The sequence below is a fragment of the Solanum stenotomum genome, chromosome 9 (assembly GCF_019186545.1).
Source record: "Solanum stenotomum isolate F172 chromosome 9, ASM1918654v1, whole genome shotgun sequence".
Classification (NCBI taxonomy): Eukaryota; Viridiplantae; Streptophyta; class Magnoliopsida; order Solanales; family Solanaceae; genus Solanum; species Solanum stenotomum.
In genome coordinates, this window is record NC_064290.1 from 29,832,022 (window position 1) to 29,904,110 (window position 72,089).

Below are 72,089 nucleotides of genomic sequence, written 5' to 3' on the forward strand. Positions count from 1 at the left end.
TACAATAGTTCAAAAGATAAAATGAAAGCACATAAGAGAAATGGTGGCTATATCCTCAAATGCTATGATGGCTTACCATTCTTTAATCCACGCTTCTAGTATGATCTTAGCCACGGGGATGAGAGTCGATATCGTCATACCCAACATTTGGATGAGAAATGTAGGGAAGAGTATGTGTTAGTATAAACATGTACTAAATATGATAGCCAACATAAACATCAACATAAACATAAGGGTTAGACAATATAAGTCATAAGCATAATCAATGCACATAAATCATCATAACATATCAATATAGGACGAACACTTTTTGAAGTGACCTCAACTTATCCTTAGTCAAGACTTGGGTCATCCACCTCTAGTCATACATATCAAGGAAGGCAACTCTAGCAACAGTCCAAGCTAATCATTCATAATACAAGAAAATCTCATATTAAAACATAATAATGATACTTCCTTGAAGTAATCTCAAAGCATACTTAACCAAGATGGGTAATCCTCCACTAGTCTTACTCATCATAGTAGGCCACCTTAGGCCATAGTTCAAGCTCATCATTTATGATACTCATCATTAGATTATCTTTTATAGACATGAGGAAATCACCTCCTTGCCTTCTCATAAAGGCTTATGGGTAGTCGCCCCTTGCCTTACTTAAAGGCTAATGGGTAGTCACCTCTTGCCCTACTTAAATGCTACTGGGTAGTCACCTCTTGCATTGCTTATATGGTCACGGGTATTCGCCTCCATGTTCATCTTATGGGATCATAGGTATTCGCATCCATGCCCAATTATCATATGACACAAGTATTCGCCTCCACATCATTTCATTATAAGATGCGGGTATTCGCCTCCACATCTTTCAATAGAAAATATGGCTATTCGCCTCCACATCATTCAATAAGCGATCATGGGTATTATCCTCCATGTCCAACATTAGGGAATAAGGGTAGTCGCCTCTTACTCTCCTCTATAAAATATGAGGAATCGCCTCATATCCTTCTCAATTAAAGGTCATGGGTATTCACTTCTTACCTCATCTATTTCTTAGAATTTTAGTCTAGATTAATTTTAGGTGAGCAATCCTTTTAACCTAGAGTGGTTCAATGTGAGAAAGCCATTCACATTCATAACATAAGCAATTCATGTGGGAACTATCTCTTCCACAACAATTACATCAATATTCAACAATTCATAACATAAGCTTTACTCTAAAAGCACTATATATCTTAGTCATTCTATATGCTTCACTCTCAAAGAAATTCAACATCATAATCATCTAATAAGCTCCAATCTCAAAGCAATACTAATCATAAATCATCCTATAAGCTTTACTCTCAACAATCTATGTCTATATGATTCACTCTCAAGCAATTCTAATCATACTTCATCATATAGCTTCAATTTCAAGCACTACTAAACATGATTCATCATATAACCTTCAATTCGAATGTATCTCATCAATCCTAGATTGAATACATCTAAACCCACAAATTATCCTTTCATGGTAATTCACATCAATTTCATCTTTCTAGACATGGGTTAGGCATGGGTACTTGCAATTTCATCCTAAAAACATCTATTACAATCAATTCAATAATAAATAATCATAATCCACTCAATTGGATCAACATTCATCAATACCCAAAACATTGAAAGAAGCCTAACTCAAATTGGGGATTTCATCTTCTCAATTGGGGAAAACATAGGGACTCCATGGATGAAAAGTCATCATACCTTGATTACAAAGCCCAAAAATGCTTGAGGATTGGGGACTTGACCTTGATCCTAGTTTGAACTCTTTCTTCTTCTTCAAGTTCTAGAGAGAGAAATTTTTTAGAGAGGAACCTAATTCTTTATGTGAGTTTAAGATAATTATGTGAATGAGAGAATTTAGGGGTTAAAATAACTTATATAGGGTTCCTAGACTTAGGTAAAATGATCTCACTTTGATTTAATTAAAATCAGAAAAGTCCCTTGTGCCCATAAAACTAATTACCAATCATTAACCCACGAGACCCTACTAATGGACCGTGGTTACGACAATGGACCATCATGCACGTCCCTCGATGGTGGTCAGGAACTTGTTTGTTGGGCCATCGAACCACAGGCCCTAACCGCGAAACGTGGTCTGACAAACAGTCCGTTGGTCAGGCCGTGGTCGTGGCCTTCCAGGTCACTTTTGGGGAACCCATCCATGGACCACTCCTACGGTCCATGGTCCCATCCACGGGCTGTGGGTGGCCCTCGTGGGTTGGCACCTGCAGCTCACTAAGAGTGGTATTTAACCTTTTTCGAATATGGGGTATTACAATATCTGCCCCTTGGGATCATTCGTCCTCGAACGAGATTCAAACTGGTTATAAAATAGTAGTAGAGGAGCTAACAATTCAACCTAAAATGCAACTTCATCGAAATGCCTATAACTGGAACTATCGACTCCAAACTACAATGTTATCGAAACATCGTAAGAGGGGTGAAACTACTCTATCAGCCCATTATGCATGCAATGCACATAAATAAGGAGGAAACATCATCTCCAAGCTTAACATACTCAAATGCATCATAAGGAAGTAGGAACTACATCTAGCAACTCAATATGCATGCATTTCAACATAATTCATTTACAAGGAGGATTTACCTTCTCCAAGCTAAAAGCATGCTCAACACAATCTCATGGAGCTTATATGCAATTCAATCTCAAAAAGAATATTTTAAGCATGTTTATTAATTCATCTCATGGAGTCTATAGGCAATTCATACTCAATGCACTACAACATGAGGAAAATCAATCATATAAACTCATTATTTTTTCAAAACACAAGTTTTCATGAACATGCATAACATAAGGAAATCATGGGAAATCTCAACACACGTGAATTCAAAGAGGAGTAAACTATGAGGAACTCATTACCTCAAGCTACGGTAGAAGGAAAAAAATAGGGATATCGGGACATCAAATCGACCTCGTCCTCCCAAGTAGCACCCTCACCTAAAAGAATCATTTACCATACTTTCACGGAAGCAACTTCCTTGATTCTTAACTTCTTAACTTGTCGGTCTAACATCTCTATCAGAACTTCCTCATAAGAAGAACTTTCATCAACTCCCAAAATCACTAGCATTAGGAACTCAAAATGACCTCGCTATCTAAGCACACTATCTCCCCCTTAGGAGGAAGCCTCAACGAACTTTTGAAGCACCGTCTCTTTCAATTCTACTAAGGTCAGATGGTGACATTGTTTAACTTTCACAATTGTCATAAAGGATGATTTAAAACCATTTTACCACATAGCACCACTTTTGGTGGGGTCTACTAAGCGAACAACATTACCACAAACTCATAATGACCATATCGGGTTCTAAAAGCCGCCTTCGGAACATTATCTTCTTTCATCCTCATTTGGTGCTAACCTGACCTAAGGTCAATCTTAGAAAGATAACTAGCTCCGTGTAGTAGGTAAAAACTTAGAAATCTATTTCCTCTCTCTAACTAGGTGATGCATACAACCCTTTAAGTCATATTCTAAGCCTTAAGGCAAGAAATAACCCAAACTTTTGGCATAGACTTTTTCCCTTCCACTCTTGGACAGGCTCATTCAGGAACTAAAAATAATTTGACTACACGGGTTCTACAATCAATAGAAGCATGATAAGAGTGCAACCAATCCATCCTAATGATGACATCATAATCTAGCAAAGCATAAACATCTAATTAAAAAGACTTTCAACATGCAGGTAACCACATCGGGAGCACACACTTGTTCACCCCTAGTCTGAAGTGCATCGAATCGGTTTTGCTTAGGAGAATTGGAACACAAACCACTTGGACCAGATGAAGGATAAGGTTGAGACCTACAACGACTATCTTTCTCATTCTTAGCAATGGAAAGACATTGCCTTATGTTGTGATCCGTCTTACCACAACCAAAATAAACATTGGAACCCGCTAGACATTCGCTCGCATGCTTTATTCCACACTTGCCACAATCTAGCAAAGAAGCCTCATTACCACCACCTTGAAGCTTAGGGTTAGACACCCTCTCTTGGTTGAACCATAGAGTCGTAGAAGAACCTTGCTCGGAAAACATTTGTAGATTTCTAGAACGGCCATATGATGAGTCAACAAATTAGACTCATTTAGGGAATTATTTTAATAAAATTAGTGTCCTCAAATGCTTCTTTTATCCCAATATCTGATAAAAACTCTTAAATTTCAGGTATTTGAAGTTTGAGTGGAAGCATGGACACTAAGATGCAAAAAGGAACAAAAAGGCTGAAATAAATGAAGAAACTGAAGCATGAGCATCGCCAAGCACACTTGGCAAATCGCCGAAGGGACGTACTTTGCCCTTTGTTCCAGTACGCAGAGCCCTGAAGGAAGAGGATCAAATCGGCGGTAAAAAGAAGCAGTCGGCGCGTCGCCGAACAGTTCCGCAAAGCAGTACAATATCACCCAATGCTCCAGGACGCAGAGATGTTGTAGGCAAGCACAGAAGGCGATGAACGAGATGATGGGTGACTCACCGACTCGATTAACGATTCCCACTAACCTCGCCAAACGGTCTGCCGCAGCACTAAATCTGAAAACTATAAATACTAGCCTTAGTTATTATTTTTAGAGATCTGGACATTATTGTAATTTTTAATTTAGAATATTATCTTTCTTGTATTTTCTCTCAAGTAGGGAGTGGGTTTTGGAAGACTTGAAGAAAGAAGGAATTCATCTTCTCCAAGTTGGAAGTGGGTCCTCTCCATTCTTCTTCCTTTGTTTAAATCAAGGTTTAATTTCTTATACCCATTTGATTTCATTATCATTTTACGTGTAATTTTCTATTTCTTGATGTGTGGCAAAAAACCTCCATACTTGGGGTATGATTTAGCAAATATGTATTGATATTATTGTTGGGCCTTGCTTGCTGATAAGTTAGATGTATTTTAATGGTGATTTCACCTAGTGGTTGTGGTTTAATTTAATGGGTTTGTTAGTTGCAAATACAAAACCACCCATGTGTTTTCGGCTTGCGAGAGAGAGAGGTCGCGAAACCAAGACCACCAGATTGATGGCCTAAGGAGTGGGTCGACATGAGGTCCAGCCCGAGAGGGTGAGCCCTAGTCCTATATCCTAACACTCAGCTCGAGCGCGTGAGTGGGGTAAGGCGTAGGCTGGCCTTCATACGGCAAATGGGTGTCTGAGAGGAACCCATTTCAAACGGGGTAAGTTGCCCGAGAGGGAACTGATTTCCATCTAAAGCTTAGCCTAGTCACTATTATCTTGCAAATATCCTATCGAAAACATGTGCCCAACGATTTATATCAATATATATTGCAGTCACACCCCAGGAACTTCTCCCCATACTTGATTTTCTCTTTATTTTTGTTGTTTTAGCTATTTGCGACAGAAACCCCTTTGATATTTGACACTTTGGTGTCACCCACTTGAATTTACTTTGTTTTTATTCGATAATTTCTTAAACTACAGCTAACTAGAACAAAATTCTGGCCTAACTACTATTTTCACAACCACTCCCTTGGAACACAACCCCAACCCTCGGTTGGGTTACTATATTATCGACGATCGTAGACACTCGTACCGTAGGTTAGTGTCATTGGTCCCGATAAGCATCAAAATGGTGCCACTGCTGGGGAGTGGTGTTATGTGAAGATGTAGTTCTCCTAGAGCTTTTTGTTCTTTTTAGTGTAGTTTTTACTAATTTTAATTTTAGTTTTGTTTTTTTTTTGTTTATTGTTTGTGTATGCAGGTCCTCTACCTAGAGCCAAAAGAGAGGTGGCCTCATGAAAATGAGGCAAACCTCACTAATGGAACTTGAGTGAGGAGTTGCGTCGTGCCACGACGTTAAATAAGGCGCTTCTTGGGAGGCAACCCAAGGTCGTAAATTTAGGATTTTACTTTTATAAACAATGGTGTGTTGATGTTGCAAATAAACCGAGGAAAGTGTGGAAAATCTCAGGTTGGTGAGCAGAAAGTCCAATCCGCGAGTCACTAAACAGGTTGGCGAGCCCGACTGGATCCGTCGTTTGGCTCAATACAAGATTTGTACAGAGCCTCTAAAACTCGGTGAACTCGAAAAGCAGCTCGGCACATCGCCAACCTACTTGGAAATCTCGATCCAGACCGCCGATCTCACCCCATGAAATTGAAGATTTTGAAGAAAGGGCGAGATAAATGACCACTCGGCGGACCACTGAGTGGGTCGGTGAGTTGACTAACATCGCTGAATGGACAAGAACTGAACGGTTATAAAGTGCCAAAAATCTTAGAATTTTTAAATTTTCCCACTCTTTCTCTTTTTAAACTTCTCAACTTCACATCAAAGTAATATTTTCTAGATTATTGCTTGCCTTTAGTATTGTAGTCGATAATTAGTACTTGGAGTGGATTACATTGCCACCTATCATTTCAAAAGTATTTTAATCGGCATCTAAGGTTGGTTTTCCGAACCACAAATTTATTTTTAGCAATTTTATACTCATTTGCAATGATTTTTTTTGTTATTTGCATTTGAGGACAAATGTTTTTATTTGTGGTGGGGTGAGGCCCACCTTATTTTGCTTGTTTTGGATACTAGTGTTTTGGTGTACATTTGGGTTGTCTTTTTTTAATTTTATTTTTTAAAAACTGCTTTGCGATTGTTTGAGCTTATGGCTTCTTTTGGGTTTAATAGAAAAATAATTTTGACCATTCCGAAAAAAATTTCATTTTTTGAAAATTTTCGCCACCTCTTGTGTTGAAAGTGGTTGTTCTCGTACAAATTTAAGTCTCGGTTTCGATCAATACCGATGACTTAAATAGTGCTCTCAATCAAACAAACATGAATGTGCGGCTACAGTGAGACCAAATGAAGTTACGTAGGTAATATGTGAACTCTTTGCATCTCGTTGTGATTAGTCATGTATCAAATTGAGATCTCTTGTGATGATCGTTGCACACTAGAGAAAGTGTGTAGTCTTGTTTGGCTTTAGTATCGATGCCTTGTGTGATGACCTTACTTTGAACCATGCATGAATAAACCTAGAATTTGCCCTGTTAGTCTGATTGATTTACTAAGGTGTGCTCTCGAAATGATCTTAGGCAACTTTAAAGAGTGTGAGCCAATCTGACATATACCTCTTTTGTGACCCACCCATAACCGTGTGAAACTCTTTTGAACACCCCTTGAGCCTTACCCTTCTTTGAAAGAAAACCTGATAAAACCTAGACCTTTATTCAACCACCACCTGTAATCCTCATGACTTGTGATGTAGTGAATAGCCAACTTAAGTCAAAAGCTTAAGTTGGGGGTGTGGTGAAAAGGAAAAGGAGAAGTCAAGAAGTGCAAGAAAAGTCTCTTCTAACTCATGGTGTTGCGAAAAAATGGAAGCCCTACATATATATATATAAAAAAAAGAATAAGAGAAAAAGAAAAAGAAAAAGAATGAAAAAGAAGACTGTGGAATAAAAGTCCAAAATAAATGGAGTTTCCAAGCAATCCATGGAGTGAATAATAGGATGACTTAGAAGCACGAGAAGAAAAATTGATAGAAGAAGGTGAAGAAAAGGAAGTGTTGAAAGCTCCACAATTCACGAGGATATTTAGTCACTAAGCCTAAAATGACCATACATTTGCACTTATCCCCATTACAAGCCTTGAAAAGACCTTTTTGATCTGGAGTGAGCCGAACCGAACGTTGATTGGAAAATAAGGGCAAACCCATGGGTGAAAGCATGCATTGCGTTCCTCTTCTTGAGTGTGAGTGTTGCATCTGATTCCTGAGCTTTAAATGATTAAACATTTGTGTGTGAATATGGAATCATTCTTTGTGTGAGGGCATTTAGATACTATTGTTGAGATTGAACTTGCATTTGAAGCAAGTATTGTGAGCATGAGAATCTTTGGTAATGGTGTGTTACAACTTGAATCTTTGAGTACACAATTGATCTTTGCATGAGTAGTTTGAGCCTTGTTATGTATGTTCATGATTGAGTCTTGTGTAGCACTATTTGAGACATCCTATTTGAACAACTGAACTTGAGTTTTACTTGAGGACAAGCAAAAGTTTAAGTTGGGGGTGTTGATGAGTCCACAAATTGGACTCATTTAGGGCCATATTTTAATAGAATTATTGTCCTTAAATACTTCTTTTATCCCAATATCTGATAAAAACTCTTAAGTTTCAGGTATTTGAAGTTTGAGTGGAAGCATGGACACTTAGGTGCAAAAAGGAACAAAAAGGCTGAAAAGAACAAAGAAACTGAAGCCTGAGCATCGCCAAGCACACTTGGCAAATTGACGAAGGGACGTACTTCACCCTTTGTTCCAGTACGTGGAGCCCTGAAGGAAGAGGATCAAATCGGCGGTAAAAAGAAGCAGTCAGCGCGTCGCTGAACAGTTCCGCAAAGCAGTACAATATCACCCAATGGTCCAGGACGCAGAGATGTTGTAAGCAAGCTTACAAGGCGATGAACTAGAGGATGGGTGAATCGCCGAGTCGATCGACGATTCCCACTAACCTCGCCGAATGGTCCACCGCAGAACTAAATCTGAAAACTATAAATACTAGCCTTAGTTATTATTTTTAGAGATCTAGACATTATTGTAAGTTTTACTTTAGAATATTATCTTTCTTGTATTTTCTCTCAAGTTGGGAAAGGTTTTGGAAGACTTGAAGAAAGAAGTTGATCTTCCCTAAGTTGGCAGTGGGTCTTCTCCATTCTTCTTCCTTTGCTTAAATCAAGGTTTAATTTCTTATACCCATTTGATTTCATTATCATTTTAGGTGTAATTTGTTATTTCTTGATGTGTGGCTAAAAACCTCCATTATTGGTATGTGATTTAGCAAATACGTGTAGATATTATTGTTGGGTCTTTCTTGATGATAGGTTAGATGTATTTTAATGGTGATTTCACCTAGTGGTTGTGGTTTAATTTAATGGGTTTGTAGTTGCAAATACAAAACTACCCATGTGTTTTCAACTTGCTCGAGAGAGAGAGGTCGTGAAACCAAGACCGCTAGACTAATGGCCTAAGGAGTGGGTCGACATGAGGTTCAGCCCGAGAGGGTGAGCCCTAGTCCCATATCCTAACACTTAGCTCGAGAGAGTGAGTGGGGTAAGGCGTAGGCTGGCCTTCATGCGGCAAATGGGTGTCTGAGAGGAACCCATTTCAAACGGGGTAAGTTGCCCGAGAGGGAACTTATTTCCATCTAAAGCTTAGCCTAGTCACTATTATCTTGCAAATTTCCTATCGAAAGCATGTACCCAACGATTTATATCAATAAATATTGCAGTCACACCGCAGGAACTTCTCCCCATACTTGATTTTCTCTTTATATTTGTTGTTTTAGCTATTTGTGACAAAAACCCCTTTGATATTTGACACTTTGGTGTCACCCACTTGAATTTACTTTGTTTTTATTCGATAATTTCTCAAACTACAGCTAACTAGAACAAAATTCTAGCCTAACTACTATTTTCGCTACCACTCCCTTGGGACACGATCGCAACCCTCGATTGGGTTACTATATTATCGACAATCATAGACACTCGTACCGTAGGTTGGTGTCATTGGTCACGATAAGCATCACCATATCCATTAGAGCTAGCATAAGAGAAATTACCATCATCAGTTCTAGACCTCTTGTTCTCCCTAGATCTTTCATTAAGTTTCTCCTCTTCAATTTGTTGGGCATGGACCATAAAACGAGAAATACCCATGTCATGGACAAGCATAGCCGTACGACATTCTTTCACCACTAAATCGGACATTCCCAGAACGAACTTACTTATTCTTGACCTGGGGTCGGCCACTATAGAAGGAGCATACTTAGACAATTGAGTAAACTTCAAAGCATATTCCTTAATACTCATACTACCTTGCCGAAGTTTAATTACCTCAAGCACCTTAGCCTCTCTCATCTCTAGAGGGAAGAACCTATCAATAAATGTATTTTTTAACCTTTCCCACTCTATGGGACCCGCCTCTACCGGTCTTGCATCTTTTCATTGGTTGAACCAAATCTGAGCAACCCCTTTAAGTTGATAAGCAGCTAAATCCGTCTTTTCTACCGAAGTCACTCCCATAATGTCCAACATGTTAGAGACCTCATTATGAACTCTTGAAAATCTTTCTCAACCTTTGACACATAGAATTTCGGAGGATTCATCCTAGTGAAGTCCCTCACTCTAAATGTCGTTGTACCCACATATGAGTTCACGGGGACTACAACCTCTCTATTGGCTTGGGCCGTCACGGCTGGAGCCAACACTTAAAAAGCCATCCTAAACTCCGGATTAGTCACGTTCTCGGTCAAAGGGCCGACCGGAGCTTAAGGAACTTGAGGAGGAGCTTCTCTATCCACATTATCTTCCTCATTCCTTCTAACATTTTCCCTTGAATTAGTCATATCTTGAAGGACATCGGGTAAGGATTAGGAGAAAAAACTTATAGAGTTAAACTCTACTGCATGACTTAGAGAAATGAAAAAGTGAAGTTTCCTAAGAATCTAATAGCCTCTCATCCATAAATATGGTGCGCTTCACACTTACGAACAAGAATATACTAGACGTGGTTTTGAGACATCCTAGAACCATTCTAAACCTTGTGCTCTGATACCAAGTTTGTCACGACCTAGGGGTATCCCCTAGATGTAACAAGGCATACAAGACCCCGAAAGGCCTCATATAATCCACTTAGCTTTCATAACATAAGATAATAGAAATGAGCAGAAATTTAAAATATTTTCAACATAATCAAAGTCTTTATAAAACGAAGCAGAAGTCTAACACACTTTGTCTCAAACCATCTAAAACATGAATATCCTTGGGACACTTCCCATACAATAGTTTAAAAAATAAAATGAAAAAACATAAAAGAAATGGTGGCTATATCCTCGAATGCTATGAGGACTCACCAATCTTCAATCCACACTTCTACTATGATCCTAGCCATGAAGATGGGAGTCGATATCGCCTGACCCTATATTTGGATAAGAAATTTAGGCAAGAGTGTGTGTTAGTACAAACATGTACTAAATATGATAGCCAACATAAACATAAGGGTTAGACAATATAAGTCATAAGAATAATTAATGCACATAAATCATCATAACATATCAATATAGGAGGAAAACTTCTTGAAGTGACCTCAACTAATCCTTAGTCAAGACTTGGGTCATCCACCTCTAGTTATACATATCAAGGAAAGCAACTCTACCAACAATCCAAGCTAATCATTCATCATACAAGAAAATCTCATATTAAAACATACTTACGATACTTCCTTGAAGTAATCTCAAAGCATACTGAACCAAGACATGTGTAATCCTCCACTAGTCTTACTCATCATAGTAGGCCACCTTAGGCCATCCTTCAAGCTCATCATTTAAGATTCTCATCTTCAGCTTATCTTTTATAGACATGAGGAAATCACCTCCTTGCCTTCTCATAAAGGCTCATGGGTAGTCACATCTTGCCTTACATAAAGGCTAATGGGTAGTCGCCTCTTCCTTTGCTTATATGGTGACGAGTATTCGCCTCTATCTCTAACTTATGGGATCATAGGTATTCACCTCCATTCCCAATTATCATATGACACGGGTATTCGCCTCCACATCATTTCATTATAAGATACAGGTATTCGCCTACATATCTTTCAATATAACATACAGGTATTCGCCTCCACATCTTTCAATAAGGGATCATGGGTATTCGTCTCCATGTCCAACATTAGGGAATAAGGGTAGTCGCCTCTTACTCTCCTCTATAGAATATGGGGAATCACCTCATATCCTTCTCAATTAGAGGTCATGGGTATTCGCCTCTTGCCACATCTATTTCTTAGCATTTTAGTCTAGATTCATTTTAGGTGAGCAATCCTTTTAACCTAGAGTGGTTCAATGTGAGAAAGTCATTCACATTCATAACATAAGCAATTCATGTGGGAACTATCTCTTCCACAACAATTACATCAATATTCAACAATTCATAACATAAGCTGTACTCTAAAAGCACTATATATCTTAGTCATTATATATGATTCACTCTGAAAGAAATTCAACATCATAATCATCTAATAAGCTCCAATCTCAAAGCAATACTAATCATAAATCATCCTATAAGCTTTACTCTCAACAATCTATGTCTATATGATTCACTCTCAAGAAATTCTAATCATACTTCATCATATAGCTTCAATTTCAAGCACTACTAAACATGATTCATCATATAAGCTTCAATTCAAATGTATCTCATCAATCCTAGATTGAATACATCTAAACCCACAAATTATCCTTTCATGGCTAAAACTAATTCACATCAATTTCATCTTTCTAGACATGGGTTAGGCATGGGTACTTGCAATTTCATCCTAAAAATATCTATTACAATCAATTCAATCATAAATAATCATAATCCACTCAATTGGATCAACATTCATCAATACCCAAAACATTGAAAGAAACCTAACTCAAATTGGGGATTTCATCTTCTCAATTGGGGAAAACATAGGGACTCCATGGATGGAAGAAATTCATGGATGGAAGGAATCCATGGATGAAAAGCCATCAAACCTTGATTGCAAAGCCCACAAATGCTTGAGTATTGGAGACTTGACCTTGATCCTAACTTGAACTCTTTCTTCTTCTTCAAGTTCTAGAGAGAAATATTTTGCAGAGGAACCCAATTCTTTTGGTGAGTTTGAGAGAATGATATGGGGTGTTACAATAGCTCCCCAAGAGTGTTATTTACCCTTTTCCGAATACGGGGTGTTACAATAGCTCCCCCTTGGGATCATTCATCCTCGAATGAGATTCAAACTGGTTCAGAAAGAGTAGGAGAGGAGCTAACAACCCAACCTAAAATTCAACTTCATTTAAATGCGTATAACCAAGGAGGAACTATCGACTCCAAACTAGAACGTTATCGAAACATCGTAAGAGGGGTGAAACTACTCTATCAGCCCATTATGCATGCAATGCACATATATAAGGAGGAAACATCAACTCCAAGTTCAACATACTCAAATGCATCATAAGGAAGTAGGAACTACATCTAGCAACCCAATATGCATGAATTTTCTGCATTACTCATTCACAAGGAGGAACTACCTTCTCCAAGCTAAAAGCATGCTCAACACAATCTCATAGAGCTCATATGCAATTAAATCTCAAAAAGGATATCTAAAGCATGTTTATCAATTCATCTCATGGAGTCTATAGGCAACTCATACTCAATGCACTACAACATGAGGAAAATCAATCATATAAACTCTTTTTTTTTTCAAAACACAAATTTTCATGAACATGCATAACATAAGGAAATCATGGGAACATCTAAACACACATGACTTCAAACAAGGAGTAAACTATGAGGAACTCATTAGCTCGAGCTAGGTGATGCTTATCGTGACCAACAACACTAACCTACGGTATGAGTGTCTACGATCGTCGATAGTATAGTAACCCAACTAAAGGTTGGGATCGTGTCCCAAGGTAGTGGTTTTGAGAATTGATAGAAAAATAAAATTTAGCTCTAACTAGTCGTAGCTAAAGACGTTAACGAACAAAAATATAGTAAATAACGGGGGTGACACGAAAGTGTCAAATATCAATTTTGGGGTTTTGTTACAAGTAGTAAAAGCAGCAAAAATTAATAAGAAAATCAAGTATGGGGAAATATTCTTTGGGTGTGACCGCAATACAAGTTGAGATAAATAGTTGGGTACATGCTTTTGACAAGAAATTTGTAAGATAATAGTGACTAGGCTAAGCTTTAAATAGAAATAAGTTCCCTCTCGAGCAACTTACCCCGTTTCAAATGTGTTCCTCTCGGACACTCATTTGCCGCATGAAGACCATCCTAAGCCTTACCCCACTCACTCTCTCGAGCTAAGTGTTAGGATATGGGACTAGGGCTCACCCTCTCGGGCTGAACCTCATGTCGACCCACTCCTTAGGCCATCAGTCTAGTGGTCTTGATTTCGCGACCTCCCTCTCGGGCAAGCCGAAAACACATGAGTGGCTTTGTATTTGCAACTACAAACCCTTTAGATTAAACCACAACCACTAGGTGAAATCACCATTAAACTACATTTAACCTATCAACAAGCAAGACCCAACAATAATATCAACACATATTTGCTAAATCGCACCCCCAAGAATGAGGGTTTTTAGCCACACATCAAGAAATAACAAAACACAACTAAAATGATAGTAAAATCAAATGGGTATAAGAAATTAAACCTTAATTTAAGCAAAGAAAGAAGAATAGAGAAAACCCACTTCCAACTTGGGGAAGATGAACTCCTTTATTCAAGTTCCCAAAGACCCTCTCCAAACTTGAGAGAAAAATATCTAAAAAATACTATTTTATTCTGGAAATTAAAAATAAAAGTTCCACTCTCTAAAAATTAATAACAAGTTCAGTATTTATAGACTTCAGAAAATAGCGTTGGCGGATCTTTCAGCGAAGTTAGTCGACTCGTCTGTCTCATCGCCGTTTTGTGCTTGCCTTCAGCATCTTCACATTCTGTACCATTGGGCGGTACAGTACTTCTTCGTGGAACTATTCGGTGAAGCATCGACTGCTCATTTCATCGCCTTTTTGACCCTTCTCCTTCAAGGCTTCGCGTACTGGAACAAATGGAGGAGTAAATCCCTTTGGCGAATCGCCAAATGTGTTTGACAAATCGCCAAATGTGTTTGGCGATGCTCGGGTTTCAGCTTCTTCGTTTTTTTCAGCCTTTTCATTCCTTTTTGCACCTAAGTGTCCATGCTTTCACTAAAACTTCAAATACCTTAAACTTAAGAGTTTTCATCAGATATTGAGACAAAATAAGCATTCGAGGACACTATTCTTATCAAAATAAAGCCCTAAATGAGTCCAATTTGTGGACTCCTCACTAGGGTAGAAGGAAATAGATAGGGATATCAGGACATTATATCGGCCTCAGCCTCCCAAGTAGCACCCTGAACTAAAAGATTCCTTTACTATACTCTCATGGAAGAAACTTCCTTGACTCTAAACTTCTTAACTCGCCGATTTAACATGTCTACCAAAACTTTCTCGTAAGAAGAACTTACATTAACTCCCAAAATCATTAACATTAGGAACTCACAACGACCTTTATATCTAAGCACACCATCTCCCTCGAGAGGAAGCCTCAATGGACTTTCTAAGCACCGTCTCTTTCAATTCTACTAAGGTCAGATTAAGACATTGCTTAAATTTCAGAGTTGTCATAAAGGATGATTCGGAACCATTTTACCTCATAGCACCACCTTTGGTGGGGTCTACTAACCAAACGACATTACCACAAACTCATAATGACCATATCGAGTTCTAAAACACGGCTTCGGAACATCATCTTCTTTCATCCTCATTTGGTGCTAACCTGACTTAAGGTCAATTTTAGAATGATAACTAGCTCTTTGTAGTAGGTCAACACTTAGAAATCTATATTCCTCTCTCTAACTTGGTGATACATCTAACCCTTAAAAGACATCTTCTTAACCTTAAGGCAATAAATAACCCAAACTTTTAGCATAGACTTTTCCCCTTCCACTGTCGGATAGGATCATTCGTGAACTAAAAATAATTTGACTACACGGGTTCTACAATCAATAGAAGCATGATAAGAGTGCAACCAATCCATCCCAAGGATGACATCATAATCTAGCAAAGCATAAACATCTAATTGAAAAGGCTTTTAACATACCGGTAACCACATCGGGAGCAAACCCTTGTTCACCCCTAGTCTGAAGTGCATAGAATCGGTTTTGCTTAGGAGAATTGGAAGTCGAACCACTTTGACCAGATGAAGGATAAGGTTGAGGCCTACGACTATCTCCCTCATTCTTAGCAACTAAAGTACAATGTATTATCCTGTAATCCATCTTACCACAACCAAAACAAATATTAGAACCTGCTAGACATTCGTCCGCATGCTTTCTTCCACACTTACCACAATCTGGAAACGAATGCCCATTACTACCTCCTTGAGGCTTAGGGTTAGACACCCTCTCTTGGTTGAACCTTGGAGCCTTAGAAGAACCTTTCTTGGAAAACATTTGTCGATTCTAGAACGACCATGTCCATCGGACCTAGCATAAGGGAAATTGCCATCATCTGTTCTAGACCTCTTGTTCTCCCTAGATCTTTCCTTAAGTTTTTCCTCTTTAATTTGTTGGGCATAGACCATAAAATGAGAAATATCCATGTCATGGACAAGCAAAGTCATACGACATTCTTTCACCTCTAAATCGGACACTCCCAAAATGAACTTACTCATTCTTAATCTAGGGTCGGCCATTATAGAAGGATCATACTTACACAATTGAGTAAACCTCAAAGCATATTCCTTAACACTCATACTACCTTGCCGAAGGTTAATGAACTCAAGCACCTTAGCCTCTCTCATCTCTAGAGGGAAAAACCTATCAAGAAAAGCATTTTTGAACCTTTCCCACTCTATGGGACCCGCCTTTACCGGTCTTCTTTCTTTCCATTGGTTGAAACAAATCTTAGCAACCCCCTTAAGTTGATAAGCGGCCAACTCCGCCTTTTCTACCGAAGTCACTCCCATAATGTTCAACACTTTATAGACCTCATTATGAAATCTTGAGGATCTTCCTCAACCTTTGACCCATAGAATTTTGGTGGATTCAACCTAGTGAAGTCCCTCACTCTAGATGTCGTACCCACATTTGAGTTCACGGGGTCTACAATCTCTCTATTGGCTTGGGCCGTCACGGCTTGAGGCAACATTTTAAAGCTCATCCTAAACTCCGCATTAGTCACATTCTCAGCCAAAGGGTCGACCAGAGCTTGAGGAGCTTGAGGAGGAGCTTCTTGAACCACATTATCTTCCTCATTCCTTCTAGAATTTGCCATTGTAGTGGTCTTATCCTGAAGACCATCGGATAAGGATTAGGAGAAAGACCTTATAGAGTTAAACTCTATCGCACGACTTGGAGAAATAAAGAAGTGAAGTTTCCTTAGTATCTAATAGCCTCTCATTCATAAATGTGGCACGTTTCTGACTTATGAACAAGACTCTACTAGATTGGTTTTGAGATATCCTAGAACCATTCTAAACATTGTGCTCTGATACAAAGTTTGTCACGACCCAGGGGTACCCCCTAAATGTAGCATGGCATACAAGACCCCGAAAGGCCTTATATTAGCCACTTAGCTTTCATAGAATAAGATAATAGAAATAAGCAGAAATTTAAAACATTTTCAACATAATCAAAGTCTTTATAAAATGAAGCAGAAATCTAATACACTTTGTCTCAAACCATCTAAAACATGAATATCCTTGGGACACAACCCATACAATAGTTCAAAACATAAAATGAAAGAACATAAAAGAAATGGTGGCTATATCCTCGAATGTTATGAGGACTCACCAATCTTTAATCCACGCTTCTACTATGATCCTAGCCACAAGGATGAGAGTCGATATCGTCGGACCCTACATTTGGATATGAAATGGAGGCAAGAGTATGTGTTAGTACAAACATGTACTAAATATGATAGCCAACATAAACATAAGTGTTAGACAATATAATTCATAAGCATAATTAATGCACATAAATCATCAAAACATATCAATATAGGAGGAACACTTCTTGAACTGACCTCATCTTATCCTTAGTCAAGACTTGGGTCATCCACCTCTAGTCATACATATCAAGGAAGTAAACTCAAGAAACAATCCAAACTAATTATTCATCATACAAGAAAATCTCATATTAAAACATATTTACGATTTTTCTCAATTAGAGGTCATGGGTATTCGCCTCTTGCCTCATCTATTTCTTAGCATTTTAGTCTAGATTTATTTGAGGTGAGCAGTCCTTTCAACCTAGAATCATTTAATGTGAGAAATCCTTTCACATTCATAACATAATTAATTCTTGTGGGAACTATCTCTTCCACAACAATTACATCAATAATCAACAATGCATAACATAATCTTTACTCTCAAAGCACTATGTCTCTTAGTCATTCTATATGCTTCACTCTCAAAGATATTCAACATCATAATCATCTCATAAGCTCCAATCTCAAAGCAATCCTAATCATAAATCATCCTATAAGCTTTACTCTCAACAATATATATATGTATATATATATATATATGCTTCACTCTCAAGCAATTCTAAGCATACTTCATCATATAGTCTCAATCTCAAGCACTACTAATCATGATTCATCATATAAGCCTCAATTCTAATGTATCTCATAAATCCTAGATTGAAAACATCTAAACCCACAAATTATCCTTTCATGGCATAAAACCCATTTACATCAATTTCATCTTTCTAGACATGGGTTAGGCATGGGTACATGCAATTTCATTCTTAAAACATGTATCACTATTAATTCAATCATAAACAATCACAATTCACTCAATTGGATCAACATTCATCAATACCCACAACATTGAAAGAAACCCTAACTCAAATTAGGGATTTCATCTTCTTAATCGATGAAAACATAGGGACTCCATGGATGGAAGGGATCCATGGATTAAAAGTCATCATACCTTGATTAAAAATCCCACAAATGCTTGAGGATTTGAGAGTTTACCTTGATCCTAGCTTGAACTCTTTCTTCTTCTTCAAGTTCTAGAGAGAGAAATATTTTGGAGAGGAACCCAATTCTTTTGGTGAGTTTGAGAGAATGATGTCAATGAGTGAATTTAGGGGTTAAAATAATTTATATAGGGGTCTTAAAATTGGGGGAAATGACCTCACTTTTATTTAATTAAAACCAATAAAGACCCTTGTGCCCCTAAAAATAATAGTCAATCAGTGACCCACGAGACCCCACAACGGACTGTGGTCAGGACGACAAACCGTCGATGGTGGTCAGAACCAGTCTGCTAGGCCAGCGAACCACGGGCCCTAACCACGGACCATGGTCTGACCAATGGTCCATTGGTCAGGCCGTGGTTCTGGCCTTCCTGGTCACTTTGGGGGAGCCCATCCACTGACCACTCCTACAGTCTGTGGTCCCATCAACGAGCCATGGGTGGCCCTCATGGGTTGGCACCTAGAGCTCACCAAGTGTGGCATTTATCTTTTTCGGATACGGGGTGTTACAAAAACATACTAAGAGAAGAGGTCGAAGAGAAAAATATGACACAATTGATGACACACATGGAGATATCAACCAAGCATTTTTTGGGTTCCCTAACGCACAAGGTAAACAATATGGCTTCTAATGATCAAGGGGTACAGAAATGAGAAATATTTCAAGATTTATGAAGAGGAGGTTCATTATGTAAATAATCATTCTAAGGATTCTCGTCTAAACAACCATGATTCCAAACAGAGACCTTAGCGTCAAGGTCAAGGGAATCAAAGTTGAAATAGAAAGTAACATGTAGATTGGAGAGATAGGAACCAAGGGATTCGGGATCAAGGTTTCAACCACAGAAGCACAAATCCATATGTCCCACCCCGAGGTGGTCACTAGAACATAGAGCAATCATCCATAAGTGACCCCATGACCAAACTACAAGAGATGCTAACTCGTACGCTCAAGAAAGTTGAATCTGCAAAGAGTGGCATGCAACAACTACACAGTGACATTGCTACCATAGGACAAGTAGTGCACTCCCACTTCACCTCAATTAACATATTGAATCTCGCCTAAGACAGATGTCTACCTCAATGAACCAAATGGAAATGGGCACTCTTTCGAGTGATATTATGGCAAATTTGAAGGCTAAAAGAGGTGATGTTAGCCATTGCATGACTAATGTAATTCGAAGTGGCTGAGTATTTGATGATTAGGTGATGATAGATCATATACCACAAAAAGTGATACATATGCATGGGGCAATATGTCCTCCCCCATTTCCACAAAGGTTGATGAAGAAAGTTTAAGCATAAGAATGAGAAGTTGATCTTAGAAAATAAAAAACAATGAGAAAGAAACTCTAGTGTTACCTATGTCTAGGCCAAAGTGTTCCCCTCCCCTTTCACAAATACTTCTGAAGAAAGTTGAGGATGACAAATTTGAAAAGACTGGTGAAAATAAAAGAGTTGAAACTCTTGAAGTAAAAGAGGAGTTGATTCTAAAAGAAAAGAGTAAGGAGGAACACACTTTAATCAAACCAATACCAGTTAATAAGTGTCCTCTTCCTTCCCACAAGAATTAAAAAAAGAAAAAAAAAGGCCAGTTTTAAAAAGTTCATCGATATCTTTAAGAAACTGCATATAAACATACCGTTGATTGATGTCCTAAGAGACATGATGAAATATGCAAAATATCTATGAGAAATGGAGGCATGCAAAAGGTGTCTTGGGAGATTGTGAGATGGTTACACTTATAGAGGGGTGAGTTTCGAGAGTATTGAACAAGCTTCCTAAAAAGAATGAGGATCAATGAAGTTTCATTCTCCCTATACAAAATGGTGAAAGTGGTGTTTCACCTGCACTAAGTAGTTTGTGGGCAACTATCAATTTAATGCCCCTATAGGTGTTCAAGACACTTGGTTTAGAAGGGCGACGTCTGGTCAACATCTCATTATTACTAGCAGATAAGTCTCATGTTGCTCCGGATGAGATAGTTGAGGATGTGCTCATCAGACTAGGTAAGTTTGTGATTCTTGCTGATTTTATAATTCTTGATTTTTATGTTGATGCTAGGATGCCTATAATTTTAGGGCATCCATTATTAGACACATGAGGAGCACTGATTGATGTGAGGGCCGACAAGAAAAAAATGTGAGCCAATAATGTATTTACTTGTTAAACTTTATAGAAGTTTAAGTGTCTACATATGCACACCTACAGTTTAAGTACATAAATGCTAATTGAAGTCAAGTTCAAGGTCATTTCTATGTATTATGTATATCTTTTATGCTTAATTATCTATGTAGATAAATGAATTTTTATTTTCATTAATGAAATATTTGTTGAAATTATAATTTAAATTTCATTTACATTATGAATAGATAATCTTTTAAGAAATTGTTATGAAATATATCTTTATTTTTATTAATTAATTTTGTATTACTTGCATCGGAATGTGTTTATAAGGTTATCACATTATAAATTTCGTTAAAATTCACAAAAAAAAATTATTTAGTTCATCTATTTTATTATAGAACGACATAAAATTATATACTCGATCAATATTTCTCATTTTTTAGGGATGAAAATACACTTTTTATAGGATATTTTTTATATAAATTAAATAACAAAAATACTATGATATTAAAGAAGTTTTTTTTAAAAAAAACGAAGAAGATGATAAAGGTTGATAATATAATGATAAGATAGACACTTAAAGTGTCAGTTCGGCAAAAGAGGGAGAGAATGATTATTTCTCAAAGTTGAGGAGGAAGTTAAATTTTAAAAGTAAAGTTGGATATAACTGATTTTCACCCTGAAAAAATGAGATAAAGATGAATAGAGGAGAAAAGTGTAAATAATAATGACTATTCTTCATCTATGAACTTAATCTTTTATCTTCCCTTTGGTTTTGCGGTGATCATTTTAGCTCTCATTCACATTGGTAATGTTGTCATCAATTAACATTAGTAAGTAAAGTTTCGTTAATGGAGTAGTGCATTCATTCATCAAACAAAGCTGCCAACACACGTCTGCCAATGCACGTTAAAAGGAATGTTGTTGAAGTTCATACGTTGCTTATTAGAGCTGGTTGGTAAAATCAAATCCAACCCATTCAATTTAAATTTTGTGGATTATTGATTCCCACATTTATTAGCACAATTCATTTCAAATCAATCCATTAAAAATAGAGTTGATGTGTAACTGAAATTGGCTCATGAAACATCTTAGGGAAAATTAGCAAACTAGTCACAATTCTTAAAATAATTATTAAAAACATCTATACTTTAAAATAATTATTAAAAATTTCAATATGTCAATATTTTAGTAAATAAATTGTATTCTAATATAATTAATTTTATTTCCTTTTATTTGTCAAATCAGGCCCACATTGGACCCTTTTTTTTACTCCATTGTACGATAAAAAATAAAAATAAAATACCCCCATTACCCACTTACCCCTCTTTCTAGGTTTTATCCCAAATCACTTCTTTCTCTCTCTTCCCTTTTTCACCATTGTTATCTCATTTTCTTGTTCAAGAAAATCAACTTTTCTAATTTCCTACACTTTGTTCAAGAAATCTCACAATTAATTCAAAAGATTTTTCACTCATTGAAAAATGTAAATTCGAAGTCAACAAGTATTTTGTGAGATTCCTTGTGATTTTGTTTTCATATTCACCAAATATTTTGTATTTCGAATTTTTCGTCTTTTAAACAATATATTTCCATTTTTTTGTGAGTTTGATTTCATATTCACAAAGTATTTTGTGAGATTTCCCTCTTTTATGTATTTCAAATTCGTCATGATTTTATTTTCATATTTGAGATTCAGTAGATTGTAGTAATCTACATTAGCATTCACACATCATATATTGTTTGATTTTTTATACATTCATATTTGATAATATTGAATTTTGTTTCTAGGGTTACTAATGCACAAGTGCATACGGATTCGAATTTGAGTTTGGTGAAAAAAAATCGAAAAAAGGAACATAGAGACAAAGAAAAAGAAGAAAGAGAAAGTCGGAGAAGAAGGTTGCAAAATTGTATTCATATTAATTTTTGTTTATCAATTGTTTTTCTTTTACTCAACATTTGTATTTTTATTAAGAACATTGGATTTCTTTTTTAGTTTGTAATCATTCAAATAGGTATGTCAAATTGATTTGTATTTTTTATTTAAGCATAGATGTATCCTATTTTTTTCACAGTCAGTTTGTATTTTTTTTAGAATATTGTATCAATCCTCAACAGATTGTATTATTTTCACTATGTATGTTTTTTTTTTCTAGAATCTTGTATCCTTATTTCTTTCATAGTCAATTTGTATTATTATTTTTTAAAATATTGTATCCTTCCACAACATATTGTATTATTTCCATCATGTGTGCTATTTTTTTTTCTAGAGTCTTGTATCCTTTCATAAATCATATTCATATGTAATGATTAGATTATATTGTGATACAATCAGTAATATTTTTGTAATACAAATAAAAGAAAAATATAATTGACAATCATATAATACAATTTTAATCACTGTGATACAATTTGTAGTTTTGAGCACATAAAATGTAAATATTATTGATATACAATTACGTTGAAAACATAATAAAAAAAGAAAGTCGATCCAATCGAATGGGAAAGGGGATTTCTTTGAAATTGTAAATGTTGAGAATTTTAAGTGATATGTTCATTTTTTAAAACATTATCTCTCCTGATTTTCTCATTTTAGTTATTATATAATTGTATTTTTGCAAATCAAACAAATAAAAATACATAAATGCAATACGTAACAAATTAAAATATTGACATTTTAAATAAATGTTGAAAGTGTGGCCAAGGGTCCTATTAAATGTCAAAATATTGACATTTTAAAAAATTTCCCAAAATCTTATCAAAATAGTTTTTTAAAAGACTTTTTAAATTTGATATGTTATATATACCCATGATTAAAAGAAAAATATTTGGCACTAAACAATTTAAAAAGACAAATAAAATGATTAAAAATTGAACAAGATTGATTATAACCCACTTTGATTGAATTGGATCTCAATTGTTTGTTGTCTTGACCCACCTTAAATAGTGCCAATTTGAGTTTGTTAGTTAAAAGTAGTTTATAATTGTTTGCAAATTTTAACTTACAAAACATGTCGCTAAGACAAAAGGTGTAGTTCGACTAGATTATAAACCTAGCCAAACATGAAACACACTGCTGTGAACTTTAAACATATAAACTTATTATTACTAGCTGCACTTAAAATTCCAATAGCTGGAAAATGTAAAATAATATCTGAATACATTATTTATCCAAACTGCTGGAAAGACGCAACTTATGCTGGCAAACCTCAAACATTTAACTCAACTTCAGGGCTCAGTGGTTCAAAGAGAGCTTCCACTTCATTGAGGTTCACTTCCTCCAAGCTGGATGGATTCCATCTTGGCTTCTGCAGAAACCAAACCCATTTAACGTTTTTCAATTCTATACAACAACAACATACCCAGTGAAATCCCACTAGGTGGGGTCTGGGGAGGGTAGAGTGTACGCAGACCTTGCCACTACCTCGTGGAGGTAGAGAGGCTGTTTCCGAAAGACCCTCAGCAAATCTTCATTCTATACGCGTTTTTCAATTCTATACGCCTAGAAAATTTTCATTCATACTACAGTAGACTCTTTTAATATGATGAATAATTATCACAAAGGAACATCAAGTAATAATACAAGAAGAAGACTCCTCATCTCTACCTTAAATTAATTAACGCAACACCCTATCAGAAAATGCACTACCAGGATTGAGAAGCAATCACACATAGTTATAACACATTCCACTATCATGGGCTTGCAAAACAAGAAACAAACCTGATCCTTGTCCACTAAGACAGCACGCACACCTTCCCTAAAATCATCACGCACAGCAGCTCTTGTAGCAATGCCATATTCAGTTCGCATAACACCAGGGAGCTGCATGTAGAATATCAGAAAGAAACAGAAAAGTTTAAACATATAAGAAAAGCGAAAGAATCATGAATTGATTTTTTTTCAGAAAGAAGAATATGGAAAGAATAAAATAAAAGCACAACATGAAGGAAGCTCACCTTCGACAAGTTATTCTCATTTTTGCCACATACAGATGCAACCCTAAAAAAGTACCGCTGGGTGAGGCAGAGAGAAAAGGGAGCCCCCTTTCTTAGCCCTTGCAGAGCATCCTGGGCCCATTCTGCCACTGTCAAGGAGTTGAATAACAAATGAAAAATGAAAAACAAAGCTTGCCCCACAAGTATTGATTTACACATTAAATAAATTGGGAAGAATCTGATTCCTTTATGAATGTAATGCTGAGTTGGCAACCATACCCAAAGTATCAGCACTTTGCTGATGATTTTCAAGCTCCTCTATTATATTTTTGACTGGCTTGTTACCACCAAATGTTGAAATGATTCTGGGTAAAAGAGACTTCAAACGGGATTCTGAATCAGGGTTAGTACTGTATTTTGCCAGAAGTTCTTTGATCTCTTCATCTGGATCCTGAGAACTGTTTCAAAATAAATGTCATAGAACATCTTTAAACTTCAAACATACCACTGAAATGTCATGCACCAACACAATAAGAACACTTATCCAAAGGAATAAGGATCACTAATCTTGAGCATCTGCAATGGGACACCAGATGGCCCTCATGAAGTAACTACTACAAACAACCTAATACATTAAAATAGTTTCCAATGACAAGGGGACAGAGAACTTTACCCAATTTCTGAAATCTTGAAGGATCAATGGAGTGAAAAACAACATAGATGAATGAAATGACAATAATTTTTTAATATATGGAATCGTCCCCCTTCCCCCCCCCCCCCCCCCCCCCCCCCAAAAAAAAAAAAAAAAAGAAGTCATACCCAACAACAATGGTTTTTCCTATTACTCCCTTGGTAGCTCAAACCATTAACCGCACAATTGGGGTTTGAAAGCCACTTCCATTGGGCTATCCCTCATCATGATAGAAAAATTTTAACATACTTGCAACACTTTAATGCAAAATCATCATCAAATTCCAGCGGCATAAATAATACGAAAGAAAAGACTAAAGGCCAAGGATCTGCACATGTTACATCTTGAGGTTCATATTGTAATAGAGGAAAATGCTGACATACAATGTAGCTGCCAAGAAAGTGTCTCTCAGTGTACCCAAATTTGCAGAAGGGACATAGTGACTTCCCAAACCAAAATACAGTGCATCAGCAGGTGTTGATATCCTACTTCCAGTCAGTCCAAGATAAGAACCTGTAAAAAATAATTTAAGGAAGCAATTAGGGAAATGAGCACGGACAGATATCATTTGCAGGATAATGGACACATATGTAATAGTTCTCAGCATCTTACTCTTAACAACCACCCACTCATATAGCCGAAAAAATGAGATAGGACGTTCTCACTTGAAATATTATTTCTTTTACTAGAGCAAAAGAAAATACAGAGGTCATTACTGACTTGTGTTGAAAAGGAAAAGATGATTAGGAAGAACCTGATGTAGAAATGGATTCACCTTATACATTACCGTTTTTTTCTCCAAAAAAAAACATAATATTGATCTGTACCGCTTATGAATTGTAACTGTTAGAATACGAATAGGAACAAGAATTATATATACAATACTACTTAGAATAGGAATAGGAATAGAAATAGTATATAGAATCCTACATAAAAAAGGATTGCACTGTAGTGTTTTAGTTGGAAAATGAGTCCAATGTAGTGTCTATAAATAGGGTCGCAATGTAATAATGTAGATAATTCAATAATATTCTTCTCATATATTCCTCACATGGTATCATAGCCTCTACGATCTTGGTAGAGAATTAAAGAGCTCCCGCTACTGGCAAGCGGCTATTACCCATATATGTCGCCCATCTGGCCAACGATTATGTTAGCAAAAGTTAGGTCATTGTGTATCTTTCCGATGACTATTTTTCATATCTAATTTTGCGTAGCACCGTGCATCTTTCCGATCACTACTCTCTCATACTTAATTTCCATAGTACCATGCAAATTTTTGGGACTACTTTCTCACATTTGATTTGTGTAGCTCAGTACATAATTCCGGTGACTACTTTCTCATATAGTATATGGAATCCTACTTGAAAAAGGATTAGTATATAGAGTCCTACTTGGAAAAAGATTATAATGTAGTGTCCTAGTTGGAAAAGGAGTCTCGTCAAATCACCATTGGTTGTACAGATTTTCAACATACTGATAAGTTCATCCATGGCTATGATGAAAAGGAAAAAAAAGGTCTCCTTGCCTTAATCCCCTTTTGGATTGGAAAAATCCTTCAGATGATCCAGTAATAAGAATAGAAAACTTGTTAAAGATGTCTAGAGAGAGAAGCTCCTATTTCTCTCTAGAATCTGGGAAGCAGGAATCATGTCATTCAAGGAGGCTCTAGCGTGGCCTGTGCTAGACCTCAGGGGTAGATGTCAACAACGTGGTTGAGCCAGAAAAACATAGTATTATTAGAAGTGTGTGAAGGGGTAGGTTGGGTGAAATATGACTACATCCCGGCCCATGGAAATGCAGGAGGAATTCTCATTCTTTGGGATGAGAGATAGGTGGAGTGTGTGGAGGTTTATACGAGAGTTTTCATGTTAGGAACATATTATTAAGTAGAATGGACTGGGTTTCGAGGGTGTCTATGGACCGGTGGAGAAGAGTTCCAAGGAGAGTTTCTGCAAGGAGTTAGGTGTTAGTATGGGGAGATGGGATATTCCTTGGGTGTTAGGGGAGATTTTAATACCATTACATTTTCAAAGGAGAGTGTTGGTACGGGGAACACTAGCCAAAATATATCCCATCTCCCCATACCAACACTACCCCTACCATCTTGTTGGTCTTCTAACACTAGCAAAGAAAAAGACAACACTACCCATCAGGGGCAGAGTCCGAGCAACATAGGTTGGAAGAGTAGATTGGACTGGTTCACTAAGACTCCGGGGTTGAACCGCCAGGAAAACACAGATCTGTTTGGATCAACGCCACAGAGAGGTCCAACCAGCAGGGAAATCAAAGCTCCGACACTGGCGGTCGAGCAAATCTTGAAGGGGACGATGTCAAGAGGTTTGAAGTCGAGCCGTGAGTCGAATAATAGACTTTCTTCTTCTGTTTCAGGGCTGGGAAAGCAGCAGATGAATGGATTTGCCGATAAAGAGAAGCCAGATGGCCAGAGTTACTCTTTTGGCAAGGCTAAAAAAGTCAATTCAGGGAAAGAGGGGCTTGGATTGTCCAAACGAAGGCCCTGGTGCCTTCAACGCTTTAGGGCGATACAGGTCTGAGTGTTTCTAGGCTGAAGATGCTCCAGCAACTCCGCCAGCACTGGAACATGTTAATGTTCATGCCAGAAAATGAAAATGGTGTCTTATGCTCAAGCTTTTTCCAGAAATAGAATGGGCAAGTCTCATGGGACTTCTAACAGTCCCAAAATCAATTTGTTGATGGGGAGAGATGTTGATTTTTCACATTCATACTTGTCCAGAAGGTCTTTTATAACTGGCAGCAGCAGTACAGAAGCTCAGAGAGCTCATGTGATGTCGTTAGCTAGCCTTGAAGATGGAAGGAACTTTACGAGTGGGGAGAGAAATTTCTGGAATTTTTGGGAGTGTCGTTTGAGGCGAATGAAGCAATGGTGCTAGAACTACTGAGAGACATTGAATAGGAGATAATAGAGGAGAGTAAGGATGGACAGGAAAGGAGTTTGGGCAAGGAAAATGGGGGAGCGAAGATTGTGGTACAAAAGGAGGATCAAGGAAGAGTATACAAAAATTGAGGGTAGCGAAGTGGCCAAAGGGGAGAGAAAATAATAGTGCTTTGATGGATTGCAAAAATATTAGTTAGAATGTGAGGGGGATGAATGACTCCAACAAAGGGCCATCATTAAAGCATGCTTTAGGGAATGGGGAGCGGATGTGATATGTATTCAACAAACAAAAATGGAGATTTTGACAAATAGTTTTATTAGAAGTGTGAAGGGGTAGGTTGGGTGAAATATGATTACATCCCGGCCCATGGAAATGTGGGAGGAATTCTCATTCTTTGGGATGAGAGGAAGGTGGAGTGTGTTAAGGTTTATAAGGGAGTTTTCATGTTAGGAATGCGGTTCAAAAATATGTATAACAGAATGGAGTAGGGGTTCGAGGGTGTCCATAGACCGGTGGAGAAGAGTTCAAAGGAGAGTTTCTGCGAGGAGTTAGGTGTTGGTATGGGGAGATGGGATATTCCTTGGGTGTTAGGAGGGCTTTTAATACCATTATATTTTCGGAAGAGAGGGTTGGGTGTAGGCCGGTGTCTAGGGCCATGGAGGAGTTTTTGGAGTTTATAAATAACCTTCTTCTTATTGATTTGTCTTTAACAAGTTCCTTTTTCACTTGGACTAGATCGGAAGACTCTTCATCCAGATCAAGATTAGACGGATTTCTTGTGTCTACTTCTAGGGAGGAGATGGCACCCAATGTGATTCAGGTTCCTCTTTCGCGTTTGTTATCGAACCATTCAACTATATTATTGAATGGCAGTAGAGGAAGGCGAACGAGATCTCCTTTTAGATTTGACAAATGTGGCTAAGTTTGGTAGATTTTCAGGATAGAGTGGCTAGTTGGTGGACTAGTTATGTAGTGGAGGGGAGGCCTTCTTTTAGGCTAGCCAAAAAGTTGAAATTACTTAAAGCAGATATAAGGGTGTGGAATAAAAAGGTGTTTGGGAGTGCAGAGGTGAAGATGAGAGAGATTATGAACGAATTAGAGGAGTTGGAGAGGATAGAAGTGGGGATGGAGTTATAAAAGAGGGAGAAAGAGGAAAGAAGGGCTAAAAAGTTAGTTAGTTGACTTGGCTTAGGCCCTAGAGGTTAGTTGGAGGCAAATGTCAAGAGCATTATGGTTGAAAGAGGGAGATACTAATATAAAATTCTGTTACAGGGTGACAGTAGCAAACAGAAGGAGGAACTTTATACAATCAGTAGAGGTCAATGGGGTGAGTCATGTAGGAAAACAGGAAGTAAATGGGGTAGTTATAGATTATTATGAAAAAAAAAATTAAAGAGGAAGCAAAGTGGAGGTCTACCATGGGGGTCTTAGGGTTCAGTCAAATTAGAGGGGAGGAGGGCGAGTGGTTGGAGAGGACAATCGTGAAAAAACCGGTGGCGTGTTGTGCGGGTGCTAGCTCCGAGCTTAGATGGTTTCTCTTTGGCTTTTTTTTCATCATTGCTTGAATATAATAAAAATCGACGTGGTGGATTCTATTGTTGAGTTCCAAGATAGTAGTGAATTCGAAAAAAGTTTGAATGCCTTGTTCATTGTCATCATCCTAAGCGGAAGGGAGCTATGTGCCTGAAGGATTATAGTCCTATTAGTCTAGTGGAAAGTATTTATAAGATATTTTCTAAGGTGCTTTTTATTAGACTTAAGAAGGTGCTGGATGAGCCTGTTTCTACTTCACAAAATGCTTTTGTGGAGGGCAGACATATACTGGATGTAACATTGGTGGCAAACGAAGTGAGGGATTCAAGGAGAAACTAGGGAGTACCAGATGTGTTGTGCAAATTTGATCTTGAAAAGGCATATGATCATCTGAATTGAAAATTCTTAGATTCCATTATGCTTCAAATGGAATTTGAGAGAAGGGGAGGATTTTTTTGGGGCTCGAGGGGTTTGAGATAGGGGACTTTCTATCACCAATGTTGTTCATTTTAGTTATGGAAGCTCTGTGCAAGTTGATAGATAGAGTTGTGTTGGGGGTTAGTTGAAGGGTTTCAATGCGGCGGTTAGGGGTGAAGTGATAATATCAATGTCTCATTTGTTGTTCGTGGATAAAACCTTGGTTTTTTGAGATGCAATTGAGACCCAACCAGATTATTTAGGCCAAATCCTCACTTGGTTTCAGGCGGTGTCAAGACTTCAAATTAATTTGAGGAAGTGTGAGATACTTTCTGTTGGGGAGGTGAATTATATTAGATTACTTGCTCAAGTTTTGAATTGTAAGGTTGGGGGTCTTCCGACTACATACCTTGTAGTACTGTTAGGTCCTTCAAACAAGGATGGCACTATGTGGAATCTAGCTATTTAGAGGGTGACGAAGAAATTAGCAAGAAGGCAGAAAAGATATTTGTCCAAGGGTGGGAAGGAATTGCTTATTAAGAGCACACTTTCTAGCATTCCCACTTACTACTTGTCCTTGTTTCTGGCTCAAACTTCAATCATTGCACAGTTGGAAATTTAAAGAGATTTCCTATGGGATGCGGACAAGGCAAGGAAGTTTCATTTGATGATGTAGGAGGTTGTCACATCTCCTAAAAATTGGGGAGGATGGGGAAATTAACGATTTAGTAGTCTTTCATAAAGCTTTATTCGGCAAATGGATATGGAAGTTTCGGGTGGAGGTACAAGCTCTATGGAGGGGATTGATAGGTAATAAATATGGGATTACAGAAGAGGGTTGGAAAACTAGAGATATTGTTTTGCATTTTGGGTGGTTTGTGGAGAAATATTATGAAGGTAGGGGATTATTTCGTGGAAAGTATCTCATTCTAGGTCGGAGATGGGAGGAGAGTGTATTTTGGGGAAATAACGGTGTGGGAACATAATTTCAAAAGATGAATTCCAGAGTTTGTATAGAATATCTTGCCAAAGAGAATGACAATTCAACAAATTAGGAGATCACAAGGTGGAGAGACTTTTTGGGATTTGGGATTTAGAAGGGATTTTCAAGATTGGGAAGTGAGTGAGTTTTAAAGTTTGATAGATCTACTTCATAGGCAAGTCAATCCGGTGGATAATCTTGATGTGTGGTGGTGGGGCCTTGGAAGTAATGGAGTGTTCTATGTGCGATCTTTTTATGAGACTTTTGGTTAGAGAGAAGGTTAAATTCCCTCGTAATGCAATATGGGCTCCAAGTGTGACAAGGAAGGTGTGTTTTTTTTTACTTCGCTAGCAACTAGAGGAGTAATTTCGTTAGTGAAAAATCTCAGAAAGTGGAAGGATGGCTGCATTAGTTGGTGCTACAGGAACAAAGAGACGGGCGAGGACGTGGATAACCTTCTTCTACATTATAGATTGTCCATGAGATTATGGTGGAATATGTTTTTGGATAGTTCAACACTCCTTGGGTAATGCCAAGAACTGTGAAAGATTTGATGCTTAGTTGGAAGAACATGAAAAGGAGGAGAAAATGAAAGGCTTGGAATGTGGTTCTGATTGCGTAAATGTTGGTAGTTTGGAGAGAGAAATAGGAGAGCTTTTGAAGGTGTAGAGTCAAGTTTCTTGCAGTTGAGAAGTAGTCTCCACTCCCTTAGTCTTTTGGTGTTGTTGAAAATACAATTAACTAATAAAAGTGTGCCTCTCTAACAAGATTAAGCTTTTAGATGAGATGCTCACACTTCAACATGGTATCAGAGCAAGCAAAGGTCTTGGGATCGAATCTCACTTACCAAAAAAGAATTTCCACATGCTTCGCCCATGAAAACAGAATTAGGCCCGCACGTGAGGGAGCGTGCTAGGAATATAACTCTTTGTAAAAGCTTAAGCTTTTAGATGAGATGGTCACACACTTCAACATGGTATCAAAGCAAGCAAAGGTCCTAGGATCAAATCTCACTGCCACCCAAATTAAAAAGAATTTCCACATGCTTGGCCCACAAAAAGAATTAGGCCGCACGTGAGGGGGCATGTTGAAAATACAATTAACTATAAAAGTGTGTTCTTTCTAACAGCTTAAGTTTTTAGATGAAATGGTCACACAATTCAACAGGCGTCAATGGAAAGTTCCTTGTTGTATAGAGGATTGGGTGGAGTTTGTAGAGTATCATATTTTGTAGAGGCATGATCATTTGGTATAGTTTTTGTATACGGCCGTTTTGGTCATGTTTATTAATGAAAATACTTTTACCTAATAAAAAAAAAGAACAGAAAACTTCATTGTATTGATGCAAAATAAATGCATTTACGGCATTTGTCCCTAAAACCCACGACCCTCGTAATATTGATCAAATACTTTGAGTTGACATGATTAAAAGATTTCTCAATGTCTAGTTTACAAAGGACTCCAGATTTCTTATCCTTCTACCTAGCATCAACACATTCCTTTGCAATAAGGGAAGCATCAATAATTTGTCTACCCTTATGAAGGCATTGGTGTTTGTTTACTATCTTCTTGATCAACCTTTACATTCTTTCAGCTAGAGTCTTAGAGATAATCTTGTAAATACTGCTAATCAGACTTCTCTCAAAATAAGCATGAGAGTGAAAATTTGCCAGTCTTGAGAATATCCACCTTCAAAAAGTAACGGCAAGCACTGAGAAATCCCATTGAATAACCATCAGGACCAGGGGCTTTGTCATTTGCACATAATCTGATAATGTGAAGCACCTCCTGCTCTTCAAAAGGCCTCTCCAATCATGATTTTTCCTCATCTGTGATTATGGTCTGATTCTAGATGGTAAAGTTGTGTCTCCATGTTTCAGATTGAGAATAGAGTTGTTTATATGGAGTGATGATTTCTTCTTTATAGCATTTGAGTCACTGACTTCCTCCCCATCGATCTTCAGTTTGTCTAGCGTGTAATCTCCAAAAAAAAAAAAAAATTGTAGTGCCTACCCCTGATTCCATTTATCTGAACCCACCCTTGTGATCGTGGTTGACTCCACAAATTAGTCTTTTCATTTGTTTTTCCCCTCTTTCCCAGGTTTTCATGTTAATCCCGAATGTATTTGCATGCCTTCCCCTTAGTAATCCTAGCCAGTGTTTTGGGAAGCGAGAAGCGGAAAAAAGCGACGAGGGCTCGCTTCACAGAAGCGAGAAGCGAAGCGTGCGCTTTTTTTAAGTAAAGCGATATTAGTATAAAAAAAATATATATATTAAATAACTGAATAGAGGTAATATATTCTTAGATTAGAAGTAAATAGATAGTCAATAATCCTCATAAGTCATAACATATAAAGTAAAAACATAATTAAATCACAAAAAATGCAGCAATAAAAATATAGAAAAACACACAGCAGCAACCAAAAAAAAAAAAAAACAGTAGCAGATCAGTCGCAGCAACCTCGCAGAGAAGAAGAAGAGAACTTACAGCAGTGGCCTGGCAGCAACCAAAAATAGAAAAAAACGTCGCAGAGCAGTCTCAAAGAAGAAGAGAAGAAGAGAACTTACAGCAGCAGCAGTCGCAGCCTCACAGCAGTCCAAAAAATAAATTTGAAGTCGCGATAGAGGTATGTGAAGTCGCGTAAGGATTTCAGAAATTAAAAAAAAAAAAAAACTTACAATTTCTTTAAAAAAAACCCTAATTAGCGCTTTTTCAAATTAAGCGCGCTTTTTCACGCTTTTGCTTTTCTTGCGCTTCTCGCATCTATAGTAGAAGCGAGTGCTTTTTCAATGTCGCCTCGCTTCAGGAAATAAAAGCGCAGGGGCTGCGCTTCGCCTCGCCTCGCGCTTTAAGCGCACTTTTCCTAGCTTTTTATAACACTGATCCTAGCCCACTTTGAACCTCTCAATTACTGTTGACCTGTCTGTGATTTGCATGCTAGAGCCCCCTTATACCATGTTAATGGTAAAGCTGCACCAATAGTTTGAGAGGAGAATTCAGTATTTGAGGTGTTTAACGGGGCCAAATCCATATCCATATGCAGCGAAGGTTGACGAGGTAGTAGAGGGATATCCTCTGCTGGGTCTTTTTCGTCATTAGCATCTGAGGGACAAACTCCTAAACTTTGTCCAGAGAGAAGATTGGGGAGGTGCTGTGTTGGTGAATCTGAGGCTCGTCAAATTGAATTGGTGCAGAATTCAGTTGTAATATACTAAATATGTTAGCATTTGAGTCTGGTTTATGACCGACCGACAGCCCTCTAGACTAATTTCTATTTTATTAAAGTGCCCACCTTCAATTGGGCCTTTCTTTTTGTGCCTTCTTTCTGTAATGATTTGTGTCTCAAATATGGCCCCAAATCCCAATTGTGTGCTTTGATCATGCATTACCCAGCGGGTTAACAGGTGGGTCGATATTAGAATTGAAGCTGGGCAAGTGTTCCTACGAGATGAGACTATTGAGGGCCTGCTCCATCAGACTCCCTTTTGCCATTTCGCCAGAGCCATTCCTCCCAGCTGATCTGAGTTAATGTGATTGTCATTTAGAATTGAAATTTGGAAGCTCTGGTCGCTAGAGTAAATTCTAGGACAGAAGTGAGCCCAATAGAGTCCTTTGTATACTCATTGATACCAAGGTTACCACTGCATTAATCTCCAATGGTATTAAAACTGTTAACAGATGACGCTTGAAGAGGAATGCCAAAGGCTTTGACCCATCTTTGTTCTGATTTTGATCACCACACCACAGACAATTTCTACCATTCCAAAACCACTCTCCTTCTTTGATTCTAACTGATTCTTGTCTCGAAGGGAGATCCAACGAGAAATGATTGTGATTAACGGGAGTGACTTTGAGACCAACAGTCAACTGTCATCTGCTAACGAACCATTTTTGTATCAACTCTCAGTTGGGACTTCGATTGTGACATTTTGAAAGATGTTCACTTCCAAACTCCCTCTTTAGTACTCCTGCTTCATGAGCAGGATTCCTTGGATACAGTCGGCAATCGAATGGTCTGTGCAGCTTCAATGTATCACTTGGATTGGTCTGTCGCCAGCTGAAATATTGGATTTGACGCCTTCCCAGATATCTTAGAATCTTCTCTGCAAGTTCTGGTCTATCCCCTACCGTATTCATCTTCTGGGATTATTACTGCATATTTTTTTATTTATTTTTTTCGCCTGGTAGAGTTTCTGTTCTCACATAATGCCCATAGTAGTAATAGTTTGGAAAAACTCTGAATGTCTACGCATGTATCTTCCTACCCCATCTTCTGCATTTGTTCCAGTGCCAATCGAAGCTTCTTTCAAAGCTTCACAGAACCATTGCAAGTTGCTCTCGTCAATCTTGATTTGCTCGTGAATCTTCTATTGCATTCGACAAGGACAAACCTTCTATCGTAAACCTCGGTAACATCTATTAATTCAAATGATTTGCCACCAGAAATAAAAAACTCTTCAATCCATAATTAAGCTGAAAAGGGACTTCATCAAAAAATTCATTGACCGATGAGCTGAGAAGGGAGATGGAAAGAGGAGAGTTTTCACACATTCCAAATAGACAAGCATTTTTTCGCCTACCGCAAAGCCTTCCGATAGTAATAGGTGTTGCTAAAACTTCAAGTCCGTTTTAATTAATCTTTCATTAATGCAACTTCCCCAGCAGAAAGAGAGAATGCATACCAACTGCCCCTTCGCCAGGACTATGTGCAGCTATGTAAGAAAATCCAACATCTGGAAACAACCCGATTCCATTTTCTGGCATAGCTAGAACAGTCCTCTGAAACAATATAAAGAGTATAAATAAGACCATAGTTGCAACAATCAGTACTCATACAAGGGGGGGAATTACCTCGGTGATAAGCCTATAGATACCATGACCTGATAAACCAATGCCAAAGCCCATTGTTATGCCATCCATGAAGCTGATGTAAGGCTTTCTGTACTTGGATATTTTGCAAATCAGAGAATACTCTGCTGCGAATACCTGTACATAAAGAATGAACACATTTCAATTTTCTGAAAGTCCTACTAACAAACTGAGTTGCAGTGTTCACTTCAAACATACCCATATATTAACATATTAAATATTAAGGCATCACTCAGAGGCATGCAGAACTGATATATGGTGCTAAGAGTGGTAGAAGAACAAGAGTGGAGCAAGTCACAGACTCATTATGGTGTTAAAGAGGTTCATAAATGGATGTGTGTCTGAGAAAGAGTATGAGTTTCCCCTCTTTAAATAGGACATATGTATACGTGCTATTATATGTAAACGAAGGGTTATATATCAAAAACATTTTTGCCAGGAGAATATATTAAGAACATAAAGAAGCAAATCATCCAATTGAGCATGATTAAGTGCAACTATCAACTCCAAGGATACATGCTAAAAGAAAAGCCCACAAGTATTAAAAAGGACAAATATTTTGAAGAAGAATAAACATGTTTTGCATTCAGAAAATATCAACTTGTGTGTACAGACATCACTCAGTTAAGAACAGTGCCATGAACCAACCACAAAGAACCAACTACACATACTTCAAGAATGAAGAATGTTCAAATGAATCACATCATTATAATAGGTACACCATCAAAGAGAAACTTATGAATGTCCTGTGGCAGACAAGTCAGCTTACTGCCAATTAAGTTCAAGTTTCTTCGAGACTCATGGCTAGATGTTTGATATTGATTCTTGGTGAACGATGAATAATGATGTGAATTGCAAGTTATTATTGACGAAAGCCTATTTAACTCTAAGCTTTTGAATCTACCTACACCATTGGTCTCCATTGTGAATGGCATTAACCTGACGAGCGATATTTTTTTTTTTGAGAAAGTTAACTGAACCTGACGAGCGATATTATTTGAATTTGAATTATTAATAGACCAATAGACACTCCCCATTGTGACTCAGATCTCACTGTCTCTTCCTTCTCTCTGGCACGTGAAATACGTGAGACACCTTCTCCAGTGGAACTTGCTGGGTCTTTGTCCCAGGGAGGTGAGGGACCTGATGGTGGTGTTGGTTTGTACACGGCACTCACAAAAACATGGAACAACTGAAATAGTACTGATCGCCAAAAAATTTGCACGGCGACAATCTTTCGAGAGAGAGAGAGTTGCTGTAACTGTACAACGTCTACCCCTAACCTTGCCCTTACACCACGTGTGAAGTAGAACACGAGAGAAATGGAAGAATGTTCTCAGTTGATTATTCTCCAATGTTATAGGGTGTTAAATAGTAAATGCATTTTTTTAAACAAGGAAGAAATCAATGCTACATAGTCACAATACCCAATGTCTCCCTACTTGATTCTAACAATATTCATAAGAATTGCATAAAAGGCTATGGTTCTTTTTATACCGCCTTATTAAGAACCAAACTAGAACAGATAATGGTATTCTGATTCTTTTTTCTTTTTTAAAAAAAAAAATACAGCTAGTGTATGTACCTCTGCTAACACATATTGTTATGATTTTGTGCACATTACGGGGACACTGAAAGACCTCAATCATAGCTGATTGACATTTTGGTCTAAACCAGCTTGAGCAACCCCTTCAGGTAAAATCACTAGTGTTACTGTTTCTAATATGCATCAGCATCAACTCAGCAAGACAATATTTATCCAATGAAACTACAAACAACAAAGACTGAGCTACAGAGCAGAAGAAATCAACAATGATTCCCAAACACAGCAGGAAAAATTGACATGTTGAGTACACTTATAGGGTAAATCTGATAATGTGAGAAAAACCTTTTGCACAAGAGGTGTACTTTTGTCCTTTTGAATTTCAGCAACAACCCCCTTAATATCCATCCCTGCATCAGAAAAGAAGTGTTACTCATAATATTACAAGAACCTGTCAAACTACGCATTGTAACTGCGACTTATAGGCTCTACCAAAATTGACTAATGATGTACCGACATAACTTGTTTAGGAAATAGATGCTGCAAATATACCAAATAAAGTACTAGCCAGTATACATCCAGTAAATTAAAGACTTTTGCGGGTTACCTGCTGAAAAGGCACGCGGGGAGCTACTCTCAACCAAAACACACTTGACCATTGGGTCTGTTTCCCACTCATCCAGGAAACTCTTGTACTTGATGTCCATATCTGTGTCACATATCAATCAAGCATGAGGTAGACAGAAATGTAACTGCTTAAATGAAGATGTAGTATATCAAATTCTCAAGCTTAGAGGGAAAAAAAGTACATATTTATACTAGTATTCCGATTTTTCCTTCCTTCCTTTCCTTTAACTCCTATCCTTGTTAATGGGAAAAACTATATATGAGAATACAAATTAAATACAGCCGAATTTCACTTATACACCTCAACTAGGGTCTGTGAATTTTGAGACACACGGAACAAAGGAAAACAATAGAAAGATTTGAGTGTTTGATTCAGCTCCAAACCGGTTAAAGGGAAGAAAAAAATGTAATTATAATGGGAAAAAATAAAAGTGAAGTTAAATAAAAGTTCACCGAGGTTCATGGCATTGAGAGCTTTAGGACGATCGAGAGTGAGAACAGCAACGCCATTAGGGTGAACATGTCCTTTGACAAATTCGTCGGCGCCGGAGGCCATGATCTCGATAGTTGCAGCGTTAATGGAAGGAAGGAAGAAGCAGAGAGGAGTGGTGGATCTACCAAAATCCAAACTTTAGAAGCCAATTAAATGAAAGGTGTCAATTAATTTTGAGTTTTATTTTGACAAAATGGTCTAATAGACACTTGTACTTGTATCAGTTTGTATTTTGAATCCTTTTACTTAATTATTTGTCAACTGAACCATTAGACTCAATTAAAATGAGACTTTTAAGTCCCTCCAATCATGTGTGTAGCCCACTCTCCTTTACATAAATGACATGTCATATTCACGTCATAAATATTAGTGTCATGTCATAATTATTTCATAACTATTTTTTAAAATTATTTAATAAAAGGTAAACTAATAAAATTTTAATTTTTTTTTAAAGTAAATCTCCATACATTTAAGGCAAAATGGTCTGGTGGACCCTTGTATTTGTATGAGTTTGTATTGTGAACCCTTCTACTTATCCATTTGTCATCTGGACCCCTGAACCCATCTAAACTCAATATTTTAAACACTTTTCTTACCCTTTAGTTGTGCGTGTACCACAAGCACCTGACAAGTAATTTTAAAAATAATTATAAAATGACACGTGTATATATATACCACTTCATGTCATCTTGATATTTTTATTATATTTAATTAATATATTTCTGATTTTTATTTGCCTTTTGCCACCAAACCCACTATTTTCCCCCACAATCTCATTTCATTTCTCTTTCATCTTCCTTACACATTTGTTTCAACCTCTTCTACTCTTTTCATTTGAGAAAAAACAACAATCCGTCTTTGTTTTCATCCAAATCGAAGAAGACAGGTTCGCCGCTTGAGTGTACAGTGTGTCAACGTCGTCCTAGATCAGTATCTGTGTGTGGCTATATATACCCACATTTTTTCTTTCTCATTTTTTTCTTCGTTCCCACAAAATTGTTTGAGTATTTTTGTTGGTTTTGTTTGATTTTTAATTTATCTATGTAAATTTTGTAACTTATTTTCGCATTTATATGTTGTTTAGTCTAGATTTCATCTTATATTTATGTCTTTGTTTAATTTTTAGCTTTTTAGTCGATTATATTGATTTTTTGGGGATTCTATTTGTTATGCTTTCAATTACATGTTTCATGATTTCTATTAGATTATAGGATTCTAAGTAAAGCAACTTTCATGATGATGTAAAAAACTACAATAGGATCAACCACAAAATGAAGCAAAGAATTAACTGGAAATGCATAGAAATAAAAGAGGGGTATAACAATGAAAAAAAAAAAAAGAAATTTGGAGAAAGAAGATCGAAAAAGAGGTAAGAAAAAGCTCAAATTTGTCTAATAATGGTGTTAAATACAAATAGGGAAGAAGATGACTTTATAAAACCCTATTGTGGCTATTAGACCTTTTTAACCAGATTTCACGCTTCTCAGGTGTGTGTATCACACGCCCCTTGGTTGTGTTTACCACATAGGACGCTAAGTCAGAAAACGTGTTTAATTTAAATGTTGAGTTTAGATGGGTTCAGGGGTCCAAATGACAAATGGGTAAGTAGAAGGATTCACAATACAAACGCATACAAGTACAAGGGTCCACCAGACCCTTTTGCCTACATTTAATTCTCCCCATTTTCACTATTCACGGCCAAAATCTAACGGAGAAGCCATCGCCGCCGTTGTCGCCACTTTTGCCGGTGAAATCACATATACTCTCTCTCTCACTTGTCTTCATCTCAGTCGCACACCATCACCATTTTCATATCCTCTTCCAACCTCCACAAAACCAACAACCTAAGCCACCACACTAATAGATCTGGTCGAGAAACCTCTTCGCCGCCATGACCTCGCACCCTCACCCACCTCGTTCTCCTCTCCACTAACCAGTGTCACCTCTCTCTCACACTCCACTGCGAAGCAGTGGTCTCCGGCGTGCACCACTAACGCCGTTTCTCTCACTCCACTACAATTCAGTGTGGTCTCTGCGAGTACCACCAGCACCCCTTTCTCCCTCCGCGGTTAATCAGTGGACTTAAGATGTGACCAAGATTTGGTAAAATGATGTTAATAGATTGTGGAGAAGAAGAAAAAATGGTTGGCAATGGGATGAAAATGGTTGAAAAGGACAAGTGGGTGAAGAAGAAGGAATGTTTTAATTAATTGTTTTTTAAAAAGTTATTTCTTTTATAAATTTAATATTTTTTAACTCAAAAATGTTATTCACTCGCCTAAAGAAGCGTGTAGTTACAAATTTTTGCCAACTTAGACATTCTAATGCCATATAAGCCTGGTCAATGGTCAGAGGAATTTGTTAAATTGTGTTTCATTTAGTTTAAGGGTTCAGTTGACAAATGGTTAAGTAAAGGGTCCAGAATACAAACTGATACAAGTACAAAGGTCCAGTAGACCATTTCGCCTTTTATTTTTTGTGACACTTTGACCAAGAAATGGTCAAATTCACTTTAAAATGTAATTAAGTAAATCTGGGACCAAATTAACATTTTCAAAACTTTCTAATCTTTCATAAAATACAAAAAAACACTTCATTTTTCAACTTTTATAATTCTATCCAAACTTTTTTTTAAAAAATGTAAAAGAAAATAGAATCTTCTTTCTTCTTCTCCCAACGTTCTCTCTTCTCTTCTTCTTCTTCTTTAGAGAATCCAAAAATCCAACTATCAAAACAAATATTCTCCCCCATTATCTTATCTTCCTCCTCATTTTCGACTGTGACTCTCTCTTCTTTTTGAACTGAAGATTGTGTTCGACTTAAATGGGTAAGTCAATTTTTTGAAAGATTTTACAATTTTTGAACAATACTAAGTTTTTTTCTTGGGTTAATGAACAATAATCGTTCTATAGATGTGAAAATTGAATAATAGTGTAATGGTACCTATTATTTATTATTTTTTAAAATCAACAAACCCAAAAAAGCCTTAATTTTGAGGAAATGCATATGTATTATTAACATTCAATGAAAAATCATTTTTTGTTGCTTTTGTTGTTTTTTTGTGACCATTTTGTTCATATGATTTTAAAAATATAGTCTTGTTCAGTTATCTAACAAATATTTCATTTATTGAAAGATGTGTCATATGTTGCTACATTTTAGTGATATGTTGGTATATATTCCAATAGAGTTGTCATATGTTGAAACATATCACCTATGTGTTAGGGCAACAAAATGGTCATATGTAGTAACAGAAGATTCATTTGTAGCACATGAAGATTTATGTGTGGCCACAGAAGATTCATTTATGGCAATAGAAGGTACATCTATGTCAACATATTATCCATCTGTGTCAACGTAAGTATAAATTACTACCCATTATTATTTTATAATCAATTGTAAACTCTCAACCTTTTTTTATTTACCTTGTAGATGAAATGATACAAGAAGCTTCAGCCATGACAACAACTCAATCTTTTATTGGTGTTGCTTCCTCTTCTAACATCAAATGCTATTTTTGGCTATGCAAAGATTGTACAACAACATGATTATTTTATTAGTCGTGTTAAAGAACTCACTGATATTTTTAAGGAAATGACTTATAATATTGATGTCCATACATCCAAGAAGATTTCACAACCTTTGAAGTGTAGGAGGTTGATAAAATCTATTTTCCAATCACTATCTATAATTAGTGAAAGAAAGAAATCAGTGATTACTGCTCCAGTATCACACTCAAACCCAAAAGGTAAGGAGAAGGAGAAGGAGAAGGAGAAGGAGAAGGAGAAGGAGAAGGAGGAGCAGGAGAAGGAGAAGGAGAAAGAGCAAGAGAAGGAGAAGGAGAAAGTGAAAAAGAAAGCGAAAGAGAAAAAGAAAAAGAAAGAGTAGAAAGTCAAAGTCGTCAGTTGTGATGTGAAGCAACAATTTCCATTTGAAGGTTTTTAACATTGACGGCGAGGGTCCAACTGAACTAATGTCATCCTTCTCGCAATGGATAAACGAGGGTCTTTACAAGCATCATGCAAAAAAGTAAAGTTGTTCAACTCTTATTAGTATTTTTTCTTGTTGTCCACTAAATATTTATTTATAATAATTACAAAATTGCAGAAGAGACAAGGACGATCACTACTTAGCCAATTGCTCGGATCTTGAGTTCAAATAACTTGATTTTGTATTTGCATTTTCAAAGAAGAAGGTCTGGTTCTACGTAATGTCTCAACCCAATAAGTGCTAGACTGATGAGGTAAATTCATGCCCACTTTTATCTTTTGATTAAGACATGAATACATACAAATAAACTGATACAGAAAAACACTTGTTGATGCATTTGTGCAGTACATGGATGTCATTTTATACTATTTGCGGAAGAAGTCAAAGCAACAGAGTCATTCTAAATATCGATATACCACTACTAATTGTTTTTTCAAAACATACATTGACAATGCCAGTGTTGTTCCTAAATATGAGAATAAAATCGTTGGCATTATCAAAGGGTTTGGTATACCTGTGGACTGCCTTGGCACCTCACAAATGAGGTTTATGTACCTGTAAATTGTAATGGGAATTTTCATTGGGTGTTGGCAGTCGTTGTATTGAAGGAACGACACATAAAGATGTATGATTCGATGTCCTCATCTAGGACTAACAGAAAATTGTGCGCTGAGATTCAAAAGTTGTCTACAAAGTTGCCAAAGTACCTTGACTCCAGCGGATTTTATGAACAAAAAAATCGAACCAACTGGTTAGTTCTTGAGTCTTACCAGGGCAAGAACAAATCTCACTCATTCGAAGTCATACATGTTACTGGTATTGCCCAACAAGCAAGCAATAGTTTGTAAGTAGTATCACATTATTTTTTTAGTCTAACCACTATCGAAATGTGATGTTAACATTAGGTTTATTATATTTACTAATTGATGATATACCAAGCAGTGATTGTGGAGTTTTTGTTGCTGCATACACTGAGTTTTTGAGTGATGTACAAATACCATCTGATGGAATTATTTCTCAATCCCTTCGCTTGAGATATGTTTCACTCCTATGTAATTATGGGATTTTAAAGACTCGAAGTGGCTATGTTAGTAACAATAAAGACCCATAGAGGCCTAGACCTAAAAAAGCAAAGTTCATAGATGAAAATGTTGTGGTTACCACCATTGATTAGATTGATGGTTATGTATACCATTGTGAATTACCTTTTTGTTGATAAGTTGTATAAAACAATTGGTGAAGTGTTAATTTTTGCTGATAATATTAATATTAATGAGTATTATTATTATTTTTATTTTGTTGGAACAATTGTCAATTATGATGGAAAGGAAGAAATGTGGTGTCTATGACAACATATATAACCTCTGTTGTAAAAAATACCACATAATTATCTCATGTTCCCTAACAGAAAGGATACATGTGGCAACATATGTCACAGAAAGAAGATATGTGATAATATATGTCATAGAAAGGAGATATGTGGCAATATTATATTATCATCAATTATTCATTTTTGCTGATAAAATTAATATTAATGATTATTAATATTATTTTTATTTTGTTGGAACAAATGTCAATTATGATTGAAAGGAAGAAATGTGGTGTCTGTGGCAACATATATAACCTATGTTGTTAAAAATACTACAGAATTATCTGTATGTGCCCCAACAGAAAAGGTATATGTGGCAACATATGTCACACTTTGAAATGTCAAAATTAAAAAAAATAATTAAAAAGGTTTAAAATAATCGTCCCTTCATTTTTCCCTCTCTCCTCTCCTATATAAAAAGTCATTTCATATTCCAAATTTAATTTATTTTTACTAATTTCCGTTTTCTTGTCTCATCTTTCCTTCCTTTCTCTCGTTCCATTATTCCTTCATAGATCAAGGTTGTTGTTGCGATAGTTTTTACAACATCAGTGGTAATCTATTGAGATCCTCTTCTACAACAAGACGTCGTTGCCCTCATCATTTATAGTTTATCGGTAATATGTTGTCAGGTAAAATTTAAATAGGATTTTGAGAAATACTTACTGGTATTAAATCAGGACATTTTTAGTGGTTTTATCACTTATTTCTTTGTAGGATTGTTGGATAGTTATTCCTTTTGAAATATTATCTGGTTTCAAAAACCTTAATTTGTAGTTCGTTGGTTAGGGTTTAGGGAGGGTTTTGTGGTTTGTTGGTTGGTTCATGTGTGGTATTGAATCGTATTTGTTGTTTGTGTTGTTATGTTTGGTTGTTGTTATTTTTGTTAAGAAATATTTGATTTTTGTGGTTGTAGATACAAATATAATGGCTCTTGTCAAAAGAAAAATTGTATTAAAAAAAGATACAACTGATACAAAGATCCAGAAGAGGCCTAGGACTAGAACTTGTAGGAAGAAGAATGAAAATTCGACTACCACTCTTTTAGAAGAACTAGCATCTGAAGCAGTTTCTTCTTCTCAAGTAGAAGCAGAATTTTCTCAAAAAGAATATGAAGAAAGAGAAAAAAGAAAAAAATGAAGTAGATGATGATGGAGAAAGAGCAAAAGAAGTTGAGGAAGAAGAGGGAAATAAAAAAGAAGTTGAGGAAGAAGAAGAACAAATAAATGAAGTTGATGAAGACAAAGGAAAACAAAAGGAAGTTGAGGAAAAAGAACATGAAAAAAATGAAGTTGAGGGTGATGGGATCAAAACTATCAATGCACACACTTTTCTTGTGCATTTGCAGCCTAATGCTATTGGTCATAACATTATGAGGTTAGCAATGGGAAAACCTTTCGACACCTTCAGGATCACCCTCAAGCAGAATGGTTTGGAAGATTTTTTTCGGAATAGTTGTTTTGGTCATTTTCTTGATTTGCCAGAGAATAATAATTCACGTTTTCAAATGACCGTGGTCTATGAACTTCTGAAAAGAAGGTTCATTTTTCAGAATCCTAAAAAGAATGATGAGGTTTTGATTAATTATTGTGGCATGCCACTCTTCTTTGGCAGAAGAGAGTTTGCCATAGTTTCAGGGTTAAAATGACATCCTCCTTCTGAGCCAGTCCCTGAATTCATAGTCAAAAAAGAATCACGGAGACGAAAGAAAGGAGGAAAAGAAAAAACAAGACAGTCAACTGAGGAGCAGGACTTGATGTTCCTTGTTGGCACAAGCTTCAAAAATACCGATTTAATATATTTGTTGAATGTCGAGGATACACCAAGGAAGCACAAAGAGTCATTGTGCTTACTTTGGTTTGTACATAATGCACTTTTGGCCAAATATCTCAACAACAACATATCCCTTAAATGGGTGAATTTATCTCAGGATATTGAGGCTTTCAACAACTATCCTTGGGGTCATGAGAGCTTTGAATTAACAGTCAAATACTTGTTGAAACCTTTAGGACCAAAGACCAATAATGTATTTGGCTTTCCATAGGCAAAATGTTCTTAATCTTTTTATATTATATTGAATAATTCAACATTTGATTTGTGACATGTTTTCCTTTTTTATAGGCTTGGGCATTTGAAGTCATTCCTCATTTGACCCATCAAGTAAATGCAAAAGAAGAGATCTCATCTCCAAGGATATTGAGATGGTTGAGATCAAAAACAAAAACTGCCAAAACTATTCTAGATCTTTATAACCCTCCTCATGATGTAGTAAGTTATTATTATATTACACCCATATATGTAGCAGCATGTGACCCAAATGTTGCTACAGATGACTCATATGTTGCTACATATGATCCATCTATCGCAACATATGATGCAAGTTGCTACAGATGACTCATATGTTGCTACAGATGATCCCTCTGTTGCAATATGTGACACAAATGTTGCTACAGATGCCCATATGTGTCAACATATCACCCATTTGTAGCGACATATGACACATATGTGGCAACATCTGACCCAAATATTCCTACGGATGACTTATGTTTATAATTTAAGGTTGTGCATCCATGACTTATCCCAACAGAAAAGAAATTGCAAATGTCATATCTAATTACTCTGGGGTTGGTTGAAACCTTATTTGATCCTATTGTGGATAGAGTTAAAATGGAATTGGCTAGAGCAAGAACCATCAAAAGAGACAGAGTTATTAATGAAGTAGTTGTTTTTGATGGGGTGATGGTCATGGTATTGATGTTGGTGCTGGTGATGGACAAGACCAAGGGGCTACCTCTTGTAGAAGATGCTCTGGCTTTCTCTCTGAGAAGTGTAAGAAACAAGATGAAGATTCTATCATGTATCTTCAAACATTGAGTCAGGCTGTCAATGAATTTAAAAACAAGAGGGGGGGTCAAGGTCATTTCATCAAAGAATATTCGACATCCATATACTCCATAAGCCAAGAGAAGGAAAAAAATCATTTATCAAGGCAATACAAAATTTTAAGAAGAAGATCTTTGGAGAATTGCCAATGGCCTAAGAGAGGAAGTGTTGGAATTTAAGCATGTGAATGTTTATAAGCGTGTGACTATAGCTGAAAAGAACAAACTGGTTGACCTGGCGAGAGCAAAGGATCTGTGTGCTGAATATGACATGCATTGTTTTCGTGGAGAAGATTTCAGGATCATGACAAACATGGACATTTGGTGGGAAGACCGGGTAATGTTTGTCTTCTAGTACCTTCAATTTATAATGTTCATTTGTTTTATCTTTTCAATGATTACTCTTCTTTACTCTTTAATAGTATTTTTTATTTCAGTATGTTGATGAAATCCTTTGTCTCATACGGGAGAGGCATGTGAGATACCCTGAGTACTATGATTCCACAGATAGAATCTTGGATCTTAACTTCTATTCCAACTTCAAACTTAGTTATGACGAAATGAGCAAGGAGGCAACAACAGTTGGTGGCCGAATCTTTACGCAGTTAATTAATGAGTTTGAATGGGATGAAGATATGATTAACTATGTCAGGGGCATTAGACCGTATCCTGAAGGCATGGATTGGATTGGTGCAAACAGGGTTTTGGCAGTCATGAACATTAACAAAACTCATTTTGTGACTCTTGAGATCCTCTTGCATGAGGGTCGTATGAGTGTTTATGACTGCCTGCTGATGGGTATGGAACATGCCAAGTTTTTGACATTCATACAACCTGTCTTTGAGTTGCTGCCAAAATTGTTGAAGCAAAGTGGAATAATGAAGCATTTACCAGATAAGTTCCTCAATGAACCATGGGAATTTAAAGGTTGATTGGAACCTATGGTAACAAATGATAGCAAAGCTGCGTGCGCGTCATATTCGCTTGCATTTATTAAGCAATTGATTACCAGGACAACAATTCAACCTCCCAAAACCCTGTTGTATGACAATGCAGTTCGTCGAATGCAATGGGTTTGGGCTGCTGGGATAGTATCTAGGAGCTTGGAGCCTTGATAATGTGTTTGTAATTAAGGACAATGTTTTATTTTATCACTTATGTTATTTTATCTTATATTGAGAGCAAGTACATAGTATGTGATATTATATTGAGAGCAAGTACTTGATCAAATGTTGTTACATATGTCTCATTTGTAGCAACATATGGGTCCTCTATAGCAACATATGTCTCATATGTAGCAACATATGGGTCATCTGTAGCAACATATGCCTCAAATGATCAAACGTTGCTACATAAGGGTGATATGTCGCAATATTTGAGATATCTGTAGCAACATATGTCTCATATGTAGCAACATTTGACTCATATGTTATGTTAAGAACAAGTAAAAATATTGGAACAGGAGTGCAAAACTACGTTTATTTATTTTATTTTCACAACTATGATAATTTTAATGGTTATACACAACTACATATGAATTTTCCATCCTCCATAGTGTTCTTGTTGGTAATGCTTAAAAATAGAGAAAAAAAACCACAACAAACAACACGAAGATTAGCTTCCAGTTGTTACAACATTTGGTCTTCTTCTTCTCCTTCATCACACATTTGTTACTTCTTTTAATATGATTTTCATCATCAATTTCCAACTCCTTAATTCTGTTCGCCAATCTCAGAATAACGAACTTGGATCGAATATCAACATCTTCACGATCCCTCCATCTAAAGAAGTTGGAAGTCTCCAGGGGGACTAAGATGTAGAAATGTACATACATGATACCATGGAAAAGACCAAAATCTTCGACCTGGATTATCCTTCGACCATGAAGTTTGCATTGAAAGTAAGTCTCTATGTTTGTAACAGATTTTCACACCCAACATGGGATCATTTTCATCATTACAAATTCGATTCAATATTGCATTTGACATTATATCAAAAGTAACAAAAACAAACAAAACTCATTCATTAGATCTAGATCTAGAGTACTAATCTATATTTAAAGAACTCAGAAATTCTTACCCAACCTAGTCTATATTTCAAAATTAATGATTTTCTTGATTTGACAATACATGACAGTGCTGCGATTTGGTTTAACCAAAGACCAATCAAATTAGTTGCGTGTTAAAAAACAAAGAACAAAAAAGACTAATGAAATTAAAAACATCATTATATCCCATGCACTCCAGAGATCCGAGATCCATGCGAAGAAAGAGAGAGGAGAGAGAGAAAGTGCGAAGAGGAACCGAAGTGAAGTGACAAGGAAGAAAATGAAAATCCTATTTTTGAAATGAAAATGAAAACCCTAATTTATATATTTATCCCTTCTAGAAATGAAATAATGGGTCGATTGGGCCAGTTTTAGAGGTTGGGCTTGCCTATTTTTAATCGGATGTCCCCGAAGGGACAAGGACATGTTGTGCTTGCTTATGACTTTTATAAAGTACTTACGTTTTTTAAGTTGTTGCAACATATGTCAATTATGTGTACATGCAAGTAGTATCACCATCAATAGAGAGGAGTTCAAGCACATAAACTTGGGAAACATTAAACATAAACATAAACATGTCATTGATAGTTGTTAGTTGAACTAGTGACATGCAAGACTAGGCTAGATTACATATCCATATTTACAACGCATTAACGCCAACAAAAATAACAAAATTTACATCTGAAACGCTCTAGCCCATTGATAGTTGATATAGTGACATGTAAGGCTAGGCTAGGCTACATATCCATATTTACAAGGCATTAACACCAACAAAAACAACAAAATTTACATCTAAAACGCTCTAGCCCTATACTTCTACTTCAACAAGCAAAAAAGGACTTGACTGGAGGATCATGAGTCAACATTGAGCGATTAAATCTGGAGGGGCATCACCATTCTTTCTTGAAGGGTGGTAGATCAGAGCTACCCATGCACTCTGTCACAAGACCACCTACAGAAAAACAAACAACCATAGTTAACTATCCCATACACGCCGTTACAATAGACATGATGTTATATATAAAGTAAGAAGACTTACCAAATGATGAAGCTACCCCCCATTAGACAAAGATCCGACAAAAACAAACAACAAACATCACCTATGCACTGAGAACACACATGAAGAAGACATCATATTAACTGAGAACAAAATAATTACGTTGATCACCCACAACAAGAGCATGCAGAGACTTAAATTTGTCCAAGGTGGTAACATCTTCTCAGGGAAATTTGAGTGAGATGAGAGGAGGAGAGAAGGAGAGGAGGAGAGGAGAAAGAATAAAAGGAACCCTAATTAACTCTTTTATAATGAGTGAGAGTGAGTGGAGTGTGTGTTAGCGGAGTTTTCTAGAATGATCCGTTACATTACATGCTAAATTAACCCTAAAAAGACCATTTCATGATATACATATGCTGCCACATATTACATGTCTGTTGCGATTTATCAAACAAAATATGCATATGTTGCCACATATGACACTTCAAGGATTGGTTAATCGATAAATTGAGCGATTTAGGAATGGGAAAATGTCAAATTTTAGAACTTTGAACCATAATTAAGCAATAAAAATATGTTATAACACTTGGAACAATGATTTACAAGGGTGATATATAACTATCATATGGAGTTACTTGGTCACTGTATGATGAACTAGTGAGATGATAGTCTTTGTAAAAATAATTGATAGAATTGAATGAAGGTTGTTGTATTAGATCATAATTTTGTACTTAGATATGTTGTAGGACTATATATTAGTGTTACATGTTGAATTAGGTGACAATTTAATTGAATTAACCCCTAAAGACCCTTTTACGATAACACATGTTGCCACATATTACATGTCTGTTGCGATATATCAAACAGAACATGCATATGTTGCCACATATGACACTTCGAGGATCGGTTAATCGATAAATTGAACGATTTAGGAATGGGAAAATGTCAATTTTTTTTAGATTAAACATTTTATAAAGAACAAATTCAAAAATAGAACGTACATATGTTGCCACACATGAAAGTTTAATTAATAGAGAAATTTAACTACTTCATCTATTTCTAAATTACACCTACATAATTCACAACGAAAGTGGAGGTTTTGAACAGTACAACAAATTGATCTTTCTCCCAACAAACGAGGTTCTGGCACCCATCCATATAAAGTATATAGCAACTTCTCTCGACATCTTCTGAGTTTTAGTGAAGTCATGTTGGCAATGAACATTATGTCTTCTCTCATGGATTCACCGCCATTGAAGATTGAAATTATGACAAGCACATAAAATGCACCAATGTGGCCACCGTCTGCTGCTTGACTAAGAATTCCCAATCCATTTGAATCGCTACGTTTGAAAAAATCTACTACAAAAAAATAACACATTTAAAATGCAAATACATTGATAAAAACGTGAATACATTTGAAAAATATTAAAAATTACCACGCCTTTTCTGTATAAGGCTTCTAAATTCCCTGATGCTCTGCACATTTCCAAGAAAGAAGTGCATCTTCGAAAAACTGAACACGGCCATATAGATACAGGAATGCTGAGCAATATTACCTTCTGATATACATAAGGTTCATTAGCGACTTCATTGAGGACTATGGAACTGAGAAATCAAATCAAATGGTTAGGAAATCAAATTAAAGAGCGAAAATTGTTTAATACATACATACCTTAATTTAACCCTTATTAAATATTTGAGGGAGTAGGAAGCAATCCTTTCAACGATATCAATTAGTAGTTCCTTCGGAAGGGATTCAATGTAGTTTTTTTTACTCATAGTCATTTTTGAAGATTTCTTATTCTTCCTTCCTATCTTGGAGAAAATTAAATGAAAGGACCTTCTATTATTGTGTTCTTCTTATATAATATAATCCCAATGTAATGAATGTGAAAAGTCGCAACTTCTAAAGACGAAGAGACACTTCTGACTTTTCAAATGCAAGTACTTAATTTTTTTTGAAAAAAGGGTAAAATATGAAGAATTGTAATTAATGAAGGAGGTTGTTATATTAGACCGTAATTCAATTGAATTTTCCCCAAAAAGCACGTTTTAGGATATAAACATGTTGCCACATATGACATATTTGTTGAAGTTTAAACAATTAAATACAACATTTTATACTACAGAATGTACATATGTTGCCACAGATGACATTTCAAGGATGGTCAAAATGAGAATACTATGAAGAAAAACAAATATTTTTGGATTAAACATTTTATAAAGAACAAATTTAAAAATAAGTACAAAACACAAAAAGGCAACCTTTTTCACCATGAATTTGGTTTGCAAGTTATGTACATATGTTGCCACAGATGACAAATTAATTAATACCACACAGTGGTATAAGGAAGAAATTTAATTACATAATCTACTTCTAAATCACAACTACATAAATCACAACGAATATCATCTTCAGTGTCGCTTCCCATGGGCCAACCATTCATGCGTCTGATTTGCTCAAATTGATGAACAGTGCAACAAATGGGTCTTCCCCCAACAAATGAGGTTCTGGCACCCACATTCCACCTAAAATATTTTGTAAATTATGTCGACATCTTCTGACTTTTAGTGGCTCCGTTTTTTTCATGTTGGCAATGAACATTAAACCTTGTCTCATGGATTCTCCGCCATTGAAGATTGAAATTATGGCAAGCACATAGGATGCACCAATGTGTCCACCGTCTGCTGCTTGATTAATCATTCCCAATGCAGTTGGATCGTTACGGTTGAAAAAATCAAACTACGAAAGAAATAACACATTTAAAAGGCAAAATACATTGATAAAAACGTGAATACATACGAAAAACATAAAAAATTACCACGGCTTTTCCGTATAAGGCTTCTAAATTCCCCGATGCTCTGCACATTTCCAGGAAAGAAATGGCTTCTTGAACTATCAACCATCTACGATAAGGAATGCTGACCAATGTTACCTTTTGATATATAGAAGGTTCATTAGCGACTTCATTGAGGACCCTGGAACTGAGAAATAAAATCAAATGGTTAGGAAATCAAATTAAAGAGCAAAAATTGTTTAATACATGCATACCTTAATTTAACACTCATTAAATCTTTGAGGGAGTAGGAACCAATCCTTTCAACGATATCAATTAGTAGTTCCCTCGAAAGGGATTCAATGTAATTTTCTTTACTCATAGTCATTTTCGAAGATTTCTTATTCTTTCAAGATTTCTTATATAATGCCAGGAAAATGAAATGTGTGAAAAGTTGCAACTTCTGAAAACGAACAGAAGAGAAGAGACACACCTTTTGACTTTTCAAATGAAAGTACTAATTTTTTTTGGAAAAAAGGGTAAAATATGAAGAGTTGTAATTAATTTTTTTCTTGAAAGTTGTTCCAATGACAGTAATTATTGATTGATGGTTCACACACCTTACACGTAATTAGTTATTAGAAATATATTGGAACATATGCGTTTTCTGTGGTACTTGTAACACATAATTGACATATGTTGTAGCATCTGCAATATTATGTTGTAAGATCTAACACATAATTAATATATGTTGGAACAAATGCGTTATTCTGTAGTACATGTAACATATAATTGACATATGTTGGAACATATGCAATATTCTATTGTAAGTAGCAACACATGATTAAATAAATCACACATTTTATATAAATAACATAACATAAGTTTATTCAAATTAAGATAAGAAGATAGGGAACATCATCCTCAAATAAAAAAGAACATTCATTAAAATTCAACAACACTTATGGAGCATTTCGATTTGGGCATGTAGTTCTTTTGTGGCCAAAGTCCCTACATACGGAACACTTATTTTTTCTTGTTGGAAATGATTCACCAACTCCACGCCGTCTCTTATATCTCCTTCTTCCAGGTTTGCTTTGATCAACATATAGAGGAGGTATTTCTCTCTCTATGACATCCAAAGGGACAATCCAAGAATCTTCAGGTGGCACCGGGTGAATTTCCTCACAATATGCCATTATGTATTTTTCCACTGAATAATATGGAGAGGAGTACTCATAAATCTGATTTCCAAAATCGGCACCATAATGGGCTCGAAGCGCTGCCATGGCATGTGGATAAGGTATTTTGTCCAAGTCTAAAATTCTACAAGTACAAGTTCTTCTTTGTAGATCCACCGTAGCAACATCACCATGACCAATGACACTGAACTTGTAGTTAGCGATTTGATGAGCCAACAAATTGTTGCCCGCGTTGACATACTTTGATATGTCTTTTTCAATTGAAGGAACAAATCTATTTGCAGAGTTCACCAGCTCCATACGCCTCTGATGAAATAAAAGTGCAAATCTCCTATTTATTTCATCAAATAGAGCGACAATAGGAAATTCTCTTTCAACATCAAACATAGAATTCACCGACTCCGTGATGTTTGAAATCATAATGTTATATCTACACAATAAAAAATAAAAATCAATCAAAACACAAAAAATTACAATAAAATCAAACGACATGGTATAGACAATAATGTACCTATTTCCCGGGCAATCCTGCTCCATGTGTGGAATCCAATACGTTCAAGAGTTTCAGCCGCCTTTGGTACCAAATATCTTATTTGATTGAAATTGTCATTGAACTCACATCTATCGTACGTTTTTGCTGCTTTATAAAAATGGGTCACTACCTTTGAATTGTGAAAGTTATTTCGAATATTTTTCCCAAGGTGTCTCATGCAACAACCATAATGAGATGCAGGGTAGATAGTTGAAACCATCTTTCGAATACTTGGATGCCTATCAGAAATAATGCACAACTCATCAATATCATCTACAAAGCTTCTCATATTTTGAAAAAAATATTCATATGAGGCATCGCATTCCGTATCCACAACACAGAAAGCCACTGGAAATATATGATTCTCAGCATCTTATGCCACCGCCGATTACATAACTCCTTCATACTTGCTCCTCAGGAATGTCCCATTAACAGCTATTACTTTTCTCATTTCTTGAAAACCAGTTATCCAAGCGGCATATGATACAAAGAAGTACTTGAACCTTCTATTTTCATCGAGCAACAATGTCGTCTTGCTTCCTGGATTTGCAACTTCAATCATATAATGGTATGCATTAAGCACTGCATATCCGTGCTCATGTGGTCCCCTAACATTAGACTTAGCATACTCCATGCCCTTATAAATCTTCCAATATCTTACCTTACAACCCAATTCTGTGCAGAGTTGATTTGACATGTCTCTTGTGGTTGGGCCTTTACCATTGGGAAACCTATTTTCAAAGTACTTACCTATGACTTTTGACGTAGCATGGGGATTATGGCTTGTAAGATGCTCTGAACCACACGTATGGTACTTTTCATAGATTCTAATGACAAACCTGTCGCTACTTGTAAATTTCACAGCCCTCAGCCACCAATTGCACTCCGGATATGAATATTTTTAAAAAAACATATTACGAGAATTGATCACCTTTTTTAGTCTAAAATCTTTTTTCAAGCAAGAAATTTTCAATGAATTTGCCAGTTCTTCCTTCTTCTTAAATGTCATTCCCTTACAAAAATCAGTTTCATCATCTCGAACATTATTCACACGTGATGATTGAGAAGAACATGGAATGTTGCTGCCAACAATAGGTATAGCAGGATTGTGGCTCTCAAAGTCCAGCACGTCATCTTTCCTAATTTCAACATCGTGATTATTCATGTCCACATCATCAAATTCATCATTTAACATATCTTGTTGGTCTTCTTCTAGATTATGATCCTCCTCGATAGGATTTTCATCCATGTAGACTCTTAATATGGGTGGTCTCTCTGCTTCTCCCAAATAAACAACCAAACTAGGCTGATCAGTTATTTTAAAGGTGAGACCTTCTCATTATGAATAAAATGGGGAATGTAACTCATGACAAGATCTTTCAGTTGACAATTGTATCCACATTTTTCCATGATTAAATTCACAAAATCATCATACAAAATATTTCTTTCGATAGTCATCCCTACCGACCCTCCCCGTTTCTTACCATCCTTCCAACGCCAAATGTATTGATTTTTCTTCTTGATCCATTCACCACGACAATCAATCCCTACAAATAATCCCTCCATTTATTGTACCTGAAGAATTTAATTAAAAACTAATTAGTACTAATGAAGAAATGTGTAAGTCATATGTTGCAACATATGACTATTATGTGGCGATATGTAAGTCATATGTTGCTACATATAACTGATATGTTGTGACAAATAAATCACATGTGGCAACATGTGTAAGTTATATGTAGCAACATATGGCTATCCTGTTGGAAAATATAAGTCATATGTTGGTACATATAACTATTCTGTTGCGAAACATAAATCACATGTTGTGACAAAATGTATAAGTCATATGTTGTAACATATATAGTCATTTGTTGGAAACGCGAATGCAAATTTTTGAAAAAATTGCGGCTATCCAGATGATGATGAATGATTTCAAAGAACTGTTAGTTTTACTTACCAAAACAATGGTGTGTGAACCCAATCACTTATGAAGTAATTCCAATTGATACAGAACGAAATCTGGTCCACTGATTAGATTAGCTAAATCTGATTCAAGAAGATAAAAAGAGCTCAAGAAGGACCAGCAACCAAGACCAACAATGTACGAAAATAAGAAGAAGAAGATGAAGAGAACGGGAAGAAGAAAGGCAAGTAACCAAGCAAGAAGAGAGCAAGAACATAGCAGAAAAAGAATAAGAAGAGAAATACGGCCCCCTATTGGTACAGCTGCTGGCTTTCCTCCAATTTTGGTTCCCACCAAAATTGGTTAAATTAGATTTTAGTCATTTACCCTTTTACCCCTCATTTAATTCAATGGATCAAACTGCCAACTTATAAACTTGAGGGCAGCTTCACAATCCTTAATCATTAATCACATAATTGTCACCTACACTCAATAATTAATACTTATGTCACTGCCCCTTTATTTTGACACATTAATGTCAACTTTAATTCAAAGACCCAAGCTTTAGCAGCTCACAAAATTTGGCATACTCCTAGACTTTTAGTAGTTTTTGCTTGGTTAAAATTTGCCCCACTAGTTTGTACCGGTGTGTCATATCAATAATAAATATTGTGAGAAAAGAATCAAAATTGTCCTTTTATCTTTAAAGTAAGAATCTAAGTCATTCTTGTTTTTTAACATGGAATAGTCCCCATATTTCAAAAATTGATTCACTTTTAATACCCTTCCAAATAACTGCCTAATATTTTACGGAGCCTTTTTTTTTTCACGTGAGAAAGACTATATGTTTCAACCATTACTAAACAAATCTTATCATTCTTCTCCCTCAAACAACATCCATCTATTCTTAATTCCATAACTCTGATTTTTCTATTTGATAAACGAAATCAAAATAAAGAGAGTTGCATCTCGTTGTTTTTTAAGAATAGCTTTTCTTCGTTTTTATATTTCGTTTATCTTCCTTCAATGGAAGTCTTCGGCAAGTAAAATTCTCTATTTCTATAAATGTAAAATGGTTTTTACTGTCATCGAGCCTTCTTCAATGTACTCTGCAATAGATTATTTAAATTCAAAGAGAAAAAACTATAAATTATGAGATTATGGTGATCATTGGGTGTGCTCTCGTTGTTGATAACATACTAATAACTAGAATTCCAAATTAAATTTAATTGGAGGGTACTACACATTTTTGTGCCGTTGTTCATCTGCCGATCAATAGTCTTAGTGTCTGCTTGCCCCAATTATGAACACACATGCTAAAGTTTAGTGAGCTCAAACAAAATTTGAGGAACGCGAGAATTTAGAGGAAATTAGAAATTGAAGAGAAAAAGATTGGGGCGAATTCAAGGTTCTATCTTGCGAAAGTTTATCAAATATAAGTTTAGATTAAGAAATTGAAAAATGTACTTTGAAAATTCAATCACATGTTATTGTTGTGGTAAATGAAAATGTATCTTTTCATTTGTGATGTAATGATTGGTATGAATGAACATGTAATGTATATTTATTTTCAGTTTCAAAATTTTTATATTGTACACGTCGATGGTGTAAATATACTTAGATGAAGTATTACGCGTTGAGCAATATAATTTGAAGATGAAATATATATTTTTTCATTATGATATAACTAGAACTAAAGAAAGTGTCATATTCATTTGGATAAAAAAATAACATTATATCAGATTTGCACCACAACAACACTAGGATAATAGCAAAAGTACATGAAAGCAACATCAGAAACACATCAAAACAACACTAAAGTTGCTTCAGAAAATTAAAAAAACAACATCAAAATTGCACCAGCAGAATCGTTGTTAAATGACATTAGAATTGCACCCATTACACAAGTAGAAAAGCACTAAAACTACAGTACAAGAACGGAAAACCACTGAAACAGCACCAAAATTCCATGAAAACAATACTAAAACTTGCACCAACTTCATAATAAATTGAAAACAAACATATATTACACCTTCATCCATACCAAAATTCATTACATCACAAAAAAGATACATTTTTCTATACTACGACAACAACACGTGAATGTGTTTCAAAAGGAAAATTTTCAAATTCTCGGTCTAAACTTGCATTTGATAAACTTCTGCAAGTTTGGAACTTGAATTCGCTCCATTTTTTTTCTCTTAGACTTTTAGTCTTCTCTAGATTTTCGCGTACCTCCAATTTTCTTCGAGCTCATTAATATTCTACATATATGTATCATAGTTGGGGCAAGCAAAATGAACTATGGTGCCAAATAATCATTGGGACAATTGATCGAGCACTTTATGTGCAAGAAACGTATTTGCACATGAACAATGACACCAACATGTGTAGTACCCTCCCAATTAAGTTTAATTGAAATTTCTAGTTATTAGTATGTTATAAACAATGAGAGCACACATGATTATAACCGTAATCTCAAAATTTCATAGTCTTTTCTTCTCAACGTTAAATAATCTATCGCAGAGGACATCGAAGAAGGCTCGATGATGATGAAAAATGTTTTACAGTCATAGAAACAGAGAAGTTTACTTTTGTCCAAGACTTCCATTGAAGGGAGATAAACAAAAAAATAAAAAAAAAAGAAATATTCTTCAAAACCAACAAGATGCAACTAAATGAACTTTTCTTCTCTAATTATCAGTCTCTTTATTTTTTATTCCATTAAAATAGGAATAGATGGATACTAATTGAGGGAGAAGAAGGGCAAGATTTGCTTTGCAATGGTGGAAATATAGACACTGTTTCTCACGTGTAAAAGGAACTCAATTAAAATATTAGACGGTTATTTGGAAGGGTACTAAAAGTATACTAATTCTTGAAACATGGAGGACTATTAATGCTCCATGTTAAAAGACAAGGATTACTTTGATTCTTACCTCAAAGATATAAGATAATTTTGTTCCTTTTCTCAAATATTGCAAATTATTGAAATAATAACAATTTATGTCGATATTAAAGCAAGGCAGAAGTATGAAAAGTTTCCAAGTGAAAACCTAATATTAAGCCCCCTGGCAGTTTTAAATTAAGGTTCTTAAAAATATAGTTAAGAAAATAAAAACAATGACACTTGACCAAAAATTAAAAAATAAATAAAATTTCAAATAAACTATTTTTTAAAAAAAAATACTAAGTAACCAAAAAGTAAAAACCGATAAAATTCAAGCCACTTGATATTTAGAAAGAGAATTTTAAAAAAAGGATTAAAAACAAAGAGTATTGCAAATTAATAATTTAAAACAGAAAAAATAATACTTTTAATGGAATGCAATAAAATTTGGGCAAACTACATAAATCTCACTAGTTTAGGTCCTAATTACTAAGATTCTCGATAATTTCAAATATTACTTCTTCTACCATATTACGTGCTTAGGATACATAAATCTGAATCAGCGAGATACATGTATCTGCCAAATTTTAAAATCGAGATACATATTTTATTTGTTTAAATTAATTGGTTGTAACTGATTTCCTTAATTAGAGGAGTAATTAAGGATTTTCAAAATATATGGATAATTAATTCTGAAAATTTAAATTAATAAAATCCCTTAGTATAAGGTGAAAATCAAGGAGTGTATTTATGTTTAATTAATATCATTTTATTATTCTTTGAAATAATAAATTCATTAATATTAATAATAAAAGACAAAAACATATATTTTGGTCGTGTAATTTGATTATTTCATTTTATTAATCTTAAAAGAATAAATTCATTAATTTTTTGTATCTATTATCGATATATAATGTATCCAATAGGCTAAACACTTAGATACATGAATATCATACAAGTACATTCATATGTAGCATAAACGTATCTAGTATTAATTTAATGTATCTATTTCTATTATCTAATATTAATTTCATGTATCAATTTATATGATCTAATATTATTTCATGTATCTTTTATATGTATATATCAAGCATAAATTTCATACATTATATCAAATAACATATATCTTAGATAAATACAAAAATATATAGGAAAGGCTAAAAACAATGCAAAGTCATCAGAAATCCTATAGTGATGTTAGGAGAAGAAACTTGGAGTTTGAGGTAGATGATTGGGTTTACTTGAAGGTGTCACCTATGAAGGGTGTGATGAGATTTGGTAAGAAGGGAAAACTTAGTCCCCGATATATTGGTCCTTACAGGATATCCAATAGAGTTGGCAATGTAGCTTATGAGTTGGAGCTACCATCAGAGTTAGCAGCAGTCCATCCATCATTCCACATTTCTATGTTGAAGAAGTGTATGGGCAATCCTTCACTTATTAGACCTACTAAGAATATTGAGATTACTATCATGCCCATTCAGATTCTTGATCGTCACGTTTGCGAGCTGAGAACCAAGGAGGTTGCATCAGTCAAGGTGTTATGGAGAAATCAATTTGTCAAGGAAGCGACTTGGGAGGCTGAGAAGGATATAAAGAAGAGATACCCAAACCTCTTTCCTTCCGGAGAGAATCCAAGCCAAGGTACTAATCCTTTGTAAAGTACTATCTAAGTTAATATGCCGAGTTATGTTAATTGTATGTTGGGTACTTGAGTTGGGGTTGTTAGATGCTTTTTATTCCCTTTTGGCTTAGTGTAATTCCCAAGGGGGAGACATTGTAACATCTTGTACTTCGAAAAGCCGACTAGAGATTCATACGAGTTAAACTTCATTTTTTTGTTTATGGTCGACTTCAAAAAACCATAACTTTTACCATATAAAGAATTAGGTGGCCCATTAGGTATCAAATCGAAGGTCTTTGAGTTCTCTTTACAACACCGCCGAATTTGCTAACTTCCAGCTCAGATGAATGAGTTATTCCCATTTGAGTGCAGCCTCTCTAGTTAAGGCACTTTATCCATTTTAAGAAGGGGTATTTTGGTAGTTTCCTTACACCACTAGGCCAAAAGAGTTTTTCTCACCCAAATAGTGGCCTAACCAGATTGAGATCAATTTTCATCGTTCTAAAATGCTTAGGATTTGAGAGAAGGGTTTCAGGAGGAGAAAAGAGAAGAGTTCATCAAGAAATTTGGGGAAATCGCCATGAACTTAGTTCTTTCGAGGTATGTAAGCTTTCTAGTGTTGGGTTTGTTTTCCCTCACGCCAATCATGTAATTTCGTCCATAAATTCATTTTTGAAGTTGATTGACTGAGTTTCTTGAGAAGTTCTTGAGTTTTAACCCCATTCCTTAACAATGGAGGTCTTTGATTCTTGATGTGAGGGTCTTGCGAATGAGTGGCACTGTTGACGGATTTTGGGTGGGATTTTGTTGAGTTTGTGTTGGGTTAATGAGTCCAAATGATTTGGGAGTAAATCATTCGATTCTAGATGAGTTAGGCCTTGAATTGGAGTAAAACAATTTGTCAAAAACTTGGTAGAGGGGTGGGGCACCACACCACCATCACACCCAAACTATTGGTTAGTAATTTGGGGCATGGCGCGCAGCGCTAGTAGTGCGCTCCAAATACTACCCAATAGTTTTGGGGTTGGCGCCCTACTCCACTAAGTGCGCCAGGGTCGTAATGTCCCTTACCCATCCACCCTTTCATGTGTTTACCCTCGAATCATACCTATGTTCTCTCTTTGATATCCACACTTAATATCTTCAATAATCCTTGAGAGATCATGCATATTCTAATCATATATCTTGATTTACGTTTTTTAAATTATAGTAAAGTTAATAAGAAAGTTCAACAGGACTTTTTGAGTCAAAGTTGAGAACCCTTTTGAAATTAACTAATGATTTGAACTAAGTGTTGAGTAAATGAGTATGAGGATGAGGAGAGTTGAGTTTCATGTTTCAAAATGAGTATAAGGGAACTAAGTATTCCCAAGTATATAATACTTTTACACTTAAAAGAGAGAAACATCAATTTCTAAGTGAGTTTATAAGTTTAGAAGAGTTTCACAGTATTACGTCTTTTAAGAATTACCTCAAATTGAGAAAGAGTTAGGTTTTAAACATTTGAGCATGAGTTATATATTATTGGGAGTATTTTTGAGCACCGATATAAGGATGAGTTTGGACAACTCAAAATCCTCAGAAATCGTGTATGCCAACATGGGTAAAGGACCATACTTTTTAGATAATTCCTTATTGCTCTTAATCATAGCTTAGTAGACCTACTTAGTTGAGGAGTTCTATACCCTGGGAAGGTATAAGACAGTTCTAGCAGTGTGGGTGAGACATTGTATCATCACGTAGCTCATAATGATGGTTTTCGATTAGAGAATCTCCCAAATAAGAGTAAAGAGTTTATTATTGTATTTTTATGCATATTGAGTTGATGTCTACTGTTTTTGTAACACCTCGTATCCAAAAAAGGGAAATGAAGCAATTTCTAGTAGTTGCAGGTGCAAACCACGCCTGCCACCCACATCCTGTGGAAGGGACCACAGACCGTAGGTGTGCTCCGTGGTTAGCCTACCTAGCTTTGTTCTGAGGGCTCAAGACCACGGACCAACATACGAACCATTGGTCAGACCACGGTTCGTGGTTGCAGAGTATGTGGTTCGAAGCCCCAAAATGACCTTTCTGACCACCAATGACGGTCCACCAGGACGAACCATAGGTCAGACCACAGACTGTCGACTCAGGTCCGTGGTTTGTCGGTCGGTGGAAACTGGCAGTTAAGTTCAGGGGAAGTTGTGCTTTTCCAAATTAATTAGTTCCTATACTACATCATTTTCCCCTTCACTAAGACCCTTATATAAGTATTTTCAACCCCCAAATTAGCCCATTCACATTATTCTTCCAAATTCACAAAAGAAAACCAAATCTCCTCTCCAAAAAAATTCTCTCTAGAAACTTGAAGAAGAAGAAGATTCAACCTAGGGTTTCAAGTCAAGATCTCAATTCCTCCATTGAAGGCTAGCTTTTGGATTCAAGGTATGATAGTTTTCATCCATAGATTCCTTACATTCATGGAGTTCCCAAATTCCTCTATTTCTAAAGGTAGAACTCCCCAATTGAGTTAGAGTATTCTTCAATTATCATGGGTTCTTTTCATTATTGATTTAAATGATTGAATTATGATCTCTTGTGCATGAATTGATGAAATACTATGATTTTATGATAATTTCCCATGAACACATGCAATCCCCATGTTTTCAAGTTATGAGTCATATGATGTGGGATTTTGATCTTCAAGGAAGAGTTTTATGAAATTAAGCATGTATTGTAAGCTTTACATGTATTTATGATGAAATCCATATCTAACCCATGTTTTTTAAGTGTTGATGATTTAAAGTGGGTTTTGAACCTCAAGAGGTAAATTATGGACTTATGCATTCTCTTATGAAATTTATGCAATGGTTTATGAGTGCTTTGAGAGTAAAGTACCAATGATGATGTTGTGTTGTGAAAGGATATTTCCATAAACACATACTAGTATAATGTGAAAGGTTTTCTCACATAGAAAAGTTTTTTAGGTTGAAAGGCTTTCTCACGTGATTGAATCAAAGAGTAAGAGATATCCTAATGAACTAGCTTGGATTGGTTGTCCAAGGGCACCTTTCCATGAGTAATGAAATCAAGTAAGAAATGACTATTCCGTGGGATTTATGCTTAGTATCAAGAGGATATTGATGATGAGATAAAACCTCTCCCGTTAGTAGAGGCCGGTTTTCTAGAAACAATCTCATGAAATGGAAGCTCTCCCATTTAGAGGTCGGGTTTCTAGTAGCAATCTCCTTATCCCTTAACAATGTTCCCCCATAGGTTTATTAGCTAGTGGATCCACTTAAGCTAGAACTTCATGGTTCTACCTTGGCAAGTTGGAAAGCCCTTTTCTGTGTGGGAGACACCAGGGGATCATGTTATAGCTCACATGGTCTCTATGTCAGTTAAGGCTAATTCCGCACATTAATAATGAACTAAGGTTACTTCAAGAAGTATCCCATATGAGCTCAAAGGTTTTAAAGATGAAGTTAGCTTGCATTGACCATGATTTTATGACTTATGTTTTCTAACCCTCTTATATCATGTTCTAGCTTTGTCAATTGCATGTCATGAAATGAAATGTTCCTTTTAGAATGATTTAAATGTATTATGCATGGCTATCATACTTGGTACATTGTTTTGTATTAACACATACTCTTGCTTACATTACCCCAAATGTATGGTCCGACTGTCAGGGTCATCAGTTTCATGTATTGATGTTGACTTGATATATTTCTGAGCTTCGGTGAGCCTGCATGCTTCGAGGATGGATTTTCATTATTGTAGTTACTTTTCACGTATTTATCTTTTGGACATAATATATGGGCTAGGCCCAATTTCATTATATTGTATTAGATTACTATGATGAGACAAGTGTCTTAGACTTTCGCTTTTCTTTATAAAATGATTTGGACTTGGACTATTGCTTTACTCTTATTGTTCTATTTCTTATATTAAGAGAGTTAAGTGGCTTGTATGGAGTCATTTGGGGTTCCATATGCCATGTTACATCTAGGAGGTACCCTTAGGTCGTGACAAACTTGGTTTCAGAACACAAGGTTTTGAATGGTCCTAGTTCTCATAAGCCATGTCTAGTAGAGTCTTGTTCATGAGTATGTAGCGCCCCACATTTATAAATGAGAGGCTACAAGATGATTTGGAAACTCCACATCTTTCATTACTTTTGAGTCGTGCGATAGAGTTCAACTCTATAAGGTCTCTCTCCTAATTCTTATCCTATGTTCTTCAGGATATGGAAACTCGAAGAGCTTATACTAGAAGCAATGTGAGGGAGAATGCGTAACAACAAGATCCTCCCCAAACTCCTCAAGTTCTGGTCGATCCTTTGGCCGAGAAAGTATCTAATGTGGAGTTTAGGGATGCTTTTCAAGTGCTGGCTCAAACCATGACGGCCCAAACCAATAGAGAGGTAGTGGTTCCCGTGAATCCAAATGTGGGTACGACGACTTCAAGAATGAGGGACTTCACTAGGATGAATCCTTCGGAGTTTCAATATTCTAAAGTTGATGATGATCCTCAAGAGTTTATTGATGAGGTCTATAAAGTTTTGATGATCATAGGAGTTGACCACTTATCAACTAAAAGGTGTGGCTTAAATATGGTATAACCAATGGAAGGAAGGGAGATCGGAAGATATAGGTTCTCTTGATTAGGAGAAGTTTAAGGCTGCTTTTCTTGATAGGTTCTTTCTCCTTGAGATGAGGGAAGCCAAGGTGATTGAGTTCATTAATATTAGACAAGGTAGTATGAGTGTAAGGGAATATGCTCTTAAGTTCACTCAATTGTCAAAGTATGCTCCATCGATGGTTGCTGATTCAAGGGCTAGAATGAGTAAGTTTGTTTCGGGTGTGTCCGAAATGGTGGTTAAAGAGTGCCGAACTTGCTCATTAATGACATGGACATATCTTGTCTCATGGTGCATGCACAACAAATTGAGGAGGAGAAACTTAAGGAAGATTCTAGAGAGGTAAAGAGGGCTAGGATCTTAGATGGAAATTTCTCACATACATGGTTCGATGGACAAGGTCGTCCTAGATTCCGACAAAGGTTTTCCGGTCAAGATTCCTCCAATTCTCCTCCTAAGTTTAACAAAGATAGGGTGTCTAACCCTAAGCCTCAAGGAGGTAATGGTACTAAGTGTGGGAGGAAGCACGAGGGTAAGTGCCTAGCCGGCACAAATGGTTGTTTTGGTTGTGGTCAGAGTGGTCACAAAATGAGGGATTGCCCAATGCTTGCGGCTAAAAAAAGAGAGGGCAAGCAAGCTAATACTAGTGGTGCGGGTTCCAATGCTCTTAAGCAAAACCAATTTTATGCGCTTCAGACTCGTGGTGAACAAGAGGGTTCTCTCGATGTGGTTACCGGTATGTTGAAAGTTTTCCAACTTGATGTTTATGCTTTACTTGATCCCGGTGCTACCTTGTCTTTTGTGACGCCATATGTGGCTATGAGGTTTGATGTTCTTCCGGACGTCTTGCTAGAACCCTTTTTTGTCTCTAGTTCTGTTGGTGATTCTATTGTGGCTAAGAGGGTCTATAGAAAGTGTCCCGTTTTCTTGTCCGATAGAGTTACTCATGTTGACTTGGTAGAGCTTGATATGTTAGACTTTGATGTTATCTTGGGTATGGATTGGCTGCACTTATGTTATGCTTCTATTGATTGAAGAACCCGTGTAGTCAAGTGTCATTTCCCGAATGAGCCTATCCTAGAGTGGAAGGGGGGAAATTCTATGCCTGAGGGTTAGTTTGTTTCTTATCTTAAATCTAGAAGATGATTTCTAAGGGTTGCTTTTACAATCTAGTTAGGGTGAGGGATGTAGATTCTGAAACCCCTTCTTTCTAGTCGGTCCCCATTGTTAATGAGTTTTCGGAAGTGTTCCAAGATGATCTACCCGGTATTCCTCCTGAGCGGGAAATAAATTTGGTATTGACCTTCTCCTAGATACGCAACCTATTTCTATTCCTCCTTATCGTATGGCTCCGACAGAACCTAAGGAGTTGAAAGAACAATTGGAAAATTTGTTGGATAAAGGTTTCATCCGACTGAGTATCTTAACATGGGGTGCTCCAGTTTTGTTTGTTAGAAAAAAGGATGGTTCTCTTCGTATGTGTATTGACTATCGATAGTTGAACAAGGTGACCATTAAGAATAAATATCCTCTTCCAAGGATAGATGATTTATTTGACCAACTTCAAGAAGCAAGTTATTTCTCTAAGACTAATCTTCGATCGGGTTATCACCAATTGAGGGTGAAAGATGATGACATTTTGAAGACGGCTTTTCGAACTCGGTATGGCTATTATGAATTTTTGGTAATGTCGTTCGGGTTGACTAATTCTCCAGCCGCGTTTATGGATTTGATGTGTAGAGTGCTTAGACAATACCTTGACATGTTTGTGATTGTGTTAATTGATGACATTTTGATCTTGAGTGAGGATAAGCATATTGATCATTTGAGGATCGTGTTACAAGTTCTTAATTTCCAACAAATCTTTGCAAAGTTTAGAAAATGTGAATTTTGGTTAAGGTCCATAGCTTTTCTTAGACATATTGTTTCGAGTAAGGGTATTGTAGATCCCAAGAAGACGGATGCGGTCAAGAGTTGGCCTAGACCTCTAACTCCTTCGAATATTAAAAGTTTCTTGGGTTTAGTCGGTTATTATAGAAGGTTTGTGGAAGGTTTCTCTTCAATTGCCTCTTCTTTGCCTGCTTTGACTCAAAAGAAAGTTCATATGGTCCGAATTGTGTGGAAAGAGTTTTCAAGAGTTGACTTACTTCCGCTCCGGTATTGATCATACCGGAAGGGACGGATGGTTTATTGTGATGCCTCAAGAATTCGGCTAGGGTGTGTGCTTATGCAAAATGGAAAAGTTATTGCCTATGCTAAAAGAAAACTTAAAATCCATGAGAAGAATTATCCTACTCCCGACCTTGAGTTAGCGACAGTCGTTTTTGCCTTAAAGATTTGGAGGCATTATTTGTATGGAGTACATGCAGATGTGTTTACCGATTACAAGAATTTGCAATATGTGTTTTATCAGAAAGATCTAAATCTTCGCAAAACAAAGTGACTTGAGTTATTAAAGGATTACGACATGAGTGTTCTTTATCATCCCGGTAAAGCTAACATGGTAGCGGATGCTCTTTGTCATGACCCAGACCATCGTGATTGGCACCCATACTAACCTTCTGGTGGGAGAACCATTACTACAACCCAAACTGAACAACTCAACCAAAATCAAAGGCATTTAAGGATACAGAAGTAGGTTTCAATGTCTAAGAAAAGAAAAAATAGGGAGTTCCCATAAACTCCAACAAAAGTCTAATCAAAACATTTGCGGAAATAATGCCTAGAACCTGAAAGTCAATGTACCAAAACTCTAACAAGGAAACATAACTCTAAAGGAAATGGGTACAACCCAATTAAACATACGAATAACTAACTAGAACATCTGAGTCTGAAAAGAGTGGACTAAAACATAGAGAACTCATGGCAGCCTAGAAGAACGGGCTCATCCTTGAATTCGAATCGATCACTGGTTTTCTAAACGAGGTCTGTCAATAGCCACCTAAAGATGCCTTGTACTCAACAAAGAAAGAGCAAGTATAGTATCAGTACACAACCACAGTGTACTGGTAGGATCACACGGCTATCCCAATAAGTGAAACGCATGCAAGTGATCACAGTATATTAAAATAGGCATATAATGAACATATACAATATTAGTTATCATTTCAGGATCAACGAACAATTCCACATTCTCAAATACATTTATATAACAAGTCAATGGTCCTCTCATGGAACCTATACCCAAACAGTTAGTGTACCGATACGTGGTACCCGATCCAAGTTAGTGTGCTGAACATGACACCCAATCCCATATGTGCGCCGGAACGTGGCACCCGATCCAAGTTGTGCCGGACGTGACACCTGATCTATTTCAACAAGCCACAATCACAATCACAATGTACATTCTCATAATCATACAATCAAGTGTTGATTCATGGCATACAATCATTCATTCATAGTCATTTACGATTTGTGTGATCAATAATTCAACATTCGCATACATACATGCATTATTATGAAGTAAATACTAACATACATCACACAAACATGAAATCACAACTATCACCTACCTCGAACAAAGCTTGAATCCTCCTAAGAAACTTGATTCTTCCCTTTCCGAATTCTTTGCGCTTTCTCTTGGTCTACAAACAGCAATTCAATACGGGGATCAATAATTAAGGTCTATTTTACCCGGATTATGACAAACCCAATAACCAAAGACCCAAATTATGATCCCAATGTGCAGCTAGGGCTTTTCCCACTAGCCAAAACCGTTCAAAACTCTTCCCCAACTATATACAATCAAGATATTACGTTCTACGGATCAAAAAATGGAATTGGGGAGCAAAAACCTTACCTTTAGCACCAAATTTCGTGGATAACTATCAAGAACTCTCTTGGGGGTTGTCTCCTAGCTCTTAAAACCAAAAATTGCAGAATAATGACATTTTTGGGGTTTATTTCCGACTTAATTCACGATTGGCCCGCTATGGCAGCCACTATCCCACCACAGCGGTCCGGCCCTAGCGGCTTGCACGAAAACAGTGAGTCGATTTAAGAGTTTTAAACCCCCATTTCACAATACACCTTCATCCCATGACATTCATAAACTACCCGCTCACACTAAGATCAGTTTTAGGAGTTTTACTTGCTTGAATTCAATTTTATAAAGTCATACGGGTTCCTTAATGTCTTAGCTATCCACTCATGTAATCAAATTCATAATTAGATCTCTGTTATGTTACTAGATCTTCCTAGAACACACTGACTCTGATTTCATCCAAATATGGACTAGGCTAGGAATTCTTAGGTTACTACGAAAAGGTTTTCCGGCCCAAAATTTTTCCCCGTTGACTTTTCTATAACGATGGAAATAGGTAGTTACAATAGATACCAATTTACCCATCACTCGTCCATGAGTGACAACTTAAGAAAAATAGGCTAAAGTAAGGGTGGAGGTGTACCTATATCGACGAATAACTGGGGTTACTTGTCTCGCATGTCCTTCTCGGTTTCCCAAGTACCTTCCTCAACTGGACAATGCTTCCATTAGACTTTCATATACTTAATCTCTTTGGTCCTACACTTCCGGACATCACGATCAAGAATTGCAATCGGTCCCTTCTCATACTGAAGGTCTTTGTCTAGCAACACTGAGTACTACTTAATGATGTAATCCCCATCACTATCATATCTCTTCAACATGGACACATGAAATACCGGATGAACTCCTGATAGGCTAGATGGTTAGGCCAATCTATAAGCCACTGGCCGTACACAATCAAGAATCTCAAATGGACCAATGTATCGAGGACTAAGCTTTCCTTTCTTTCCAAATCTCATCACCCCTTTCATAGGTGATACCTTAAGAAGAACCTTCTCACTAGTTTGAAATGCCATGTCCCTCACCTTATGGTCTGCATGCTTTTTATGTCTATTCTGGGCTGCTAATAGCTTCTTTTGGATGCTTGTTAACTTATCTTGAGCATCCTTCACTAAATCAACCCCCAAAGGTTTCACATCTCCAGCCTCAAACCATCATATGGGTGATCTACATCCCTTCCCAAGAGTGCCATAAATGGTGCCATATCTATGCTGGAGTGATAACTATTATTATAGAAAAACTCATACAAAGGTAGAAACTTATCCCAATGTCCTCCAAAGTCAATCACACATGCCCTCAACATGTCATCTAACACTTGAATAGTCCTCTCTGACTGCCCGTCCAAATGTGGATGCAAAACTATACTAAAAGTGAGTTGTGTGCCCAATTCATCATGTAATTTCCTCCAAAACTTCTATGTGAATTGCGTATCAGGGTCTGAGATGATAGAATGGGGCACCTCGTGTAGCCTTACTATCTCTTTTACATTAACTTTAGCCAACTGTTGAGCATTATAATCTATTCTGCCGGAATAAAATGGGTTGACTTAGTCAATCTGTCAACCACTACCCAAATAGAATCAAACTTTCCTAAAGTCTTGCAAAGACCAACCACAAAATCCATAGCTATCCTTTCCCACTTCCATTCCGGAATTGGCATTCTTTGAAGCAACCCTGTAGGCCTTTGATGTTCATACTTTACTTGTTGGCAATTTTGACACTTAGCCACAAACTCCACTATATCTTTCTTCATACCAGGCCACCAATAAAGTCGCTTCAAATCTCGGTACATCTTGGTCACACTCGGATGAATGGAATATCGCGAACCATGGGATTCGGTCAACAATTTATGAATCAAGTCATTTACTTGAGGAACACAAATCCTTCCTTTAAAACTGAGCACACCTTCTGCATCAAGAGTGGTCTCTTGTGCCTTACCAGACGTTGTAGTTTTCCTAAGCTCATTCAAACTGTCATCATCAAATTGTTTGGCATTGATCTCCTCGATGAACGTGGCCCTTACTTTAATGCTAGCTACCACCCCATCTTTCTTTGAGATGCCCAACTGCATGAACTTAGATTCCAAGGTATGAATTTCCTTAGCCAAAGGTCGCTTGGATACACTCAAGCAAGCTAGACTACCCATACTCACCGCCTTCTGACTTAGCGCGTCTGCCAGTACATTAGCCTTACCCGGAAGATACTGGATGGTCACATCATAATACTTGAGTAACTCCATCTACCTTCGCTGTCTCAAATTCAGATCCTTTTAAGTAAAAACATGCTCCAAGCTATGATGATTAGTAAATACCTCACACTTGACACCATAGAGGTAATGTCGCCAGATCTTAAGAGTGAACACTACCACTGCCAACTCTAAACCATGTGTTGGGTAATTCCTCTCATAAACCTTCAATTGTCGCAATGCATAAGCTATAACATTCTTATCCTGGATTAAGACATCACCCAAACCCGAATGGGAAGCATCACAATAAACAATAAAATCGTTACCTTCCACCGGTAGTGCTAGAATAGGTATTGTGGTTAAAAGGGTTTTGAGGTTTTGAAATCTCTCCTCACATTTCTTAGTCCATTCAAAGGGTACCTCTTTTTTGGTCAACCTTGTCAGATGCGTGGCAATAGAAGCAAAGTTCTTTACAAACCGACGATAGTAGCTAGTGATCCCCAC

The 72,089-nt window shown here is 36.5% G+C and overlaps 1 protein-coding gene across 1 annotated transcript; it reads right to left on the reverse strand.

Annotated features, from left to right (window-relative positions):
• Positions 1-23,840: 23,840 nt before the first annotated feature.
• On the reverse strand, positions 23,841-38,867 carry LOC125876476 (3-hydroxyisobutyryl-CoA hydrolase-like protein 3, mitochondrial). Its single transcript, XM_049557662.1, has 10 exons — positions 38,696-38,867; positions 38,223-38,324; positions 37,961-38,025; positions 36,055-36,189; positions 35,886-35,982; positions 25,736-25,865; positions 24,941-25,119; positions 24,683-24,810; positions 24,447-24,548; positions 23,841-24,033 (listed from the first exon to the last, which is right to left on the reverse strand). Exons 1-10 carry the CDS (start codon positions 38,796-38,798, stop codon positions 23,935-23,937), a joined length of 1,140 nt encoding a protein of 379 aa, XP_049413619.1. The 5' UTR covers positions 38,799-38,867; the 3' UTR covers positions 23,841-23,934.
• Between the last annotated feature and the right edge of the window lie 33,222 nt (positions 38,868-72,089).

Coding starts and splice junctions, on each gene's coding strand:
- LOC125876476 (XM_049557662.1), bottom strand. CDS start 38,798: ATGGCCTCCGGCGCCGACGAATTTGTCAAAGGACATGTTCACCCTAAT. Junction 38,026..38,222: donor CCCGCGTGCCTTTTCAGCAG/GTAACCCGCAAA, acceptor TTTCTGATGCAG/GGATGGATATTAAGGGGGTT. Junction 24,549..24,682: donor ATGAGAATAACTTGTCGAAG/GTGAGCTTCCTT, acceptor TTCTACATGCAG/CTCCCTGGTGTTATGCGAAC.